Source organism: Monodelphis domestica, chromosome 5 (assembly GCF_027887165.1).
Source record: "Monodelphis domestica isolate mMonDom1 chromosome 5, mMonDom1.pri, whole genome shotgun sequence".
NCBI lineage: Eukaryota > Metazoa > Chordata > Mammalia > Didelphimorphia > Didelphidae > Monodelphis > Monodelphis domestica.
Genome location: NC_077231.1, coordinates 189,137,008 through 189,209,096, shown reverse-complemented (window position 1 = coordinate 189,209,096; position 72,089 = coordinate 189,137,008). Strand labels below are relative to the sequence as shown.

The window sequence follows — 72,089 nt, the reverse complement described above, 5'->3', positions numbered from 1 at the left end:
TGGCTACCCTTCAGAAAGTACTAGAGATTGAATTAGATTCCTAATAAACTATGAAGGTTTTGAGGGTGGGAATCACTCTGGGTGACATTATATTTGCATTATCCAATGATCAACTTAGCTGAATTCAAAGAGTCTCACCACCATGTTGGCTAGATGGTGTTGATTTTTTCTTAAATGATAGTTTCAGATGATTAGCTAAGTTCTATAATTGTTATCTGAATTAGTGGAGGCAGCTGATATGTACAAAATTACAGATGCTGCAATATTGAAGTATTTTAGAACTATGGAAATAAAATAAAGAATTTGGAATGCTAGATATAGATAAAGTTTCCTAGTTTATATTCAATTAACTTTGAATATTACTTTATATTTTGCCCAAAGTTGTCTTATCTGTAAACTGAGGGGTTTGATTTAAATGATTTTAAGAGTATTTCTAGTTCTAGTATATAATATAAAGAAAGAAGGAAGAAAATAAGAATTTATTAAATGCCTATGTTTCATACTCATTTCATTTGATACAGAACCTCTGTGAAATAGGTGCTATTACTATCTACATTAAACATTTGAGAAAAACGATGAAGAGAGAAATTAAATGACTTGCTTAGGATCCCAGAGCTAAGAAGTGTCTGAAGTCAGATTTTAAAATATGGGTTGTTTTTATTTTAAACTTTTTTTAGTTCCAAATTCTCTCCCTCTTTCTCACCTTTTCTCCATCCACTGAAAAGGTTAGCAATATAGATTAATTGGATATGTGAAATCATCCTAAAAATTTAGCCATATTTTAGAAAAATACAAGAAAAATAAAATTAAAAATCATGCTTCAACTTTCATTCAGAGTTCATCATTTTTCTCTCTATGAGTTTTAAACACGTTTTTTTATGAGTCCTTTAGAATTTTCTTCAATCATTGTATTTATGAGAATAGCTAAGTCTTTCTTAGCTGATCATATTTCAACATTACTTTTATATAGAAGTCCTGGTTCTCAATTTTTGATGCATCAATTTATGTAAGTCTTCCCAGGTTTTTCTGAAACTATCCTTTTTGTGATTTCTTATAACATAATGATATTCTGTTACACTCACATACCACAACTTGTTTAGCCATTCACCAATTGATAGGCATCCCCTCGATTTCCAATTATTTGCTACAACCAAGAGTGTCTATTTTTTTTTCTAGATTGCATGTTGATACAATTTTAAATATTCATTTTCTGACATTTTGCAATCGTTTTTCTTTCCCTCCTTCCCACCAAACCCAACTTACCAAGATGGCATGTAATATGATATATAGTGTACATATATTATCATATAATACATATTCCAGGTTTTTCAGGTTATAAAACAAGTCATATTGCTTACATTAGAGAAAAATTCATTGAGGAAATAAAGTGGAAAATTGTATGTTTTAATCTGAATTCATATATGAATATTTTTCTATATATGAGTCCTTATCGTTTTTTAAAATTTCATAGGGTTACAGATCTAATAGCAATACTACTGTGTCAAAGGGCATGCACAGCCTTATAACCCTTTGGGTATAGTTCCAAATTATTCTCCAGAATGGTTGAATCAGCTTACAACTCCACCAACAGTGCTTAGTGTTCACTGTTTTCCACTTTTGCCATTTTCCTTTTCTTTCACCTTAAGGAATCTGATAGGTGCAAGTTGCTACCTCAGAGTTTAACTTTTATTTCTTTAATCAGTAGTGATTTAGAGCATTTTATCACGTGACAATTTATTACTCTGATTTCTTCTGAAAAAAAGCCTGTTCATTTCCTTTTGACCATTTGTCATTGGGGGAATAGCTCTCATTTTTTAATAAATTGGAGTAATTACCCTATACATTTGAGAGATGGGGTGTTTTTCAGAGAAATTTATTGTAACAATTATTATCCAGGTTACTGTTGTCCTCCCAATTTTGTCTATTGATTTTGTTGAGTAAAACCTTTTAAAATAATTTGCTCAAACATATCCATTATATTTCCCTTATCCATAGATCTAAACATAATTTTTCATGCTAACCTTATTTGCTTATGACCTCACCTTTAATATCTAATCATAAGTCCATTTTCAACTTGTAAGGTTACATTTGAACTAATTTCCTGATTCCAGGGTCAACTGTGCTATCAGTTGACTTTTGTAAAGAACAAGAGAAAGAATATCAGTTAAGGTCAGGAAGGTCTGAATACTCTTTCCAAATCCAACATAGATGTGTGACCTTGGGAAAGTCATTAAACTCTCAAGTTTTTACAATCATTATCTCTAAAATGACAGGTCTAGACTAGCTAATCTCTAACATTCTATTCAAATATGTTCCAGCCTAATAAATTAAGTAGAAAACAGGATGTTTTTAAAAACATTGCCTGTTTTTAGACCCTGGTACTCTGTTATATTTCCTATGGCTCTCTAAACACCAAATCTATCAGTTTAATTATAGAAACAGATCTTGATTTTGTTATATTTTATTGTAGTTAGTTAAAGTACAAGACATTTGTTTCTGTTAATCAGATTTGGCACTAAAGGAGGTTTCTGATTTTAGTCAAAATACATTTCTAGAGATTGCATCTTAGGATACTAGCATGCTGACTGTGCAAACGTTGCAGCCTCTGTCTTTTCAGACATCAGCAGAAACCACTGAATAAGGGCACCAAAGAAAATGGGAGCAGTGATGCACAAGTCTTTTTGGAAGGGTCAAGGAAAAATAACTAGAATTACAGCAGGAAAAATAACTCCATCTATAGGAGTGTTTATTAAATTTTTTGTATTATCATGGACCTATTAGACAATATGAAGAAGCCTATGGATCTCTTCTCAGAATGTCTTAAAATACATAAAAGAATATATGTGTATATATATATAAATATATATATAACAGAAGAAAGTAATTATTTTAAATTATAGTCATTATGTGTATGTATATCACACACACACACACACACACACACACACACATATATATATATATTTATATATATATATATATCACAACAATAACAACAAATTCATGGATCCCAGGCCAAGAGCCCTTGGATCTATACAGGAATACAGGACCTAGCTTGTTCTTATTCTTCTTTGCTGGATTATCTTCCTCATTTTATTTCCTACCCTTGAGTCAGACCAAAGCTCTGTCCTAGACCTGCTTCTTTCCTCTCCACAAGCACCTTTTGATATAATTAGTCACCAAGTGTTTGGTTATGAAGATGATTCTCAGGTCTGTTTAACTAGCCAATCTCTCTTCTTCACTCATGAGGCTCTAGGTGATAGGCATCACTTTTCTTTTTTGTGGGTATTTTGAATGGAATATCCTTAAGTCATTTCAAACTTTATATTTCTAATACATAACTCATTACCTTTTCCCCTCAAAATCTTCCCTGCATGAGCTCCACAGTCTAATATTGGAGTTCTTAGCTTGGGATCCATGAATTCTAAGAAAAAATAAGGAATTTTAATGAAATTGTTTTCTTTTATAATTCTTTTAATAATACATTTAAAAATATTTTGCTAAGCAGCCTTTAGAATTCACTAGATTTTCAAAGAGATCTACATAAAAAAATGCCTGCTTAGTGCTTAGTGACTTCTTTTTTCATTTGTCAGTAGGTTTCTTTTGTTGTTCTTGATATTTAACTTGTGTGGGGTGCCTTGAACTAAGATAAGAGAGGGGGAGGGGGAATTCTTTAACTAACCTACCTGTTAGTGACTTTTTGTTGCTGAATTTCATTGGCTAAATCTTCAGTTAAAGGTTGGTATTTTGTACACTTCAAGCCCAAACTTCATCTGTCAATCTGTTTCTTTTGTTGGTTTTGATATTATTTAATGCTGAAAATAAGGTCTCACAAAAGTACAGAGAGAAAAATTGTGAGTAAAGCCATTGCTATATTTTTCAGGGTGCTAAAATTGTGTGTTAATTTGTTCCAGGCACTCCTCCATTGCATGGTGGGCCAGAGTCCCGCCCAGTCTTCCACTGGCCTGGCCCCACCCTACCCCACCCCTCCCAGCCCACTGGCCCAGGGGTGCAATGAGAACAGCAGCTACCCTCTGCCGGCCTGTCTGCCTGTGCATGCTTTTTCCTCATTTGTGCTCCTCCTCCTTGACCCCATGGGAGCCCCAAGGGAACCCCACGAGCCCCAGCCACCTGGCACGTGCCCTCCCCACTACTCATCCCCCCACCCCCTTGACCAGTATGTGCAGCAGTCCCCACCACACCCCTACTCCCACTCCTGCCTGGCTGAAGCATGGCCATGAACAGAGCTGCTGGCGCATGGCTCCCTGGGTGGCTCCTGGGCCCCAAGGTGCTGTGAGGCCACATGTGGCCTCATGTCATTGAAAATTGCTACATGTGTCAGGGCTGACACATACATCATAGGTTCACCATCATGGCAATAGATGATGAGAACCTGAACCAGAATGGTTGCATAAGAGAAGGAGAGCTATGAAAGAGTAGTTAATAAGGTAGAGACACTAGGACTTGGGAAGAAATTGGATATGACTGGGGTGGTCTAACAGTAAGGATTTGAGGATGATACTTGACTTGTGAACCTAATTGATTAGGAGGTTAGTAGAAAGACGGATTCAATTTGGACATTACTTAAAATATCCATGAGACACCCACTTTGAGATGTAAAATTGATAGATATTAATGTGAAAATAGATGAATAGATATTTGGAAAAGAAAAATATGAATTAAAATAATTGTAATTGTAGACAAGCTAAAATACCTTGGAGTCTCTCTGCCTAGACAAAACCAGGAACTATATGAACACAACTACAAAACACCTTTCACACTAATAAAGTCAGATTTACACGATTGGGCAAACAGTAATTGCTCATGGGTAGCTGAGACAATATAATAAAAATGACAATTCTACCTAAATTAATTCATCTATTCAATACCATTTCAAATTACCCAAAATTATTTCATAGGCCTACAAAAATGATTTAAAATTATCCAAAAGAAGAAAAGGTCAAGAATATCAAGACAAGTAATTAAAAATATATGAAGGATTGTGACTGACTTGCACTAGATCTAAAAATGTATTTTAAAGCAGCAACCATCAAAACAATATGGTACTGGTTAAGAAAAAAATTTAATGGATCAATAGAATGGATTAGATACTCAACACAATATTGTAAGTGACAACAGTAACCTAGTGTGTGACAATCTCAAAGATAAAAGCTTTTGGAAGAAAAACTCACTATTTGGCCAACCTGCTGAGAAAACTGGGGAAAAAAACACAGCAGAAACTAGGCATTGTCCAACACCTCATACAATAAACCAAGATAAAGTCAAAATGTATACATGATTTAGAAATAAAGGGTAATACCATAAACATTAGGGGAACACAAAATAGTTTACCTGCCAGTTCTATGGATAAGGGAAGAATTTTGTTCAAAAGAAGACACAGAGAACATAAGATGTAAAATACACAACTTTGACTACATTAAAATAAAAGAAAAAAAGATTTTGCCCAAACAAAACCAATGCAATCAAGATCAGAAGGTAAGTAATGAAACCAGGGGAAACTTTTATAAAATGTCTCTGTCCAAGGTCTTATTTCTCAACTATATAGAGAACTGAGTTAAGAATAGAAGACATTCCCCAATTGACAAATGGTCAAAGGACATGAACTGGCAATTTTAAGATAAAGAAATTCAAACTATCCTTAGTCATATGGAAAAATGCTCCAAATCATTATTAATAAGAGAAATGCAAATTAAAATAACTCTGAGATGCCCTTTCATACCTATCAAACTGACTAATATGGCAAAGAAGGAAAACAATAAATGCCAGAGAGGATGTGGCAAAATTAGGACAACTAATATATTGTTAGTGAAACTATGAACTGATATAATCATTTCAGAAAGAAATTTGAAACCATATCAAAGAGCCTAAAAACTGGACATAACCTTTTATTTATCAATTTGGCTATTACGTCTTTATCCCAAAAAGATCAAAGATAGGGAAAAAAAAGGACCTACGTGTCCAAAAATATTTATAGCACCTCTTCTAATGGTGGTGAATAACTAGAAACTGAAGTTTCTATCAATTAGGGAATTGCTGGGCAAGTTGTAGTATATGATTATAATGGAAAAGTATTGTGCCATAAGTAATGGGAAATGAAATGAACTCAAAACAAAATAAAACAAAATCTGGAAAGACATATACAGCGATGCAAAGTAAAGTGAACAGAACTAGGAGAAAGTTGTACACAGTAAGATCAACTGTGAATGACAACTATTATCAGCAATGCAATGATATAGGATAACTCTAAGGGACTTATGACTTAAAAGACTCTCCAATAATGGATTCTGAATGCAAATTGAAACATTTAATTTTTCACATTATTTCCTTCATGATTTTTTTCTCTAGTACCAATCTTTTACAACATGATGAACATGGAAAAATGTAGAGTATGAAAAGACATGTTTAACTTCTATATAACCTGTCATCTTGGAAGGTGGGGGGGTGTTAGGAGGGATACAACATGTCTCACAAAATGTCAGAAAATGATTTCTAAAATTGTACCTACATGTAAAAATAAACCAACAAATGGTATGTTACAAAAATATTCAGGCCTGGAAAAATAAATCTGAGAATCATGAGAATCGCTGAATCCATGGACCTGATGAGATGATCAAAAAATGATATAGAGGAAAAAGAAAAGGCATAGCATAGAGCCTTGGGAAACATTCATGACTAATGGGAGTGACTTATACAAAGATCCAGCAATGTAGGATGAGAAGGGATAGGCAGAAATTTAGGAGACCCAGAGAAACAATAGAGTCATGAAAACCATTAGTGAGTCAGAGAGGAGAGTGAGAAGGATTGTTAAATAGGGTGGTTAAGAGAACAACAGTAACTTTGGAGAGTTGAATGGTGAAATCAAAAGCTAGACTACAGAGAGTAAATATGAGAGTTAGAAGAAAGGAAGTAGAAACACATGTAGACAGCCTTTTCAATGACTTTAATAACAAAATGAAAAATAACTAATATAGATTGCTATGGTGAATTTTTTGAGAATGGAAGAGATACAGGCATGTTTGTAGGCATAAGGAAACTATAGATAAGAATATTTTAAAGATTAATAGATCAGAGATGATAGGGCAATCTTCTGAGAAAGATAGGATGAAATGGGATCACTTGGGTTGGTAAAGGGATTTGTGTTGTCTAAGGCCATGTTGGTGAACCTATGGCATGTGTGCCAGAGAGGGCATGCAGAGCCCTCTCTGTGGGCATGTGTGCCATCACCAGCCAGAGTTTGTTACTAGAAACCAGAGGGACTTGGAGCTGAATTGCTCCTTTCCCTTTCTCCACTGTGCCAGAGGACATGTTTGGTTTGTTTTTTTACTTCACCTCTTCCTCTGCCCAGGAGTGATTCCTCCCTCCTCTAGTGGGATAAGGCAGTAAGGGTGGTGGTGGTGGCGAGTGGCTCTTGGCCTCTAAGGTGGGGTGGGGCACAGCACTTACTCTCTAAAAGGTTCAAAGGGCTACCTATTCATATGAGTTGGAAAGAAGAACATGATAATGGAAGAAAGAAGGTATGTGAAATATGTAGGAAAGAAGAGGGAATTATCAGTTAATCACATTATTTTTATTGAAAAGTTATGTTCTCAGTTGAATGGTTGTGAGGAATTGAAATGATGTAAGGTCTGAAGAGGGATTTAAAAGTCTGGAAAAGTCACTCTTGTGAATGGGGCAGTTAATCTGTTAGGGAGTTATAAAAATATTGCCTGGCCATAGTGAGAGTCCAGTTCAGGTTATACAAATAGCATACATTTTTAATGGACACTATTAGTATGGGTTCATGATTTTTCTCCAACATTAATTAGCAATATATGACTAGGAACAAAGGCAGTGGATGGTGGAGCTAATTGAGGGCTAAGGCTTGGCAGGGAAAGCTCATTGTTAGGATAAGAACAGAAAGAGACTTGAGAAGAGGAGTTAAACTTGTTTGCTAGGGAGTAAAGATTGGAAAAGAAGTGTGTAATTAGTGCAAAGTTGATAGCCTGGAAAAGAACAGAAGGGTAAAAGGATTGAAGGCATAGTGAGGAGAAAGATCAATTGTTTGTAAGGCAAAAGGAGACACAACAGACTGTGAAGGGAATTTAAGAGTTTATGAACATGGAGACATGGTATTTGTGGTCATGTCAAGATCAAGGGCTTGACAACTTCTGTATATAAGTCAGTTGGATTGGGAATAATAGAAAATAAGTTGAGAGGTGTTAGAGAGCATATCGATGTATTTTTTTTTAATCCCCTATTGTGATGTGAGGAGCTGCAGAGGAAAGACTGTGAGCCAGTAATTGAACTTTTCCAGGAAAAAAAAGAGAGTGTTTTGGAGGTCAATAGAGATACCAGCTGTCATAATCTTGTTTGGGTAGTAAATGTAGAGTGAAACTGAAAAGAAGAGTGATTATTGATCAATTTTTGTAGAGTGAAACCAAGGAAGTGGAAATGTCAAACAATGACTATTCCAAACACTTCAATTCTAGTTTCATTTGTAACTTTTGAAAAAGTGAAAACAGTGCTGGAAAGGGTAAATAGAAAAGCTGTATCATCAGAAGGCGGCCAGATTGTGAAGAACCTTGAGTTAATACCATAAAAAGATCAGATGGGATGTCTATGCCGTAGAAGACAATACTTAGAACTAATATCTGTCTGACTATTTAAAGGGTAATCATGTAGAAGGTTAATAGATGTGTGCTTGGACCTAGATAGGAATACCACATGAAAGTTACAAAAAGGGAAGTTTGGGCTTGATATGAAGGAAAAATACTTCTGAACAGTTATAGCTAATCCAAAGTTGAAGAGGCTGTCTGGGGAGGCAGTGGTATCTGTGCAGGAGTGATTGAAGAGAAGGCTATACAAATACCTGTCATGCATGTTGTAAAGGGAATTCATTTTCAAGAATAATTAGCACTAGATGCCACTGAGGACCTACCTAACTTTGGCAGGAATGAAGGGAAATTGACTTTCTTTCAAATCTATTCAGTACCTTTCCAAATTCATTTTTAATAGTCACATGGGATGATCTAGATTATCTCACATCATCTTTGGTAGGGCAAATTTCCTTCAAATACTTCTTAATAAGGTGATTTGCTCCTAATATACAATCCTCTTCTGTACTGCATGGAAAATTGTCCTGTACTGGTGTTATCCTTAGACTAAATGTCTTTACTCATTGTAAGGTGGCTGTTATAAGCAAGAGTGAAACATCATTTGATCCCCCTGTTGTAGTGATTGGTCAAATTTTTCTGTAAAATAATAATAGTCATTATAATATATTGACAGCTTGGAAGACCTTGTTAAATAAATAAATGCATCATTAAATTGTTCTACTTCTGCCTTACAAATAAATGTTGTCACAAAGTGTCCTTGTTATTTTAAAAAGTCTGTTAGCTTATATGGTCTGTGAGCCCTAAAATGCAGATGGCCAAAAGTTTTTAAGTTTCTTCTTATTTTGGAAACACAATAAAAGCAACATTTTCAACTCCTTTATTTGCCTTTCTAAGGTAAACATGAGTCATTCTTTCATTTATTTCCAACATGTTCAGGTGTTCTTATTTTTATTAATGCTAATATGGATGTGGTTCATTTCCTTCTATAATATATCAATTCCATAGTAATTTGAGAACTATTATATATTAAGAATGTTAATAGTTAAATTAATATTTATATAGAACTTAAGGCACTTATTGTCATCTCTTCCTCTTTTTTCTCTTTTATTCACTCATTGTGAAAGCAAATGCAGACTGTGGAAAAATAAGGATGATTTAAATTTTTTTTTCTCATTTCCAAGATCAAAATTAGCATAGCTCATGACATTCAGGAAGAACTTAATAAACTTGTTTGTTCATTCTTAATAAAAAAAAGAAAGTAATTAGTTGGGTTCAAATCCAGTTTCTTAAACTTATTACTTATATGACCTCATAAAAATCACAATCTAGTTCTCAATTAATGGGTTGGAATACATAGCCTTGAAGGGCTCTCCCAGTTCAATGATCCTGTGATCTGATACAAAAATGTTTAAGTGATTGAACTCATTATCTAGACTGGTCCTCCGAAAAAAGTCACAGTCTATCACTGTTCTGTAGTACAAATATCTCAGGCAGCTCCATAGCTCAATAGATTGAGATCCAGGCCTAGAGAAAGGAGGTCCTGGGTTCATGTCTGGCCTCAGACACTTCCTAGCTGTGTGACCCTGGACTAGTCACTTAACCTCCATTGCCTCCCCCTTAGCACTCTTCTGCCTCAGAACCAATACACAGTATTAATTCTAAGATGGAAGGTAAGGGTTTAAAAAAAGTAGTTAAAATATCTCCATATTGGCAGGCTATGCCATGAGAGAGAGAAAGACAGAAACAGAGAGAATGCATATGGGAACAAAATTCAGACATCTGAAAGAAAGTAAATTAAACCAATTTGGGCATTTTAAAATGTGTATATGCAAACATTAATTTATTCATCAACATCTGCAAAATAATGGAACATTAGATTATATTGAAATGGGAAAAAAGTACAGGTTTGAATTCTTAAAAAAAAAAAACAATGTTTGAATCACAGACCTTCTTAATACCTCTGTGCCCTTGGGGAAGTAACATGATTTATTCGGACCTCTTTTTCCTTATCTTTAAAGCAAGTGCATCATTGGATTACTGTAAATGAACTCTCCTGTCCTTTACAGCTTCAAGTTAATGATTCTGTTACATTAAACACCCCTTATACCTCTAAATATGTAATCCTATCATCTAAAATAATTTTAAATCCATTGAAAAATATGAAAGAGAAAGATAAAAACACATCCACATATTTTATTATATTCTGAAGTGTCTATCATAAAGATAAGTTATGATTAGCCATGATTTTGCAAAATGGAAGATAAAATTTGGTTAATTTTCATTATAATTCAGCTCTATACCCACTCCCACCACCACCCCTAATAAACATAATTAAAAGAAAAGAATGAGTTTTGTTTGTAAGCTAAATAATCACTACCAGTTACACAACCTATATTCACTAGATAATTACTCAACTCCTTTCTTCCCTGCTAAATTAAGATATTAAATAAGCTATGCCTATCAGTATATTCCAAGTCAATATCCAATCCAGATATCCAAGAAAAAACTGAAACAAAATTCTGTCATCCAGATATTTCTGGATATATGACATCAGGTAGACATAACCCAAGATCTTTATCAAATACAGCATGTCTATTCTCATATTACTGATCTTGCTTATGGGAAGGGTTTGGGTGAAGGAGATGAAAAGACCTCAAATTCCTTATTGTACAGTAAGGGAATTGCAGTGATAAATAGCTTTTCAAAGGAATGATGACAGATGCCAGTAAAAGCCACAAGCTGTTGAAGCTGGAGTCTCATATGCTCTTTGTTCTTGATTTCTAAATTTATCTGAGGTTGTTTTTGGAACTTAAAATACGGTCATGGAAGGGTGGTGATTAGAGTAACTATTTGAAGTTTCATGATTGGAACAGCTGGTCCACAGGATGACAGAAGATAATACAGAAGTTTATGAAGCAAATAAGACATACTAACCTGGGGATGTTTTTTGTCAAGTAGTAATAAAAATATCAAAGACTTTATTTCACCACTGGCATCACTTTTGTTGTTGGCTACATTTTTCAAGACCCAGCATTTTAGAAGGGCCTAGTGCTTCCAACTTTAGGATAAAAAGACATAGATCTACCAGGAAATAGAGAGCCAGTAGGGTTTGTCTTCCTGTTTTGCTGTTCTTGCAAAAGCAATCAGGAAAAAAAGGTAAGGTGCCTCATTTTTCAAGGGAGAAGGTTTCTGCAATCCAAGGATCTATGTTCTCATCCATGTGAGAGCTACCTTTAGTGAAGCCAGTCATTGCTCAACTAATCGTTGTCATACTAAGTCACATTGCTGAGGAATTCTGTTCATCCACTTATAAAGGGAGAACTTTTACATTTATTTCAACAAATGTAAATGCCCTAGAGCTCTCATTAAACTAATCAGTGTATGCAGTAGTTATGAACAAGGCCTAACATCAATTGAATTAATCAATAAATTAGAACTACTTTAATTAGATATATAAAAACCCTTGATGAGTTTGTTAAAACTGAAGAGCAGAAAGCGTCCAACACAGGAAATGGGTTGGAATTGAATGAAAAAAATTCGATCACTGTATATAGGTTTTACCTATAATGAACCAGGTCAGAAATCTAGATATTTTTAGGGTGAAAGAAAAAAGAAATACTAGGCAAACTTTTAAGAGGAAATACTTATAAGAGGTAGTGTGGAATCAAGCTTTAGCCTCCTCCATGAATCTCCTCATTCAGAGGAAGATAGTGTGAATTTTGAATGACTGAATGATTGGCACATTTAATCTGCTTCTTAGCAGTATTCTTAAGCAGAAGCTGTGGTAGTCTCTGATTTGAGACCTAAGACCAAACTAGGCAAATTGACTTCCATTAACAAGAAGCTGGGAGTTGTAAAAATGGAGACTTGAACCCTGGACTTCAATCCCCAGAAGACCTTGCTCTGGTTCCCAGAATGCCTTGTAACCTCACTGAATTCCCATCTGGGCTGAGATCAGATTATTATTTAAAGAGTCTCTGACTAGGGCTGGGTCTGTCTTTCCTGTTTCCAGTTGCAAGCAGAGGTGTCTCTCATGATGTAAGTGAGGTTGAATGGGCCTCTCGGCCCACCTAGACACGTGCTTTCTTACTTGTATTTATTTAAACTCAATCTTAAATAAACCTCATAAAATATAATACTCCTTGACAAAGAAATTATTTTTTACCTGCCACAGCTTAAACCCAAAAATTTTAATCATAACAGTATGGCAACCACAGTTTGGCCCCTAAATTTTAATCTTAACAGAGTAGTATATAAACCACCTCTATACTTTAAGTTGAAGATTACTTTCCCTTGGTTTTTGTATTGTCCTGGGAGGAGAATATGTACCAACTTTTGGGGGATAGAGTTTTGTACCAAATTTTCCTATCATACCACCTTAGTAAATAACTTTTTCTCAAAACCAATTAAGTCTTGTGAGAAATGTACCATTTGGTAAACAATGAGGAATATCCTATTCAGTGGTTTATGAACTATAGTACTAAAAAATCTTCTGGTATCCCTATTGGTTCCCTAGAAACTTGAAAAGAAGAGGTAGCAACTACCTTCTAGAGATCTAAATTTCCAGTTGCTAGTAGAAGGTAGGAGAGTAGATTCAGAGAATGTTACATGTTTAATATAACCAGGATCTTTTTATCTCTTTTTTTATATACATTGCTTGAAAATCTCAGAACAACTATTATCAGAAATGCCAGGATATAGGACAACTCCAAGGGGCTCATGATTAAACGAATACTATAGAAGGAACTGAAACAATTTAGTTGAAGATGCTATTGTTCACTCTATTTCCTGAATGAATTTTTTCTAGTGTAAGTGATCTGTATCTTCTTTCACAACTAGATGAATGTGGAAGTATGTATTATATAATACATGTAGAATTTATATCATAATATCTGCCTTCTAAGGGAGGAGCAGAAATGAGAGAGAGAACATGGATCACAAAAAGTCAGAAAATTATTATTAAAAGTTGTATTGACATAAAATCTGAAAAAAAAATTCTAAAAAAAAAAGTCCATGGAATACCTTGCATTCTGTTGGTTATACCTTGATTTCACTACTAAGATAATCTACATCCTTTACCTTTCTACTTTTATAAAAATAATAGTTTGTATTTTGTTACAATCTACTCAACTTTTCTTTTTTTTTCTATTGGGCAATGAAGATGACAAAACACTCAAAAAAATAATTGCTCCCAGAATTAATATTATTTTATAGTGGTTTCATCAGAGGTGTAAAAGAATGCCTACAAATATAAATCTCTATTTGGGATAGGGTGGAAATAGAGAAATGCAAATAGAGTATATTCAGATAAAAGTATTAGGGCTTCTATTGAGTTTAATAGGTTATAGATTCAATATGCTCTATGTATAGACTTTACTATCATTTTAAAATAATTGTTATAAGACTCCATTTTTAGGGAATAACACTAAGTATGGGAAAAGTATCAGGGAGAGACAATGATCCTTGAAGGTCAATAGACCAATATATCCTTAAAAAGGTAATCCTCAACATTGATTGAACTAAAGATCTTAAAAAAAGATATGTTTTCTCAGCTTTGTGTTGGCTAAATTTGAAAGTGTTTACTAGGTTTTAAATAATGCTAGTAGAAGCAGGATTATATAATACAAAAAACAGTGGAATTGGGAGTCAGAAATCCTTGCAGCAGTCCCAAGTAATATTACGTTAACCACAGGTAAGTACTTTCACTCTCTAGGCCTCTTTCTCCTCATGTCTAAAATGAAGTGGTATTCACTGACCTGTATGACTACTTGTAACTCTATACATAGAATGCAATAATAATTTTGTTTTGCATTTTATTCTTTTTCAATAATTCATATATATTTTTATTTAATGCTCTGATGCAGAAAAAACCTTTTTTTTTGTTTAGAACTATGACATAAGTGTAATTGAAATAGCTAGATTCATTTAACTGTGATTTTTTTCCTCCAGAAAATCTGAGATGCTGTAGGTGTTCTTAATTCAGTATATCTTTACTATAATTACTCTAATAGTGCAGCTCCCATAGCTTAAGGGAGTGATGCAAACTGCAGGCAGATATAACTTAAAATTGCCTCTCACTGAGCACAGGTATTGTGAGATCATGTTTGCAGGTAAAGATGTGGTTTTCATGTTGTATTTCCTGAAGCTTCCCTCATGGGCAAATAAGGACGGTATGATTAAACTGTCCAACTCTACTGAGAATCCATTTCATAAAAAGGCTTTATTTTGCTCTAGGGAGCTATTTTTTTAATGCTCACATTGCCAGCCCTTTATAACTGAATTCTCAGATGGACCACTGAATGGTGTATGGAGGGGCTATTTCTGGTCATTCCATTATCTGCTGCTGTCCCCTATTTTTTATGACATCAAATGATAAGCTGCAGATAAGGAACAGTATGCCAATATGAGGTTTTGTAAATCTGAAAAAGGTGCCAGTAACAGTTCCTTTGTATCAAAAAGTCAAATTCTTCTTGGTGCCCAGGGTCAAAGGAATAAGAAGAACTGGCATATATGACCAAATACAATGGCATTGTAAAGTTAACCTCTGAAAGGCATGCCACCTATGGTTTAGAGTAGACATGGCTTCCGGTATAGGCAGGGCTAAGGTACCCTTTGGGTAAAGAAATTTGGCTCCCTCTGGAAGCTTACCATTTATTGAAGAGAAGATAATAGGTACAAAAATAAATCAAGGAAAATGTCTTTTCAAAACTACAAAATAATTTTGGTTTGTTGAGGAGTTGAGTGAGATACTACTAGGGAAATTAGGAAAGACTTCTTATGAGAAGCAATACTTGAACTACTGAAATACTAAAGATTCTAAAAATGGAAATGAAAGAGGGAGAGGGAGAGAGAGAGAAAGTGAGAGAGAGAGAGAGAGAGAGAGAGAGAGAGAGAGAGAGAGAGAGAGAGAGAGAGAGGTAGGAAAGAAAGGGAGGGAGGAGAGAGAGAAAAAAAGAGAGAAGGGAGAGGAGGGAGAGAAAGAAAAGGAGAGGGAGAGAAAGAGAGAGGGGGCAGGGAGAGGGAGAGAGAGAGGAGAGATTCACCCAAGAATGGATGATAGCCTTAGCAAAGACACAGTGACAGGAAATTGTGTATCATGGACAGAGTACAATAAGTAAACCAGTTTGGCTGCTTTCTGAGTACATAGAGGAGAGTAATATGTAATGAATCTGCAAAGATAAGTTTCAGCCCAATTCCTAATGCAGAAACAAGAAGATTCACTGATTTTTTCTTTTTTATTCCAGGTTATTCAGATTTTGAGAGCATATTAATTTTCATTTTTCTGGCCAAATGAATGATTATAAGATATTTATTACTCAGGAAATGATATTACCAAAATAGCCTGTCCTAATAACCTATCAAGTTTCTAACAGTACAAATCATATATTATAATTATATATAATACTAATGATATAGAACAATTTTATATTCTATGCAACATGATGTATGTATATATGTATATTTATACATATATCTATATATCTCTTATTTGTACATATATGTTTCATCTTATTTCCTTTGCTTGAAGAGAGGATCATCCTTTCTCTTTCTTTGTACCCATATCACTTAACACCATCCCCAACACAAAGAAGGCAATTAATAACTGCTAGTTGATTGACAGCTGACTTCATAGATCTTTTTTTGATTGTTCTGTACTGTTCCAAGCCCCAGGATAAGTCTGCAGGGAGGCCTCAAGCCTTACATAAAGGGATTCCATGGTGTACCTGGCTGGTGCAGACATCGAATGAAGATGCAAGACCCTGCCTAAGCCCAAACTGAGGCCCCAAGCCCCAACACAAGGCAGATTGTGGGGCACTTAAGAAGCCAAAGGACAGGGCCAGAGTGGGGGACCAAACCCACCAGAGGCACCTGAACCACAGCTTTGAAAGTCTGAGGTAAGTCTAGAGTGAGGCCCAGAGTCTCAGCTCAAGGCTGTACTGAGGGCCTGAATTGGGACACAAGGCAATCAGTAGCACTTCTGGCCTGTGTAAGCCCAGAGTGAGGTCCTGGGCCCCTGGTCAAGCCTGAGCCTGGTCTCTAAGCTCCAGCACAAGGTATTTCACAATACTTTGAATTCTGTAAGCCATTGACAATCCCAAGGGGAGATTCAATCAGCAATTGGAGAAGCGCTCAGCCCACAGGTCACCATATCACCTTGGAAGAATTGAAATTTGCAGAAACCCAGAAGAAATAAAGCTAAGAGTAGCAGCAAGGAAAAGATGAAGTTTAAAAAAGTACCTCCTCCAACTTGAGAACAGAACACACCTTTAAGATAAGAGTAAAAGCTAAAACAAAAGAAGGCTAGGAAAATAAGCAAAAATGAAAAAAACAAACAAACAAACAAAACAAAACAAAATCCCCATAGAAAAATTTAATGGGTACAAAGAAGATGGCACAGACTCAGAAGGGGTATTAAGAGAAAAGTAGCTACACACAGAACTTCAAAGAAAAATATGAAGCAGTGTCAGAATATGGAAGAGCTCAAAAAAGATTTCAAAAATCAATTGAGAGGCTGAGTTAAAATAGCAAAGAGAAATGAAAGCAATGCAAAACAGATTTGACCAAAAGGAAAAAGAGTTACAAAAATCCAATGATGAAAAACGTTCTTTAAAAAAGTAGTATTTACCCAATTCAAAAGAAGGTTCAAAAGCTCAGGGAAAGAAAATAATTCCTTAAAATTAGAAGGGGGGCTTTTTATCCGGTTAGCTGGTGAGTCGGACCTGGTGGTGGGTTTTGGGAAGGTAGACCCAGAGGAGGAGGAAGGAGGAGATGGAGTTCGACCAGTGCTTCCAGGGAAGGCGAGTGTGGTGGAGGAGGGGTGCCTGGGAGACAGAGAGGAGGAAATCCAAAAGGGCTGCCAGTTCTGGTGGAGGGAGGCTCCCTAAAGGCCTAACCCCTGTCCTCAGGCCCCATGGCGGTCCAAGCGTCCTTAGAGAATAACTGCAAGATGGGCTGCTTCACCAAGCTCACCAATATCCATCGCCTACTGGTCATCATGGCTCTGAGAACTTCTAGAGTGTGTTTAAAAGCAAGCTCTCAGAGACCATGCCAGTGGGACACACTTCCATAGCTGATTGGGGAATCATTGGTCACGGGTGTGGGAAATCGACATGGCCTTCCTGTGCCCAACAATACTACAGACCAGGAATTATAGCACACATGAAGCAGTCTCCCGGACTCAGTGGGGACCAGATGGAGAAGAGCAACACCTAGCAGTGGGCAATGTTTCCGCCTTTGATGATTAGGTAGCTCTTGTTCACCCAGACCTAGACAGGGAGACAAAAGAAATTCTAGATGAGGTGCTCAAGGTCGGAAGTCTTTAGACAGACAGTGGCTGACCAGGGGCTGGTGGGGAGCTACTGTGCTTTCGGCAATCAGTAAGGGGTGCTGCATCCAAAGACTTCCATTGAAGACCAAAATGAATTGTCCTCTCTTCTCCAAGCCCCACAGGGGGCTGGCACTGTGAACCTGGGAAGTGAGGTGATGGCAGCTGGAATGGTGTTCAATGTCAGTGGTAGAGAGTGTCTTGGGGCTTAATGAAGCCTGCGTGAGCACTGGGCACGTTGGGCATCAGAATGAGGCTTCCTGATCCAGCGAGAAGCCTCAAGGTAGGAAGATAGAGGAAGGATAGAAGTCCTGGATGCCGCAAGGGGGATGGCGGAGCCAAGTTAGACATATGAAGTGGTAGGAATGAGTCAGAAATCCAGGCCTTATTAATTATCAAGGAGCCACAGCAATAACTCCGATCAGTGGACTACTCAGAAGGCTTATACTCGTCCAAAGATCCAAATTTAATACCACACAGGTCAGAGACATGATAGAGAAAAGAAAGTGCCTGGCCAAAGGCCAGTTCCCAGGTGGGAGAGGTAGATCAGGAAAGGAATCAAAGATGGAGCTTGTCCAGAGGCCAAGCTCCAGCAAGGACAGGCATCAGTGAGAGCTGAGATCCAAGAGAAAGAGAGGGCGGAGCTTGCTGTGTCCCTGTATTTAATCTCTTTGATATGCAAATATACACAATACATAGGGATGATTATCATTGGTTAACAACAAGGTATAGGTGTGGTTTCTCTTAGCCAGGTGAGCACAAAGAAACCTGTTTTCCCACCTAACCTGGGGGAAGCTGGGGTCAAGGGTCAGAGGCTTTCCCAGCCATGCGCAAGACTGAGCATGCTCTCTTCTAAGCCACTCTGTACATACTAACTGTTTTCCTTGCCCATAGCTAGAGGTGGACTGCTACAAAGCCCTACCCACTGTTGTCACCAACATGGGAAACTCCCTCACTGACAGTTTAACTTGAGTGATTAACTATCTTTCCTGCTGTTTGGCCTCTTGAAAAATGACCTTGGTACCTGCTACAGATCCAGTATGACTTGGATCCAGACAGCTCTGCAAAGAGAGTCTTTACATCTGTACTTTGGGGTTTGGACCATGACCAGTGGGAATATAAAAAAAAGCTTCCAGGATAGAATTCCTATAATTTCATTTTTACTGTTTAAAAAAAAAAGAAACCCTTCAATGAATTGACCTTGGCTCTTTGATCTCCACTATCCCTTTGCCCTATTCCATCATTAAAAGGCACTTGGTCCCCTTGTTCTGTAAGAAAAAAAAAATTATAAGAGGATGGGTAGAAGGTAATGACTTCATGAGATATCAAGAACCAAAACAAAATGAAAAGAATGAAAAAATAGAAGAAATCATGAAATATCTCATTGAAAAAATAACGGACCTAGAAAATAGATTCAGAAGAAATAGTTTAAGAATTATTGGACTACCTTTAGCTGTTAACAACAACATTGATGAAAAATTGTAGACATCATACTATCAGAAATTCTCAAAGAAAATCACCCTGTTATTCTAGAATAAGAGAGTAAAATAGAAATTACGAGAATCTACAGATCACCTCCTGAAATAAATCCCCACATGACAACTCCCAGTAATATAATTAAATTTAAGAGCTCTTAGAGCAAGGAGATAATAACACAACTTCCAGAAAGAAACAATTCAAGTACCATGGAGCAATAGTCAGAATTACACAGGACTTAGCAGTTTCTACATTAAAGGATTAGAAGGCTTAAGATTTCCAAGTCTTCCTGATGAAAAGACCAGACCTAAACAGAAAGATTGATGCCCAAATATGAAACTCAAAAGAAGTGTAAAAGAGGGAAAAAGAGAAACTTTAAGAGGTTAAATATGATCACACTAGATCATCTAATTCTTAAAAAGCTTGTATCTCAATAGATAACAAAAATTTTTGACACCCATTCTTCTTAAAAACATTAGAAAAGATAGGAATAAATGGACCTTTCCTTAAAATGATGAATAATATCTATGTAAAACCATGAAGAAGTATCATCTGCAATGGAGATAAGTTAGAGACTTTCACAATAAGAGCAGGGGTGAAGCAAGGATTCCCAATATCATCACTATTATTTAATGTTATATTAGAAATGCTAGCTTTAGAAATAGAAGAAAAAGAAATTGAAGGAATTAAAATAGGCAATGAAGAAATTAAACTATCACTCTTTGCAGATAAGTTGATGGTATACTTAGAGAATCTCAGAGAATCAACTGAATAAACTAGTTAAAATAATTAATAGCTGTAGCAAAGTTGCATGATAGAAAATAAACCCACATAAATCATCAGTATTTCTATATATTACCAACAAAGCTCAGCAACAAGATGTAGAAAGTGAAATTTCTTTTAAAATAACTCTAAACAATATAAAATACTTGGAATCTACTTGCCAAGAAAAGCACAGGAATTATATGAACCCAATTACAAAACACTTTTCACACAAAGTCAGATCTAAACAATTTAAAAATAATAAAAATGAGGATTCTACCTAAATTAATTGACTTTTTTTCATACCAAAGTACCAAAAATATTTTAAAAACTAGAAAAAATAATAAAATATATCTTGAAGAACAAAAGGTAAAAAATACCATAGGAATTAAGAAAAAAAAACATGTCAAGGAAGGTGGCCTAGTTGTAAATCTAAAACTATACTATAGAGCAATAATCATCAAAACATTCTGGTACTAGATAAGAATGAGAATTTTGGATCAGAAGAATAGACTGAATATACAATATGAAGTTGTAAAATACCTTTCCTACCTAGTGTTTGATAAATCTGAAGACCCCACTTTTGGGATAAGAACTCATTATTGAAGAACATATTATTGATAAAAAGTCCAGGAAAACTGGAAAAAATATGTCAGAAATCAGGCATAGATCACTATATCACCATTGGGGGCATGATGAGAGGAGTGCTGGGGTTCCATCTTTGAGGAAGGAAATAGAGAGGGAGATAGGTAGATTCGCATATCTACAGATAGATAAAGAGATAAAAAGTAAGGGCCAGACAGGGAGGTCTATGAACTCCATTTATTATGACAAAGAGAAAGACTTGTATAGAGAGTAGAATACTAAGCATTATAACATCCTTAGAGGGGTGTTACTTTCCCACAAGACAATATTTACAAAAATGACTTCACATGAGAATGTTACCATAGTTCCTATTACAGACATAAGCAAGTTGAGAGAGTGAAAACTAATCTAGTCTATGTACTTAGGCAGGTTTAACACTTTCAGTCTTGATATTCCAAAGACTTTTTTGCTCTTCAGAGTGAAAGGGGATTCGGGATTTAATGATGACCTTTGGCCAAGAGCAGCAGTGCCTTTGTGTGAGAGATTGGGACTCTGCCAGTAATCTCAGGCAAGCATGGCTGCTTTCCTCCGTGGGTCTGACTTGTTCTTTATATATCCTCACATCTCACACTTTATATCAAGATAAGTTCAAAATGGGTATATGTTTCAAACATAAAGGTTGATACTATAAGTAAGTTAGGAGAATATAGTATAGTTTACTTGGCAAATTTATAGAAAAAAGGAAGAATTTTTGACTTTACAAGATATAAAGTATGATGAGATATGATATAATGAATAATTTTAATTATATTAAATTAAAAACAATTTGAACAAATGCAAAGAATATAATTAAAATTAGAAGGGAAGTAACAAACTGGAGAAAAAAATTATAACATTTCTCTGATAAAGGTACAATTTCTCAAATATAAAGAGAACTAAGTCAAAATTCATAAGGGTATAAATCATTCTCCATTTGACTAACACTTAAAGGATAAAAAATGCAATTTTCAGATGAAATCAAAGCTATTAATAATCATATGAAAAAAATGTTCTAAATCACTCCTGATTAGAAAAATGCAAATTAAAACAACTCTTGGATACCACCTCACAACTATCATATTGGTCAATATGAGAGTAAAGAAAAGTGATAAATGTTGGAGAGAATGTGGCAAAATTGGGACACTAATGCATTGCTGGTCGAATTGTGAACTGATCTAATATTCTGGAGGACAATTTGGAACTATGCCTAAAGGGCTATAAAACTGTGTACCCTTTGATATTATACTACCACTATTGGGTCTGTACACCAGAGAGATAGTAAAAAAAAAGAGGAAAAGATTACTTGTAACAGAAATATTTTAGCAGTTCTCTTTGTGTTGACAAAGATTTGGAAATTGAGATGCTATCCATCAATTGGGGAATGACTGAACAAATTATGGTACATGTTGGTGATAGGATACTATTATGCTATAAGAACCAATGGACAAGATGATTTCAGAAAGAGTTAGAAACAATCTCTATGAAGTAATATATAGTAAATATAGCAAAATAGAGTAAAATAAGCAGAACCAGGAGAACAGCAATACTATATGATGATAAACGGTGAAAGATAGTTACTCTCAGCAATACAATGATCTAGGATAATTCTGAAGAACTCATGACAAAATGCTCTCCTCTTCCAGAGAAAATTGTTGGAGTTGACTATGGAGCTAAGCATGTCAATTTACACATGAGTATATTTGTGGTTTAATATTACATTTTTGGTTTTATATCAGTATTCTCTTACAATAACAACTAATATGAAAGTATGCTTTATATAATAATGTATATATAACTCAGATCAAATTACTTACCATCTCTTGGAGAAGAGTGGGAATGGAGGGAAGGAGACAATTTGGAACTTATAATTTTTGAAGACATGTTAAAATTATTATTACATGTTATTTGGAAAGTAAAATATATTAGAAGAAATTTGAAGTGTGGTCAGATAGGTAGGAAGAGAAAAAGGATAAAGTAGATTTATGAAAACTTAGAGGGAATAGAGTTTCATAGAGATGAATATAATCAACAGAGTGATAGTGGATAAAGTAAATATGCTACAGGAATACAAATATTGTTTACATATCTCTGCTTTTGAATGTTGAATATAATTGTCATCACCATCTCAAATTTTATTAAAGCATTTTTTTCTGAATTGTTTCTTCGTAATTAGCACATCTTTCCTCCTTGATGCTCACATGTTAGCATGACAAAGAACTAAAAACACAGTCAAGGAGACCTAAATTCCAATCCTGCTTTTGGTATTTCATACCATCGTAAGCAAGTTATTTTAGCTCTTTCAGGCTGTTTCTTCATTTGTAAAAATGAGGTTGACAATATCTGTGTTAAAGATTTATCTTAATATTTAGAAGGTACATAGAAAGTTATTATGAAGATCAAATGATCTAGTGTTTTTTAAAACTATGTTTAGGCTACAAATAACTTAAGGGTACAAACTTTGATATTTTCATCTTTGTATTCCTACCTACAGTATCTTGTACATGGTAAACACAATATGGGAAAGGAAAAGGACAACTTGTTTTTAAGTACTTAATATGTTATAGTCACTTTGCCAAGTGCCTTACAATTATTATCTCATTTAATTTTCACATGAAGTCTATGAAGTAAATGTTATTATTATCTTCATTTAACAGTTGAGGAAAGAGGCACTGAGACATTAAGTTACTCGTTCATGGTGACATAGCCAGTAAATGCCTGAGACTGGATTTGATCTCAATTTTACTTGGCTTCAGGTCCAGGACACTAGATATTATATTGTTAAGCTGTTTTATATATAATGTTAACCCAATTCTCAGAATTTTATTTTAACTTTGAAAAATACTTTTCTTTTCCAATTACATGGCAATATAATTAATTAATATTGATTTTCTGATATTTTGCAATCCATGTTGTCTCTCTTCCTTCCCTTTTTCCCTCTCTGAGATAGTAGGTAACATGATATAGTATAGACTGTCCATATATTATATAACATACTTCCATATTTTTCATACTTTCAAATAAGGCACATATTGCCTATACTAGACAAAAATTCTTGAAGGAAATAAAGTAAAGAAAGATATGTTTCAATTTGCATTTAGATTCCATCTGTTCCTTCTATGACAGTGGATATCTTTTTTTTTAATGAGTCTCCTGGAGTAGTCCTGGATCCTTGCCTTATGGAAAATAGTTAAGTCACTTACAGTTGATTAAAATACATTATTGTTGTTACTATGTACACCATTGTCTTGGTTCTGCTCACTTCATGTTGCATCACTTCATACAAGTCTTTCCAAGTTTTTGGATTTTGTTTTTGGTAATCATCTTGTTTGTCATTTCTTATGACAATACAAAGATATTCCATTACAAGCCTATACCACATTTCCTTTAGGCATTCCTTAATTGGTGGACATCCTTTCTGTCTCTAGTTCTTTGACACCATAAAAAGAGCTGCTCTAAATATTTTTGTACACTTTGGTTATTTCTCCCCATCTTTATTCTCTTTGGAATACAGTCCTATTATTGGTATCATTGGATCAAAGGGTATATCCAGGTTGATAGTCCTTGCACATGATTGCAGATAGCTCTCCAGAACAGTTACTCTTGGTTTGCAGCTCTAGCAACAGTATATAAGTGTCCTGAGTGCCTTTTATATAATTACAGTAGTACCTTGACACACGAGTTTATTTCGTTCCATGGCCAAGGTCGTAACTCAATTTGCTTATGTCTCAATTTGCTGGTATGTCAAATTGAATTTCCCCATTTAAATTAATGGAAATGCAATTAATCTGTTCTGCCCCCCCAAAAACACATGAATATTTGTTTTATATGCTTTTAAGTATGAAAAATGTACTTTGTAAATAACAAATAAAACAAATAAATATATTTATAGATAATAAGAGAGAATGTAAAGAAATAAATTTGCATATAAAATGTTATTTACCTTCAAAGTCAGGCAAAGATGCTGGCAGACAATGTTTTCATTTCATGTCCTATAACTTAACATAACTTACTTTCTACACACGTAAGGCTACATTTAAATGCAAAATTGACCTTATACATTACTTATGATAAGTTACTTTGTTGCTAAACTTAATTGCTATTTTTAAATTTTACTTAATTATCATCATTTTCTTCAATGGATTTTGGCTGTTTTTACCACACTTTCCTCAATTTCACTTAGAGGCTGTTTCAACAAAAACTTTCCATGGAAGTTGGTTTTTTCCTCCATTTCAGAATGTTCCCATAATGTGTGAAACAATTGTCATGGCATGACTCCAACACACAACCTGTTTCAACTTTTTCTGGGGGTGTCTTTTCAATAATCTGTTTAAATTTTCCCCCAAATCCTCAACATTTTCTTAATCTCACTTGTACTGATTACCTCATCTACCTCTGGCTTCTCCCACTGGTGGAAGCTCATGATTAAAATATCCTTTCGTGACTTAATTCAAAAAATCCTGATCATGACTGCTCGTATCTCAAATTGTTCATGACTTAAGGTGCTCATGTATGAAATTACCACTATATTGTGTTTTTTCCTTTAAAAAATCCAGGCACCAGAATGACATTGGGCTAAACTAAGGCACTTGAACTGCTCCATGCAATATATATTATATATAAAAATTAGTTAGTATTGCTTTCTTACACTAGATCATTAGCTTTCTAATTACATTTCTTACATCATAATGTAAGTTAATAATAATAGTAATAACTAGCATCAATGTAAGAAAGAAAGAAATCTCTGCACTATCATTCTGAGCTTGAACTGACTTTATTGACTTTATTTGTGGGCAAATACAGTCAGTGGTTGCATTATACCCAGTCGGTGATGAAAGATATCTTATGGATGTTACTAGTTTGTTTTTTTAATAGGCTTTTGACAGTTGATACAAATAATTGATTAAAAAACACACATACTCAAAGTATGTTAACAGTTGATCAATTCTAATATAAATTACAAGAATTTTATTGATCTTATAGTTAATATCCTCATACAGTAACTCTTAAGAAGAGACACAAAGAAACAGTTGTCTACCTGAGTCATAAAATCGGATGATCCTACTAGTGACAAATTCTTAGAAAAGCAAGCACCATCTTACTTTTTCCACTGACTGACCACTTCTGTTATCTTTATCCAACATCAGGATTTAGTCAAGCTGTGTGTACTTAACATTCCAAGATTGATAAAAGGAGCTCTTAAGCAAAGTCTTCTCCTTATCTATGACTGCTCATACACAGTTAATTAACAACTGGGACTACCCTTCTTAACATCTTAGTTATAGATATGATCTGAAACGTTTATATTAGCTGACTTGATTTTACAATAAATGATATAAAAGTGTGTGAATTTAATATAAATTGTACACCCTTATTCCACTTGATAATCCATGCTTGTTGATATCACCCACACCCTTTGAATGACCACACATGCACATTACAGCAGCATGCCAGAGGTCTTGTGGCTCCCTGGCTTCCTGGAAGAGGCTGAAGGAAGTCCCCATGCGACCAGTGGTGTGTCTGGAAGTCAAGACTGAGACCCAGATTGAGATTAAGCCTGTCCAATCAGAGTGGCAAAGAATTGGCTTTGAAAAAGAAGGGACAGAGGTAGTTCATTCTCTCTTGCTGGACGTGAGCTGCTCTCTCTCCCTTGTCTGGAGTACTTAATGCTTGGCACACACTGGCTTATAGAGAGGCTGACCAGCCACTTAAGGGGATACAGCAGTTCCTTGAAGCTTGAGCCAGGGAATCATGGAATCAGTTTTTAGTTAGAAACAGTCAGGTGATCATGTTCTCTCTCTCTCTCTCTCTCTCTCTCTCTCTCTCTCTCTCTCTCTCTCTCTCTCTCTCTCTCTCTCTCTCTCTCTCTCTCTCTCCGTCTCTCTCTCTCTCTCTCTCTCTCTCTCTCTCTCTCTCTCTCTCTCTCTCTCTCTCTCTCTCTCTCTCTCTCCCCCTCCTTCTTTTCTTTCTCTTTTAACTTTCTTTTCTTTTCTCTCTCTCTATTTTACTAATAATCCTAAATTTATCTATAGTCTCCAGAGAATTTTTATCCTAACCAAAAGCAATAAATTCAATTTCATATTTTCATTAATATAGCATGCTATAGTTTACATATGCTTTATAAATTATTCACATCTGTTTTGTAATAGAAGAGACTATAAGTTTTCTGGTCTATACTTTCACTAAAATGACATAGCTTTCAATGAAATTATCTTTAATCAAAGGAGACTACTTATTATTCTTCTATTTGTTTTGCTTTTCTTCCCTTTCAGCTCTCATATTTCCAGTCCATCTCAACTGATACCAAACTCCAACTAACCATCCTCTGCTGATACTCATCATTCCATGCTCTTGTTTGCTTGTTTTTTTTTTTTGTCTTCTCTACATCTGGGTGTCCTCTGTGCCTGAGAACTTCATTGAAAGATGAGCATAGTTTTTCAGGAGGATGTTGAGTGAGTGAGATCTCTTTCTGAATACAAGACTAGGTCTAGGCAACTGTCACACTGTATATACCTTTGGGGAACAACAATTGAGCATGATTGCAAGTAAAAGATTCTGAAAGGAGTGACAAGCTTGTGAACATGAAAAAGACAAACAATAATTCTATTAGGACAAGGAACTTCTAATACCGAAAATATCTTCTCAATCATGGTGTTTGAAGTAGAATACAGCTGTGGAATATTTGGTTCTTTTAATACAGTTGGGAAAGATAATTAGACCAGAAATCAAGAAAGGTTTTCTGCCACTTTCTGGCCTTGGCCTTGTGAAATTTATTTCACAACATTGAAAGATTTCAGCATCTATCCTGATCAATGCAATGACTAATCACCATTGCAGAAGTCTGATAATGAAATGTTCCCTTCCCTCTCTCACTACTTGTCAGAGCTGTTAGACTAGAAACATCGAATGGGGCATACATTTTCAGATGTGGACAACGTCTTGATTTGCTTTACTTGGACAGCACTAATTTTGTTAAAAACAAAAAGGTTCTCTTGGTAGGGATAGCAATAGGTAAGAAGTATTAGTGATGCTAAAATTAAAAAAAAAACACTTATAATAAGACCAAAAAATGAAGCTGTTTAACCCCTCTGAAACTGAGTTTCATAATTTGTATAGAGGGCATAATAACACCTGCTCCTTATCTTTTGTAGACTTTTTACAGGGATTTAAAGAGAAAAAAAATGCATTTTAAAAGATTTTGAAAAACATAAACAGTATGAATGCAAGAAAGGCTAGACAGCTTATTTGTTATGATGAGCATAAGTTACATGTGGCTAGGGAATTAGAACATTAAGTGATCTGTAAAACTGCTATGAAGCAGATGAAAGCAAGGCAAAGATAGAAAGCAATATGCTTAGAAATATGAGGGTGATTTACATAAACCTAAAAAAAAGTCTTGGAAAATTCTATTCATGTTTTATAAGTGGCCTACTATCATCAGAAAATCAATAATTAATTGCTTCATCAATGCTAGGAGAGTGATTTTTAGAAATATAAGATATAGCTTTTATTTTTAGTAAGAGTTTAGTCCCAGATAAGAGTCTGTGTATATAACCAAATTAGTACCAGGATTATACTTGAGTTATAATTTCAATTGTGTGTATTGTTATATCAACTTTATATTTGTGTTATCATATTAATCATAAATAAATTACTATGTTAATCCTAAATTTGAATCCATTTTATAATATACTTATAGCAAACCAATTGAAGTAAGAAGTTATAGTGATGAGAAGGCCGTCCAAAGGTCATTGAAACCAAAAAGACCAGAGATGGTCTCAGAGACCAGAAAGGAAACAGTCTTGGAAACTGCAAAGATCTGACATGGTCTTTTGGGTATTGGGGGTTTCTCAGAAAGAAACGACAGATATAAAACTATAAAAGTGTGTATATTTAGCCATTCAAGGTCTTAAATTTTTGAATAGCAAAGAAACCTTTAGACCACTGGCCCTGTAATAAAACCAGATATTTGCCGAGACAGATCTCCCATCCCACCACCACTCTTTTTTTTTTTATACTGCACAATCTGAGACATCTGATCAGCTATAATAATAATAACCCAAATTCAATTAAAAACATTTTCTAATTATTCTTAAAGACATGTACTTAAGTTATTTATGTCCCTCAAATTCAATTCAGTAAATGAAAAGCAACACAATATAATGAATGCAGCATTGGACTTGGAGTCAGAAAGACATTGCTTTAAACTTGTTCCTCATAATTCTATTTAAATATGCATACCATTTCAATCTCTGAGATTGAGCTTTCTTATCTGAAGAATAGAGTGAACAGTACCTACAATACCAACCCATCTGATTGACAGAAACATAATTTTCATTTTCAGATTTGGAAACTAAATGTAAATAGTTGGATAGTTGTGTTTTGCTTAAATTATTTTAATTAATTAAATCATTTTTTTTCCTTCCTGTTATTTAAAAAAATAAAATCTTTATGGAAAAGATGAAGAATGAGCCAAAGCTAATTCCTAAATTAGTAATTAGTTATATATAGGAGGTCCCAAAAATCTTATTGAAGTTTTAATCTTTAAGTTAAAATTGCCCTAAGATTTTTGGCACCCCCTGTGTACATATATGCATGTATATGCATATGTATGTATGTTTACATAGATATTTATATTTTTACTTACATTTTTTCTTTAAGTTGAATTCATCACTTTTTTGGCCATGTAATGGTTAAAATGGGTGGTTGCCAAAAATTGTAATTAACCCTTAAGTCACAAAACTGTTAATAGCTTGATTTATTAATAAGAAAAAGAAAATAAAAGAGAAATATAGAAAGGAGATGAAGCATTTCCTAGCCTAATAATCTGGAGCCTAACAATTTAGTGTCTGTCTCTAAATCTCAGCCACAGAAATAACATCTTCCCCCCCCTTCCCTCCCCCCTTTCCTCCTGGGTCTCATATTATAAATCCTTACTATTCCCTCTAGCTCTCTTACATCACTCCCCAGGAACCAATCACAATTCTTCAACTAGCCTGGCACCACCTGGGGGCGGGGAGGGGGGGCAGTGCCTATAGGATCAATTCCCTGGTTGCTGATTTACCCAAATTCAAAACAAATGGAAAGGAAGTCTAAATCTCTGATTGATCAAATACAAGTACAAATTTCCTTCTCACAATCCCTTCTGTGATTCTATTGGCAGATGAGCATGTTGAAATCTCCTCAATTGAGGTTCTTGGGATATTAACATACCTAGTCTCCCCAGTGAATCATTTCAAATAACCACCTTATAAGGATTGTCCCACTAGAGGTGTATAAACATTGCCCCTTTTAAGGGGAAATTACAGCAACTTGGGAACAAGAGGGAAATAAAAAAGAAAGAAAACAAAAAAAGGAATTGGTAGGCGCATTGACAAAAAGCTATTTAGGGGGCATTCCCTTTTGGCATAAGAATTTACATTCAAAATAAATGTTTTCAACCCCCTTCAGTTCAATTCATTGAACTTGATACAGCATGTGGTTTCTGCAGGCATCTCCATGGCACCCTCTTCAAAAAAATTCACCTTCCCAGGCACTAGCTCCTAAAATTCCTCCAAAAGTTTTTCAAACTCTGGATTTTAGGACAAGCATACAATTAAAACCATACAGCCAGAAATGGATAGTATACTTCATGACCTGTCTCATGGAATCCTGACTAGTCTCTGAAGCATTGATCAGAATTCTTAAGACTTACAAAGTTTTTGCTATAATGTTCCAACTTCTGATTTTGTTGTTTCTTTATAGCAGTCTTCCTTTTTTTTTTCATTTTCCTCTGCTATGCTAAAATATTTGAACATTTTTCTTTCATGATTTCTTCAAATATGATATCTAGGCACATATTTTTGGTCATAGCTTTCAGATAATCCAATAATCCTTTAATTATCTCTCCTGAATATGTATTTCAGGTCATTTTTTTAATATGAGATTATATTTTCTTCTATTTTTCAATTTTTTAACTGTTTTAATACTTTACAGCTTCATAGATACACTAATTTCTGTTTAATTCATAAAACCTTTAAATTGCTTTCTAAGGTTCTACTTCATATCTCTCATTTCTTTTCAAATTCTGCCCTCTGTTGCTCTCATTTTATTAACAACATAATTTTAATCTTGTAAAATCTACCACTCTTTAATCATTTCCTCTATAGTTCCTGATTGATTTTCTGTGATTTTATTTATTTTTTTCTATTGTAATTTTGAATTATCTTTCCTTTCTTAGGTCTCTTTGACATTGTAATAACTCTTTTTTTTTTGTTTGTTTACTTTCTCATTTTGGAATTACTGGGATAAATTAGCTAGACAGAGTCCCAGTCTATGAGATAGAAGACTGGAATGGTTAAATGCCTCAGATTTTGTGTCTAGAGAATTAATCTGATTGAGAGAGGACACAGCTTCAACATTTAGCAGGTGCTCCAAAAATATAGGGTCCTTTAACATTCATAGGATCAGTCTATTATCAGACAATGGGAGGGATTAGCCTAGCCTTCTCTAGCATCCTAAAATTCTGTCATTTCTCTGGTGACTTATTTTAATATCGACAATTCTAGAAACTAATTTAAACCCAATTTCATGGTGGTAGCAATTTTGTAGATGATGAGGTTTATGGACAGCTTGAATTGATTTACTTTTTAACCCTCCCCCCCCTTCCTTAAGGGTATCTCTGGGAATAAATAATTTTGAAAGGAATGGGTAAAGACACTTTTACCAATAGAATCCCAGGAATAGTGTATGATTTAGGGATATTGATCCTGGGAGTAGAAGCAACAGCTGTTATAAAAGATAATAATAGAGAGGCTATGAAACCTAGAAGGAGGAATGTTTCAGGGACATGGCACTTCCTCCTCATTTTCAGTGCCCTATTAAATGATCAAGATAAAGGATTTCTATGGTTGTGTTTTCTAGAAGCTGATAGTCAATGAATCAACATAGTCCTCTGTGAACTGAATTTTCATGCTTCACATGCAACAAATTATGAATACATTTGAATGCTTGAGGGAAAGGAGCAGAAATGTAGCTAGTAATAATGCTTTTCAATGAAAAATTTTCAGAAAAAAATATAATCTATAGCTTGCAAAGATAGGTGGTTGAATTCCATTGGAAAGGATGAAATACCACAATGCCTTTTATTCTTCTCTTTTTATCTGTTTGTTGCTTTAAGAAAAAGGATTCTTAACTTAAGATCTGGAAACAATTTATCAATCTAACTCACTTCTAATCTATCTACCTTTCTATCTCTCTGTACATATATAATAAGGTTATGCATTACTGTATCTAATACAATTGTCTTCTCTTATAATTTTATGTATTTGTAATTTGTAAAACAATATAAATATAAATATAAATATAAATATAAAAAACAAAATAAAATTTGTAAAACATTTCTACATTTAAAGGCATTATTTTGAGAAGGTACTAACAGACTTCAAGAAAGTACCAAAGAGGTCCATGACACAATTAAGTTTAAGAATTACTGTTGTAATGGCAGAATCATAACATTTACTTTCAAGTGTCAACATGGACAATTTTATACAATTGGTAAGAGGCACTATGGTTTAGTGGCTACAAATCGGGTTCAAGTCTAGAAGACTTGGGTTCAAATCTTATTTCTGACATGTAGTGTATGAATGACTCAAGGTAAGTCACAGGGTAGGTCAAATTTCATTAGTTTATAATTAAGGAATAATTGCTAGTCTATATCAAGAGAGGAAGTGTTCTCACTGAAAATCTTCCAAATAGTTGAAATAATTAGTTACTGGCAAAACATGAAGTAAAACAAAACACAGTTCATTATTTAAATTCCCTATAAATATATTAGAAGTCCTCAAAAAAAAAGCAATTAATTAGTTGATTAAGTAGAAAGGTGAGAGAATTTCTACAGAACTCTAGGCTAGATTTGAGTAGGTCCTCAACAAAACAATAGGTTTCTACTACTAGCACTACACTAAGCCCTTGTTACCTGGGAACCTTATCTGCTGATTCTCCTCAGTGCTTTTCCTGTTTTTACTTTGACTGTTGATCATTAAGTCATTTTCATTTAATCTTTCTAAAAGACTGGACCAGGTTAGTTTCACAAAGATATTCTTGATTTTCATAGTCACCCTCCTGACAATCAAAAGAAAAAAAAACCTACAATTGTACACTTTCAAAAATCTTTTCCTTTCACAAGAGAACTTGGTTATGTAAGGAAAATAAATCATTGCTAATGACTTCTCCCTCTCCTTTTATTCCATTTATGTAATAAATATCAAAACAATATTTAGCAAAATCTGATGCTATATCTATTATATGCATCATTTGTTCAATTCAATTCAATAAATATTCAGGTTATCTAAAATACACAAGGTACTAAATTATAGGTAACTTACATGAACTTCAAAATTTGTAAAACATTTTCTCTCCCTTCTGTCACTGCCACCACTTTAATCCAAGTGTTCATCACTCCACAGATGGATAATTGATATAGTCTTGTAGCTTTTCTGCTTACCTCAAGTCTCTCACCACTATGGTTTATCTTGCACTCAACTGCCAAGTTAATCTTTTTAAAGCATAGATGAGCTCTTCTAGAGATGAATGAAAGGATAATTATAAGGAATATTGTAGGGATAAGGAAACTATAGATCACGTAGAAAGAGATTCTTAAACTTTCTTCTGCATTATGGATCACTTTGGTAGTCTAGTGAAATTTAAAGATTCCTCACAATAATGTTTTTCAGTATATAAAATAAAACATAGGCTTTTACAGAGAAAATAAATTATATTGATATACAATTATGAAAAATGTTTTTAAAATTCAAGTACTTTGAGCAAAATTAAAGAACTAGAATAGGGAAAAATTTGAAATTTGAAAAGCCATTCAAATTTGTACAGAAACATGACATAATAGTGAGAGTTGACTTTCATTATTGAGAAAGCTTTTAGAATTTGCTCCATCTTTTGTCCTTATCTCTGTCTCTCTACCATAAGTAATGAAAAGTGAACAATCTTTAAGAAAATCACTAACAATAAGACAAATGAAAAAACAACAACAAAAAACTTATACCCACCAAATAAGCAAAGATGACAAAAGATAAAGTCAAAGTTGTGGTATGGAAGTACAGGGTGGCCTGAACACCTCAAATCTCTAGAAAAATCCCAGATCAAAAGAGTATAGGAATTTCCCATGCCTGGACCTCCTGGAGTGCTGGGATTAAGGAAAACTGGCCCTGATTCAAGCAAAGGGTCAAACTGCCTAAAAAAAGTTGATTCACAGAGAGATACATTTCCTTCTATTTTAGTAGTATTTCACCATGCCATTTGATGAGTCATTAGCACTGACATGTACCTTCTGTTTGCATCTTGAACATCACTAGATGCTCTAAGATATGAAAATCACTTTCCTTTATGATCAGGGCTTAACATGCCATAAACAAAGAATAATTTTGCTTCTCCTCCAGACACCAAGGCACCTCACATGGGAATGTCACTGAATCCTCCATGTTTGTCTCCCTCCCCACCTTCCATTGACAGTCACACATTCTCTGTTACTTTAAGGTATAAAAATCCTGGACCACTTCTCCTCAGGGAGGCAGAATCTTCCTTAACTTGCCTCCTGGCCATTCGCTCAATAAATTCCTCTATTATTATAGTTTCCTTGGAGCCTAGCAATTCTTTAAGAAGGTACCCTCCCAAACCAGATAACGTCAAGCTCTCCCACAACAGTTGGAGAAGCTATCAGAAGGCAGGCATGAAATATAAGGTGTCAAACTTTGAACTGCTCTTGTTGTAACCCCTGCCCCAATTTGGAATTATGTTGCTAAATTGTTCATATATTTTGACTCAAAATTCTCACTGTTGAGGAAATATCTCAAAGGCATAAAAGATAAATAAGAAAGTCAAACTGTTATATCCACAAAGAATTGGGGAAAATTATTGAATAATGGCGGCACAAGTTGAGGCATATTTATAAATACAAGAAATTCAAAGTAGCATCAAAAAAGCTGTATGAACAGATAGAATAAAGGAGGCATAATCAATAAAATGTGCAGAGGTGGTAGGATGAGCAAAAGTACTTAGATACTCCTATTTGCCTACAAATCTATTGTATATGTTTCTCTATGACTGAATGTAGAGATGATTTCTTGGTAGTTTATAAACTTTCCTCATATTCTCTGGAAAGATATATCAATGGACGTGTAATTTTTGAAATTCTTGATGTCTTGTGGATCTCTGAAACTCCAGTTAAATTCAAAACTGGCAAAATAATTCAGTGTCTCTCTTTCTCTGTCCTCTGTCTCTCTGTTTCTGTCTCTCTGCCTTTTTCTCTTTTTAGTCTTCCCCTCTCTCTCCCTAATCCTTTCTCCTCTTTTTTTCTCTTTCTTCCTTTCCTTCACTCTCTTTATCCTTCCCTCTCTTTCCTTCTATTTTTTTCTATCTCTCTTTTTTCTTCTCTCCATCCTTCCCTTATCCATGGAGATACTTCCCCTTCCTTACTTTCAATATGGTTAGACTAGAAAGGTGTGTTTTTCACACTGTTTACAAAGAGAAAGTAAACATTTAAAAGCAATGTAAGGGAAATTGTCTTTTTCAACCTCATAGAGGGGAACTCAAGAAGACAAAAAGATTTTATAATTGCTTCCTTGGGGACTATAGTGTTTTACAAACACAGCTTCTTTTCCCAAAATGACCCTGTCAGTATGACCAAGCAGACTCTTTATGAGAGTCCCAGCCCCTTCCTTTGTGCTGCTTCTAATCATGCTCTTGCCTTTAATTCCCCATATATCTTAGTGCACATTCTTTAGGTCCAATAAGAAGTTTAATTCCCTTCAAGTCTTTCTATAGGAATAACTGAATTGGCTTTTTAAAGGTCATCTAGAGGTATGGTTTATCATTCTCCATTTTGCCTTTTTAATTGACTCTGAGATATTTCCTTTTATGGCCAGGTCACAATAGTTAAATAATGTTTTCAACTACTTTTCATTTATTAGATTCTGAGCCTTTAAAAAATACTTCTTTAGATTACAAAATAGTAAACTAAAAACAATGTAAAATGATGGTTTATATTTGTAATGATGAATCTTTTCCTCAGTGAAGAAGCATTTCTTTCCTTTTCTTTAAGAAGTAGACAACTATACATATGAAATGTTGCTTTTATTTTCAAACATAGCCATTATATTAACTAGTTTTGTTTGACTTAATTTTCTTTGTCATGAGGGAACATGGGAACATTCTCAGGGGGTTGGGAATAGTGATTAATATATAGAGAGATAGATAGATATAGATATATAGACATATATATAAACTATGATATTAAATGGAGAAGAAAGAATATATGAGAAATATGTTATGAAACTTGAATCAACAGCATTAAGTTGTTTACATGGGAAGGGCAAAAAGAAGGAAAGATTAAAAATAACTCTGAGGTGCTAAGGAATTGTAAGTATGGTATTATTAAAAGATAACATGCTTTAAGACAAGTTATTATAGGACTAATTTGTATATACTGACTTTAAACTTACTCTCAGAAAAAATAGATCATCATTTTTCAGGCTTTTCAAAATATAGAACAAGAAATCACAACTACAAATAGAACTTGAGAGTCAACTGCATGGAACTCAATGAGAATGATCTAATCAACAAGAGAAAGAGTTAGAAGAAAAAAAACCACCTGTATTTATAATGTACTCAAATGAAACTTGAAATTAAAGGAGCAAACAGAGAGGTAAAAAGAGTAAGAAGAAAATAACTTTTTATATTAGTGAAGGAAAGAGAGACTTTTAAGAAGGAAATATTTCAGAGGAAGACAGAAAAGTCATATATCATAGAACTGAAGAATAAATAGAAGAAAACAAAAGAGAGGCAACCAGTGTGGACAACTACAATTTCCAAAAAAGTTTTGAAACAAAGGGGAAAAAAGATATATGCTTCTTAATTTGGGACCCTTAAATATGTTTGTATTTAAAAAGTGCTTTCAGATAGCAGTCAGAATTGGGAAGGTTTCCATGGAGGTAATTCTGGAGTTCTAGAGTGAGTTGAATGAAGGCCACCACTCAATACCTGCATAACCTGGGGCAAGTTACCATAAGCATTCTAGGTCTCACTCTTTATCTCTGAAATGAGGAGTGGTGTCCCCTTTGTCTCTACTACAGTCCCAGGGATTGTTAGATTTTCTATGCCCTAAATAGTTTTAAAAATCCTAACAAACAGGAATATCTACACCCCCACTTAAGGATTAAGTGTTGAGGAGGATGGCCTATGAATGACATGTGCTAGCAAGTGACAAATGAGAAACAATTGACAGACCCCCTGGGCTGTCCTAAATCAAGCTTAAGCTACCATTAATACATGGGAGACACAGGAAGTGATGTAAAAAAGAGTCTATATATTTGTGTCACTTCCTCTTGCTGGTCTCTTTGGCAGTGGAGGCATTTCTGGGTCTTTTGTAGAGATGTGACTCTGGCTCTTTGTACAAGGCAGTGTTTTGGAATTTTGGTGTCTTGGCATCTTGGTGTGCCTGCAGCTCTTGTCAAGGTTTGGTGGTGAGCATCCTTGATGAGATGATTGGGAGAAGCTCAGTAGCATGGGTCAGGTCCCTGAGCTCTCTCGGAGTTTAGGCTGATTCCTTTTTTTTTTCTTTACCTTTCCAAAAACACTATCCTCTTAGGAAGTCGAGCTAGTTTTTTTTCTTCTGAGGAGGCCTTGTGCCTGAGTTCTCTGAACTCCCCTTGGCTTAAGCCAGGCCGGAGAAATCTTATACCCCTTTCCCTCTCTCTTCTTCTTAATTCTTTCCCTCTATATTAATTAAACCACCATAAAATTCCCAAACTGACTTGAGTAATTTTATTGGGATTGAATTAAATCCCTGGTGACTATTAGTATAATATATTAGTCAAAATCCCTAAATTTACCCCTTACAGGTGGAACACATAATACTCAGCATAGAAGTAGGAAGTTAGCCATTTATTCTGAGATGTATGATACTATTTGTGCAATCATTTTATGAATTTGGGGTTTTGAACCTATTTTGGCAGAAACAGCATAACGTGAAAGATGCAACACTTGCCATAGAGTCAATCAATGAATATTTATTAACCATTTGCAAAGTAGGGTGCTATTCATTGAAATATCTAGTTTCTAATCCTGATTCTACCACTATTTGGGCATTGAGAATGATTTGAAAAAATAATTATCTGAGATGATTCTTAAGGTTTCTCATCTTTATGATAAGAATTAAGGGTTTGATGGTATCTTAGATCTCTTTTCAATCTAACATTCATTCTTTGATTCTCTGATGTAAAAAGCCTGATTTCTTATAGGTGTAGTCAATTTATCACACTTATCCTTTTTATATTAAAAAGAACTCTATTAAAATATAGAAATACCATAATTAATACTTATAACAACATCTTAAAATAGTTGAGAATGAATACAGCATGCCAAATTCATTTTTTGAGATAAATATTGTCCTGATACCTAAACTATTAAGGGAGAAAATAGAATAAATGAACCATAAATCACATTTAGGAAGAGATTCATTTTTTAAAATTGAGAACTGTGATTTAAGTGTTAGATACCTACTTTCAACAGTACAGATAGATCACTTTAGTATAACATAATCTTAAAGAGTTGAAGAAATAAGTGACTTGACCAAAGTTATACAACTAGTATAAATCAGAGGAAATACTTGAAAACAGACATAACTTGAAGGTACTCTGATCCACTTTGCTAAAATACTTATTACTAAAGAATATTTTTATAAACTTTAAAATAAAATCTTATTAAAAAGACAGCAGCAGTATTCCAAAAAGCATTCATTATGATCAAGTGAGATTTATATTAGGAATCATTTAATATCAGTAAAACAGTAAGCTGAATTAATCACTTTACATCAAAACAATAGATGTATAATAAACAGAGAAAAGTATTTCTTAAAAATATACCACTCACTGCTGATATTAAAATATCTAAAAAGCTTAAGTATGAAAGGGTAATTTTTAAAATTGATCAGAAGAGTGTCTCTAAAGTAGAAAACATTGGAAACTTTCCACTAAAGACAGAGATTTTTAAAAAGGAGTGGTATATCCTTCTCCCCACTATTAATTGATGTAATTCTAGAAATGATAGCTTTCAAAATAAAAGAAGAGGAAAATAAAAATATGAATGTCAGCAAAGAGAAGACAAAAAATAATGCTCTTTTGAAAATGGTAATTTATTTTTCCTTAAATTCTCAGAAAAGAAGAAAAAACTATAATAACACAGGAAGCCCTGTTACAAAATAAAACTTTACAACTACAGTTTTGATGTTGATTCAATTTGATCATGTGGTCACAGGGAAAAGGGGTCCTGTATTTTTCTCTTCTCCATATGAGCATACGAGCAGCTAAATGGCACAGTGGAGATATTACCAGGCTCGGAGTCAGGAAGATTTGAGTTCAAATTTGGACTCATACTAGCTGTGTGACTTTAAGGCAAGCCATGTAATCCTGTTTGCCTCAGTTTCCTCATCTATAAAATGAGCTGGAGAAGGAAATGGCAAACCATTATTTATCTTTGCAAGAAATTTCCAAATGGCTTAATGAAGAGTTAGGACTGAAATGACTGGAAAACAACAAATATTATAAAAAGCCTCCATTCCAGTGTTAAAATTAGAATCCTCTTTGCCTTCTTTTACCCCAGCTCTCATGGAATATTAACCAACAGAACAACATAGTCTTTCCTATTTCAGATTCCTGTTGCCAAGGCTAGACTAGAAAGTATTTTTTTTGCCACCCTTGAAATCAGCAAACTTCCTCTGAAGCAAGTGTCTTACAGACTTTGAATCTAGCAGAACTCTTGTTAGTATACAGAGTATATTATAAATATCTATGGAAAATGGATTGTATTACTTGCCCATAAAATCTTTCCTTCTATTTATACCAAGTAATACTTCTCTCTACATTTGTTTGTAATTTTTATATAGGAAAAAGCGTTTATTCTAAAATGCAAAAAAATGTGTTTTCTTGCCATGATGGATATTACTAAAAATTTACCCACACTTAAAGATTACTAATTTTCAACCAGTATGGTTGTACTATTAATTCATATAAGTCCCCAAGACTCCCATATGATTTCATAAGATTTATTTTGATAATGACTTGTGAAGGTGAAGCAGCAGAAATGCATTTTAAAATAATCTTTGAAAATTGATTATTAAGGGAACTATTAAGGACACATATTAGACATTCATCTATATGGAAAGTTTATATATGTATATATACATATATATGTATGTATGTATGTATGTATGTATATATATATATATATATATATATATATATGCTTTTTCTTATATTCCCTATGCATAGCACAGACACTGGCATATCCCTGGCACTTACTAATCTCCTTAAGAAATGCTTTGGATTCACAGATTGACTATATAAAGTGCTCTTTAAGGATAATGTTTAGGTTTTCATACATGATTCTGAGAATGATTGTCAGAAAAATATAATTAGTAAGGTATGATGAAAGGAAGCCAGTGGGCTCAGTGGATAGAGAGCCATGCTTGTAGATAGCAGCTCCTGGGTTCAAATAGGGTCTTAGAGATTTTCTAGCTGTATGATCTTGGGCAAGTCATTTAACCCCACCTGTCTAGTCCATATGAATCTTATATCTTGAAACAGATACTTGGTATGCATTCTAAGACATAAAGTAAGGTTTTAAAATAAAAGATGTGATGGACCGAATATTGGGCTAGAAGGTAGAAAATACCTAGTTTCAGAGCCTATCACTATCAGTGCCATTTGATGTTTTTGGGCAATTCATTTCACCTACCTATATATAAACTATTTGATAAAACACGTCAACAGAATTTTAGAATCATGTAATTATTCTGGAAATCAATACATAGAGCCTATTATTAGTACATTATTTAGGTCAAAACTAAAACTGATAAAAATAAGTAGTGGATTTACTATACAAAGTAAAATAATTTTTTATATAAATATAACACATAAACATAAATATTTTCTTATAGCCTCTCAGACATATTAATATTGGCTCTCTACTAGTTACCTCTGATTTATAATGCATATAAGAAGATGTATAATTTACATAGATAAAATCTCTAACCACTACTTGGAAATGATAACTCCTGGTAGTATTTTCTTCCCACTATAATTGTTCAATATATTTTGACTAATTGATACAATAAAATTGCTTCTGTGTTTCAGTATGACTGAAAATATCAGTACTCTACCTATAATCCTTGAAACACTGATAACAATGATCACTGGTCTTCTGAATAGTGAAAAAGGCTATTATTACTTGAATACTTCAATGAGTCTGTAATTTCATTGCATGAATAGCCCTTTAACTAGAGCGAATAACAACCGTCTAACCTTTACCTTTCTTTAGTGTGGTTGTCCATATCTTTCTATATATCCTCCATAGAGTATCAAATCAATGTCAATCAGTTAACAAGCACTTATTAAGCATTTTCTAGGTACCAATCAATGTGCTAAGTGCTGTGGATATAATGTGCTTCTAAAATATTTTATGGATACCTGAAGAGCAATCTGGCTGTGAAGCTGGTAAGCCTTATTCCTGATAAATAAATAGCTGAACTGTTTTTCTACATCATATGTGTCCTCATGTAATGAGGTACATAAAGGCAATGAATTTCATAATATCCCATGTGTTCAAGTCATCTTTGGTAATATAATATATACTGAATATTTTACATTCTTAGGAACCTGCCTATTGAATTATTCTTAACAGAGCTTAATTATCAATTAATTCATTGGTAACTAGAATTAAGGTTGTAATAGCTTGGCTATGAACCACTTAGCTCTATCCAGAAGATTGAGTCTTAAAGGAGTAATAATTAAGGAGACACAAGATGGGATTGATAAGATTTTTTTTTAATTTATAACGAGATATTGGACCACCTTACTCTAACTAACCTGTCCCTTAAAATGGGGCATAATCTCTATTGATGTTTGGATCTTGCCTAAAGCTTGAAATGCAGAAGATGTGATTTTATTTTTAACCCTAAACTTTATAAGGACTCTAGCCAAGAGGAAAAAAAAGTGATTTAATTATTCTAAAAGTTCTGGAAGATGTTTGAATATGCACATGTTTTTTTTTAACTATCTCTGCCTCTCATTTTCTCTCTTTTTTCTCCCTCTCTTTCTTTCCACTCTGTATGTCTATTGGTTAATCTCATAATCTCTCTTGTAATAAGGAATTATTTGAATGATAAATGGTAACTAAAGATGAGAGCTTCTCCATTCCTCCCTTCCTCCCTTTCCTCCCTTCCTCATCCCTTCCTTTTTAATTGCTTCTTCATTGATTACATGACTACATTGTTGTTTCTGGTGAGGTATCTGAAACCATGAGGTAATATCTTCATGGTATACCCTCCCTCTCTTCCCTCCCTCCCCCCCAGTAGAGATTTTTTTAGGATGAAGGTTGAGAGATATGGACAACCTGTTTCAGTTCTCATTTATAAGTTGGTGCTAAAGTCTTTGATAACCACTCCTTCAATGTGAGTAGATGCTTCAATAGCATCCTAGGTGTTTCCTATCTTCCATTACTGCATATTTTGTCATAGTTATGAAGTTGGAGTTTTCTACTAAAAGCTTAGAAGTTTTCTTGTTGTGATTAAATTCCATAGTTGTTATTTTGCCAGAATATTTTTCTGTTTTTCTTTTTATACCTAAGACTAGTATTTATTCTCACAAGGTTCTGTGTTGTATGTTACCCTATGGAACTCAAACTAACCTTGGTTTAAGTCTTACTGCAAAGATGGTATTTGTCATGTTTTTGAAGTTAGAGAATAGATGTGAAATTGTATATCTATCTCCCCTCCAACTTTTTCTTTAATATCTTTCTTCCCATTCATAATCAGTATCTATATAAGCCATGTAATTCAATTTCTCTATAAAGTCTTCATGATTATCAGCTCCTAATCTAGCAAAGAGTTCCTCCAATGATAAACAACTTGTTCTGTGCCCAAAGATCTCATCATTATCATCATATTCATAAGATTTTGATTGTTCTGGTTTCAGATATTTGCTTTGCCCCTTTGTGTCCCACACATCCCAATCTCTGTCCACTTCCTCATAAAGCTTGTAAAATTCATCGGGTTCTTGTTATAGATCACTATTTTGTTCCATTATTATTACACCATCTAGTATTTCTTCCAAATTTGTTTCAGATTCTGAGTCAATGAATTTTGTAATCCTTATGTTATTTATTGGATTTTGTTCAGTGCCATGTAAAATTGTGGCAGATGTTGTTAAATCTGGTTTTCTGTGTTGATCTAACCCTACGTCACTGGCTTTTATCTTACCCAAATCTGTTTCTGGTTGTTTCTCATTGATAAGCTTTAGATTTGTATTTTGAGGTGATAAACTTGATGTTATGGGGGTAACTGCTTCTTGCAAATATGCAATGCTGTTCCTAAAATTCATAAGTTCTACCCTATCATCAGCCTGAAGTTTTTGTTCATCTTCACTCTCTTTTGACTGTATAGAGATAGAAACCTCTCTCTCTATGATGTTATTTCCTGGGAATGAGTTTATTACAGCTGCATTTCCCCCTGTATCATAAGCATGTGTGCATGCATTCTTCCCCACATTACTCCATACATATGTTTCTGGCTTTTATGTAGCTATAGTATTTATTTTTATCGAAACACTCTGCACTTCTTTGCTACCTTCTGCCAGCTGTATGGTTGAACTAGTTAAATCTTCTTTATTTAAATCATTTCCTATGAGATCTTTATCTAAGATTGATTGTACTATATCTTCTACTTCATTGGAAAATGAATTTAAATCATTGCTATGGTTAATCTCATATAATGTTACTTGGCCAGACTCCCCTCCTCCACTTGGAATGTTGGTTTCAAGTCTGTCATTTGAATCCTTGGTTGTCCTATCAGTTGCTAAGTGCTGCATTCTATTCATATCTTCAAATTTATCTGTTATTCCACCTCCATTATTTTGAATATGATTATTTTTTTCAAATGTAATTTCAGCTTCATTTTCATTAAATTTTTTATTTCTAAATTATTCACTTTAGGATGGAAACTTTCAGCTTCTGGATTCAAACTAGATGTTTTTTTTTTTTCCTAAGGAGATCTGTGCCATATAGCTATTTGAAGAATTAAATGTGTTTTGTGGGTTTTCATGTAAATCTGTAAGTGTCTCCAAATCATCTACAGCTCCTTTAATCTCATTAGAAACAGTAACCATGTGCTTTGCTTTTCTGCTACAGTCATTTTGCTGCATGGAACTGGAATTTTGTTTCTCTGAATCTTTTACTAACTCCTGTTTGAGTTTATGTGAATTTTTCTGGCTTTTTCTTTTACAAAATTCAATCTCTGTGCCCAATCTACATGGGGAAAAAGTTTTCCAAGTATGTTTTCACTTGATTTCTACTTTTTTCATGAGAGGTTACTATACAGTTTCTCTCTAAGTCTCCTACCTCAGTTTTTATTTGAGAAATGATGTTTTTAACTTCTTCATCAAGCTCTTTTACTTGTCTCTACCTGTCACTTGATCGTTTACTTGGTTTGCACTTCTCAGCACTCACAGATTCAATTTCTTGCATCACCTTTTCATTGTCCCTTATCTGTTTTCTCTTTCTTTATCAGCTCAGGGTTAGTTTTATGATGTCTCAAATAAAATACTCTTTCTTTTCTCTAAGATTAAGTAAGAGGTTTATTGGGGAAGAAGGGAAGGATAGGGAACTGGAAGGAAAGAGGGTTTGAGGTTTAAGAAAAATTCTTAGTTTGGAGGATGGTGGAATATAGTTTAGTTTGGGAAAATGGGCTGATAGGTCTGGAATTTCAGGCACTATATCACAGCAGAGAAATCATAGAGAGTTTGACTTTGTCCTTCTTTCCTTCTGTCTCAAAGCCAAGAGACCTCAGACTCCTTTCTGTCTCAAAAGCCCAAAGAGACTCCTCTCCTTTTTGTCTCCAAAGGAAAGAGAGTCCACACTTCAGTTGGTCAGATGTTTTTTTTAAACAGTCTCTCCTGGTCACATTCCAAATAGAATGTTCTTGTTTAAATGACAGGTCAGCAGTCCCAGCTACTCGAGTTCCACTGCAAACCATTCCCAGTTTCTCACTTCCACACTCTTCTCTTGGTTTCAATGTTGACAGACACAGCAGCAGGCTCTGTTCTTCTGGTCTTAGGACTCAGCAGCAACTAGGATTTCTTTTAATTTCTCCTTCGGCTTTGCTTTGGTATCTTCATTTAGGACAAATTTTAGGACAATTTAGGACAAATATTAGTCAATAATCTATGCCCTCACCTGCTCTGAAAAAAATATTATTTTTATCTGTAGGGTTACTCTTAAAAGTATAACTTCAATTTACATGCCATTCTAATTAGCATTCCAAAGTTTAGGCATTTGAATTTTTTTCAATTAAATATGCTCTCCCTTCATCAACAATCATGTAAAAGTGTCAATTTATTCAATGAAATTCAACCATATATGAATCCTATTGTACCCTACCTTAAGAACCTGAGTTATTGGCTAGACTTGAAGGGCTAGAGCATTAGATAAATTTCTTAATATATCCCAGAGAATGTTGATGTCTAAAAAATTGTGCTTTTGTGGCACTGAGGGCTTAAGATCAAAGAATGTGATGCATAATTTCCTGAATTTTAATGAGTCTGATAACAATTTTTTTCCTCACTGTCTCAAATCATTTGCTGAGCTGTGGGCCGAGCTTATTGTCTTATTTTCAGAGTTTTGCCCAGGTACACACACAGAGACAAGTCTTTATCTGTTTGTGTTTGTGTGTGCTCTATAAACTTCTCTTTGATGATCTCTATGAGAGAAGATAACCTTTTGCCTTTCTTCATAGCCATAGTGCAGAGTGCAGTATCTAGCTCCTAGTAGGAGCTTAATAAATATGTTATGGACTGACTGACTGACTGACTGACTGACTTATAGAAAATATATTTGTTCCTAACTGACCATTAGACAAGATGCATTAACTGGTGAAATATATTGAATGTGATGAGAATGGTTCATTATGGATATTGTAAAATCTATTATTATATCTCTAATAATAAAAAAATATCATAGTTTAGGAAGTTTATTAAAGATCATTAGTAATCAAGGAATAAAGAGGATACAATTAAAAACCACATGCCCATTGTAATGGGTATTGGGAAAGGATGGGGGTATTGGAAAAATAGGGGATAAATGGAAGGTCTGTAGTAGGGTATGGAGGAGTTGAAGTGTAAGAGTTAAAATGGTTGAGGTTATAAAGTGTAGTGATTAAAATAGTGGAAGATATAAATTGTGATAGATATAAAGAGTGGATGAATAAATTGTGACCGCAGAAAATATGTTTTCACTACAGTGTCTTGTTTTTAAATCAATATATAAGGTGGCCGCCAGGGAAATATTCCCAATTATGAAATATACCCAAGTCAACTGGGTTTTATAGAGATTTTAATTAATACGATGAGGAATTAAAGAAAGAGAGAAAGAGAGAAAAAGGAAATAATGAGAAAAAGATAAGCTGGCCCTGGTCAGTCCTGGCCAACCCAGGCCTAAGCACTAAGAGAAAAGATCAGTCAGTCCTTAATCACTCACCACAAGATCTGTCCAAGCAAGGATTCTAGTGACACCAGGCCAGCTCAATCTCAGCTGACTTCACCAGCTCAATCCTTAATCTGAAATGTCCCCAAGAGAGTCTCCAGAGAGACCCTTCAAGGCAGTCTTTCCCAGCTGACTGTTTTTGAGAGAGCTTTTCATCTCCTTTTAAAGAGCATTTTCTCCTTTGTCACCTCCCCTAAATTCTTACATCTACCAATCACAGTAGATGTTTTTCAAAGGACAGACCATTCTTAGTTCACACCTAAGAAGGTGTGAACTTTTGAGTAATTCACACCAGGAAAGTTCTGAGTAAGTTTCTCAGCTCTTTGTTCCTTGTAAATTCACAAGTTGCTTGACTTTTATAGGTACTTAGCACCCCTTTGTATTAGTTCTAAAAATAGGCATAGCTTAAGAACTTTTTTTGTCTTACTATAAGTATGGGTTTAAGTACTTTTCATTGTTCAGCAAAGAGTTTTCTCCCCTAAAGCAGTCTTAAGTACAGGTGGAGTAGAGGTCTTCACATTTCTGATCTAAGTAGAGTTCTCACATTTTAGATCTAAGTAGCTTCACTGTTTAAAATGTTCCAATAGGGAATTGTCCCAATGGAAAATTCCCCAATGGGGAATTTTTTAACATTCACAAGTCTGAGAAATTTCAAGATTCACAGAAGGGAGAGAGGGAATATTGCTGCTGGGGCAAAGGAGAGAGATGCCCCCTGCTGAGAGGAAGCAGCAGGGGTCTAATAAGGATGGTTTGTCGTTGAATGACTGAACTGATGTTCAGCTCCCTCTATGCCCCAGAAAAAAAACAGTCCACTTATCTGACTGCGAATTCAAATAAAATAAAATTTAATAACCAGTTTGGATAGGAGAGGTATCAGGAAAGAGGCGAGGGATGCCCCTACATAAGGTTGGAGTTTTCCCTGCTTCAGAGTTGAGGCCAAATCTCAAAGGCTGGTGGAGGGTTTCTCCCCCTCCCATTTACTCTATATCTGTGTTAGCTTTGTCAAATTCAGAAACTTAGTAGTAGACATAAAGAAAACAAGAACAGTTCTAACCTTCAGAAGCCTGTGTCTTCAGGCTGAACAGAGTAGAGGTACTCCACTCCAGACTGGGCTGAAATGAGCTCCTCCCTCCTTCAACACTAGGGAGGAAGCCCACTCGGGCAGGAAGGAAGTGCTAGTCACAAAACCCAACTGCCATCCCCAGTTGCCCCTTCCCCCACCAATTGTCAGTCTTGTTTCCTTTCCACACCATGGCTGGCTAGCCATTTAAAAAATCCCTACTCACCACCATCACTGCTGATTGCTATATCATCCCCCCAAAAAGAGAGTGTGAGAGGCATTGCCACCAGTTAAATACCAAAAACGTGATCTCGCCAATGGGGAAATGCAGGGGAGATTATAGGGAATTTGGGGAAATACTAAGGACTTCTGGGTAATGAAGTCAAAGCTTCCAAATTTCCATTTATACATTCCCCCCCTGAGACCCAAGGAAGACTAGTCTCTCCAGTGGGTCTTATAAACATAACAACTTTGGAATTATAATAATTTGATGATAAGAGGAAAAGAGAGAAAAACCAATGATTGTTAGATGCATTGACAAAAAGCCAATTATGGGGTAGTCTCCTACACATAAGAGTATACATACAAAACAAATGCATTTAAACCCCACACAGTTCAAATCACCACACCCCAAATTTCACTCTGGATCTTCTGGTGCAGTGTGTTATCTGTGAAAGCATCTTAATGGTTTCTTCTCCAAACAATTCACTTTCTGGATTTAGAGAGGTAGCCTGTTTCTTATCCTAAAATTACTCTCAAAAAGAATTTGCAATTTAGAATAATTATACATTTCCTCCAGAAGAGGGTGTTGAAAAACACAGGGATCACTTAGGAATGCATGACTGAGTTATGAGGTATATAAATCATTTGGCAAGAGAAATAAAAATATTTTAAAAAATCCAAATAAAAGAGAAAAGATAGCTTCTGGATGAAATATAGACTATTAAAGTCTTATGTGTAAAAATTCTAAGTAAAAGAAAAATACATCTATAAAAGTCCCTGAATCAGGGCCCAATTAAAGTAATGTCTATCCCACAAGTCTGAAGGAAAAATTGTAATAATATTTCACTTACCCATTTGCAGCCAACACTACACGAGTTGCCATACTATAAAAGATAAAAAAGGACTGATAGTGAAGTGTCATTCTTTGGTCTGATTTTTACGTATTTTCCCAGGGATCCTGGAGACAGAATAATTGATGTTTACGAATTTGATATAGAGAATGTGTAACAAGGAAGTCCTGCATCTTAACATATGTCAAGGGCTGCAACCTCAAGTCTCACATATGATCAAGTTCTTGAGCTCTTTGCACAGAATGTCATCAATCCATGTAGGATTGGTTAGGTCTCGTTGACCTTGGGCTTGATTGGCACTATGCAAGTAGCTTTGTGCTTCTTTGGCACTATGCAATCGCTCTTTTGGAATTCTCTTCTGGAATCAGACAGAATCATTAAGCAAAGTCCCATAAATTTTTTAAACAGTCAATGGCATCATTTTTATAGTCTAAAGCTTTTGGGGTATGCATTGACATTAAGGCAAATATATTTTAAACTTATATTACCGCAAAATCAAAAAAGTTAAAGAAAATTTCAATACTGGTAATATGTGCTTCAAGTACAAAAGGAGAGAAAATTTAAAAAAACTGAAATAGTATATTACACATGCAAGCAAAAACAATAATAAAAGTTTTAAAAATAAAAAAATTATATATAGCTTATAATCATTGACACACTTTGTCAGGTAAGGCAAGGTCGAATACAAAGGTTTCTCACCAAAATGAGATCCATTACCTCTTCAAACCTGGCCATGATCCACTGTGAGTGAAAAGCAAATGATTTCCACAAAGTAACAATTTTTTAAATAAAAAACAGTAGTACAGCATGTAATGCATATTCAAAAGTGTCAGTATCCCCAAAGTTATAATAGTCCATTTGATCACAATAGCAATCAAACCCATTATCATATTCACGTAAGTTGCTGTATGACATTTAAAGAAAAAAAAACCTTAGAAGCTAATGGAAACTTGTCATAACTTTTTCATGTGTAGCAATGTTTCAACCTTGTCTGTGATATTTTAAAAAAATCTATTACTGTCATCATTACAAAAATATTGCATAGGGATCTAGAAAAATCAAAATCTCCATATTGTTTATGTTGGGTCTAAGAATGTCACGAAGAATATGGAGATCGTTCTGGTGAAAGGGTAAAGTGAGCTGAGGCATTACAAATGAGAAATGCCCCTATTTTGGGAGCCATCCAGAGCTACTATGCCCTGGATTCAACTTCCCCCCTCCTTTGGTATGAGACTGTAATGTTCCATTGGGAGGTTGGAATTATAACTGTACTTCACTTCAGTAACTAAAATGAACCTTACCTCCTGTTAGAGGCAGACAAAATGATCAGAGTTGTTGAAAAAAGTCTAAAATTCATATTTGAAGATCCCTTAAAATCAATTTGAGATATTTAGCTCATTAAATTTACCAAAGGTTATTATACAATTGAAACCAATTTTGATGAAGTCCATCCATCCTCTATTTGACAATTTACAAAGCCAAAATGGAAAAAAAGCTGTTTTTTTTTAATATGGGCTTATTCAATAATATTTGTTCAGTATAGTTAAAGGGGAAAAGCAACAGAATATATACAGTAGTTAAAACCCAGTACATTAAAATGATTCAGTGTAACAGGATAGTATTGAATACATTAAAAATGAACTGAAAACCAACAAATTTAAATCTTAAAACAATTAGCAAAATACAATAAAATACATGGGCTTTTATAAAACATTGGAGTCTTAAAAGGCTCAAATATTTTGCCTCTAGTCTCCTTAAAGTTTCTTTTTTCATCAGTTGAGATTCCTTTTGTCAGTACTGTGGGATCTCCCATAGCAAGTGAGAACATGGGTTTTAGGTATCTCAAACTGGGCAGCCACAAATAGCAAAGAGTTGCAGGGAGATGAATTTCTCCCCTGAATCTCAGGTAAGATAAGTAAAAGGATCAGTGCACTCATGAAAAAAAAAACCTAAAGCTGGAAACTGTTTGAAATAGGTAACACACTGCTCTTTCATAGAATACCCCATGCTTGTAATCAACTTCCTATTTGGAAGAGTGTCTTTTTTCTCCCCCACCTCCACTTCCATGTCCCCTGCCATGTGTAGGATAATTGTGGCCTAAGGAAAGGACACACCAGTTTCTTACCATCTGCCCTGACTCCTAGTTTGTTGGTGGCAGCAATCAGCAACAGAGGTAGGAGTTGGGGTCCAGTTGGAGGCCATTTTTAGGAGCAGAGCTGGAGATCAAGAGGAGGATTTCTGGAGGTCAGAGGCTGGGGCTATGGCCAGGCTGGATGAGTAATCAGGGTTGGGGTCACCAGGAAGCAGTATAAGCAATGGTAGAGTCAGCAGGCAGGAATTGAGGAACTCAAGCAGATGGGCAAAAATCCTCAAACTGAAAACAGCCAGGCCCATAGGGAGGGCAAGCAACCAGCAAAAAAGTAGGAAAAGAAAAAAGGCAACAGTTCCAAAGAGAGTTCGTGTTCTCTCTTAGTTTGTGAGGGTGGGTGAAAAGCCTTGGCAAGAGAAATGTGGCTTAAAAAATCATCTAGGCTACCTTAAAAAAATTGAGAGGTTTTTTTTTCTAGTCCCTTTTGGTCACCAACTGTAAAAAATTAAAATTATATCTCTAATAATAAAGATATTATAGTTTAGGAGGTTTATTAAAGATCATTAGAAATCAAGGAATAAAGAGGACACAAATTAAAAACCACATGCCCATGGCTGGTGAGACATTTTTTAAATCCCCACTCACCACCATCACTGCTGATTGCTAAATCATCCCCCAAAAAGAGAGTGTGGGAGGTGTTACCCCCATTAAATACCAATAATGTGATCTCACCAATGTGGAGACACAAGAGATATTATAGGGAATTTTGGTAAATACTAAGGACTTCTGGGGAATGAAGTCAAAGATTCAAAATATCCATTTATACAATATTATTGTGGGATCATTGTGGCATTCCACAATTTATAGGGATTGACAGTACTTTAGTAAATGCTTGGTGACCAAAAAATATGATGCGCAAAATTTCATGGACAAACTGGAAATATCCATAAAGAATCCTCATCTACTTAGACATTGAGAAGGATATCTTCCAGGATCCTGAAAAAGAAACCCTCTAGCTTGGATATGCCTAGACATTTAAAGTCAATCAAGACAAAACTTAGGAAATTATGGAGGGAAAATTTCAATGTGATCTTATGGTTAACATTACTTTTGTCTTCTTATTCTCAGAATCAAACACAATATTTTGTCCAACTATCTAAGAAGGTCTCTGTTACATGCTCAGAATACAGAAACAATCCCTGTTCTGAAATCTGAGAAGGCTTCTAACTAATCCCCTTTGCAGATGATACTTGCTAATTCTTTTTTTTTTCTTTCCTTGTTTACATCTGGTTTATTCTTTGATTTAATTGATTAACTAAATGCAGAGTCCAGGTAAGCTTCACTCATACATAAATGAGGTAACTGATTTTAAGAAAAAGAAGGCTTTCTTTTTATCCCCAAAGGACACAAAGTGGCACTCAAGGCTAAAGTTTAGGTCTTTTGGTTCTCATTCAGTAATCATAGTATGCTATTAGGTTAGGCCACCCAGCAAAAAAATTTTTCCTGGGCCAAGAAAAGATGGATAATTAGATGTTGATTTTGATGATGATGTCTATAAAGTTGATGTTGGTGATGTTGCTGCTGCTGCTGATTATGTTGATGACATCAATGATGTTTATGATGATGTTGATGTTGATAGTATTGTTGATGATGTGGATGATGTTGTTGAAGATGATGATGATGATGTTGTTGTTGATGACATTGATGATGATGTTGATGATATGGATGATGTTGTTGAAGATGTTAATGATGTTGTTGTTGATTGTGTTGCTTGGTAATGCTGTTGATGACTATGATGTTGATGATAGTGTTGCTGATGACGATGATGGTGTTGCTGCTGCTGTCGATGATGATGACATTGTTGATGTTGTTGATGATGTTATTATTGATGATGATGACATTGATGACAGTTGTTCATGACAAAAAATGTTGATGATGTTGATAATGATGTTGATGATGATGATTGAATTTACTGTTGGAGATTTTCCTTCCATTTGAACCTTTCTGATCCTTCCTACTGCAATGACTAAAATTTTCTTGGAGACTGCCTCCAACTTCTTTCACCCTTTTATTATATTGGTTTTCTCCTCCCTACATGCACTTCATTATGAAATATATGTTTACCCCATTTTATCTCTTTTCCAATTTCTCTTAGTATTATCCTCTTTTTTACCCTAAGTTTATATATATATATATATATATATATATATATATATATATATATATATATATATACACATTTGACATATAATCCTATACAGTTTGTTAATGTAACCTCTAAGTATATTTCTTCTAGCTACCCTGATGATAATAACAACTTTTAAGTTACCAATATCTTATTTTCTTATAGGAATACAAATTATTTGAATTTAATGGGTCCCTTAAAAAAAGTTTTTTGTTTGGTTGGTTTTTTCCCCCTTCTTAATTACCTTTTGGTGATTTTCTTGAGTTCTGTGTTTGGGTATCTATTTTTTTTGTTTAAGTCAGGTCTTTTCTTTAGGAGTTCTTGGAAGTCTTCTATTGTAGTAAATGACCATACTTTCTCCTGCAAGAATACAATCAATTTTCCTAAGTATTTGATTCTTGGTTATAGATCCAGTTCCCTTGCTTTCTGGAATATCATATTGAATGCCTTAGAGTCCTTCAGTGTGGATGCAACCAGGTCCTGTGTTATCCTAACTGTGGTTCCATGATATATGAATGGTTACTTCTTAGGAGCTTGTAGTATCTTTCCTTTGGTCTGGTAGTTCTTGAATTTTCTACAATATTCATGGATGTTGTCAATTAGGGATTAAATGTAAGAGGATAAATGTGGCTTCTTTCAATCTCTACTTTTCCCTCTTGTTCAACAATGTCAGGTCAGTTTTCTTGGATAACTTCCTGTAGAATGATGTCTAGGATTTTTCTATGATGTCATTTCTATGATGTCATTATTTTCCAGTAGTCCAATACTTCTTAAATTGTCTCTTCTGGATCAATTTTCTAGGTCTGTAATTTTATCAATGAGATGTTTCATATTTTCCTCATTTTTTTCATTCTTTCAGCATTGTGACTCTTGCTGCTTTGTGAAGTCATTTGCTTCTGGTTGTTGGATTCTAATTTTAAAGGCTAAAATTCATCCCTGGATTTTTGGTCATCCTTCTCCTTCTGTTTTCTTGGGAGTTCATCTTTCACCTTCTTTGCCTTGTTTTCAAGATTGTCAATTCTGGCTTTCAAGACACTATTTTCTTTATTTTTTTTTTAGATCATGTTCATCTGTTTCCAGATGACTTATTTTGCTGTTTACGTTCTTTTTCCAATTGTCTTCAGCCACTTTTAATTATGTTTTGAATTGTGTTTTGAGTTCTTCCAAAGCCTAAGTTCAATTCACTGGGAGTTTGTGTGTTTTTCTTTTTGTTCCTTGATCCTCCTCTGTCTACTTGCTCTGTTCATTTTCTAGATAGAAGCTGTTGGTTGTAATTTCTTTTTCTGTTTACTCATATTTTTTTTTCCTTTTTCTGCCTCCTGTCATTGACTGTAATCTTACTACTCTGATTATTTGCTGGATCTGAGGGTTTGGTCTATTCTGTTTTGAAGGGGCTTCTCCTATGCTCTGCTGATTGACTAGTTTAGGGGGATGGATTATTTTTTTTACAGTTTTTGAATTCATTTAGTCAATTTAGAACATTATTCCTTGGTTACAAGAATCACATTATTTCCCTCCCTCCCCTCCCTCACCCTTCCCGCAGCTGACACACAATTTCATTAGGTATTACATGTGTCCTTAATCAGAACCTATTTCCATGTTGTTGGTGTTTGCGTTGGGATGTTCATTTAAAGTCTACATCCCCAGCCATATCCCCTTGACCCATGTATTCATGCAGTTATTTTTCTTCTGTGTTTCTATTCCAACAGTTTTTCCGCTGAATGTGGATAATGTTTTTTCTCGTATATCCCTCCAAGTTGTTCAGGATCACTGCATTGCCACTGATGAAGTCCATTACATTAGATTGTACCACAGTGTATTGGTCTCTGTATATGATATCCTCCTGGTTCTGCTCCTTTCAATCTGCATCAATTCTTGGAGGTCATTATTGTTCTCATAGAATTCCTCCACTTTATTACTCCTTTGAGAGCAATAGTATTCCAAGAGTGATGCAGTATTAATAATCCCTTAGGTCAGATCTTCCCCAACTGGCAGCAGAAGCTGAAGGTATAGATGAAGGCATGGAGGCTGAAGTGAGCTATGCTTCCTGCTCTGTCATGGTTGCAGCCTTCATCCTGGGATCTTCATAAGGAGGATTCTTATAGTGTCTCTCAGCATAGTCATCAGGGGAAGGGTGTTGGAGATTGAGCTTCCCTGCCTTCTGAAGGTTTCTTATTTGCCCTATTGATAGACTAGATTAAGTAGGAGTGCAGCTGATCTGTGGAGCTGGATGTGACCTGAGGCCAAAACCTTGAGAAGTTGAGGCCCAAGATTGAGAGTGGTGGCTGCAACTAGTCTGACCTCTCCTCTATGCCTCTGCTCTAGCTGCCTCCATGCTGGCTGTGGTTAGAGCCCTGAGTCTGGCACAACTATGGCAGAGCAAGGCATTCCCTCCAAGCTAGAGCCCTGGAACTGAGATTCCAGATTTCTTTTTTATTAATACAGTATTTATTTTTATTCCCACAGCTTTCCCCAGGGCTGCCTGGGAAGATGGAGGGGGAGGTACACACTGGCTGGACAAGACACAGAAGGACCAGAAGAAGGAGGAACATTCAGAAACGTTGATGGGTAGAAATGGCTCTGTCACAGTGTGAAGAGGATGAGGAAGGCCACCATCAGGCAAAAGAGCCTCATGGCCTCAGACACTGGAAACTGAGAACAGTAGATAGGGGAAGGGTCCTGACAACTTCTTTCTTCCTTTACCTTAAGCCCAAGAATTCATCCTTCTCTGTATACCTTTTAAGTTTAATTGAGCAAGAGGGTCCCCCAGCCCTGTCCTTTTGGTAGATTTGGTTTTTGGTCCCCTTGAAGCACTTTATTTTTTATTGATGTGGAAAAGTTTTCACAAAGGTCTGGACTTTTGCTGCTCCTAAGCAGCCATCTTGACTCTGCCCCCTTACTAATGCTTTTAAGTAAATACTACTTATTCTTTTAATAATTGGTCTTTTTTTCTATGATTTTAGTGTTTTTAATAGGAATAGGTATTGCATTTTATCAAAGGCTTTTTCTACATCCATTGAGATAATCATGTGATTTCTATTAGTTTTATTATTGATGTGTTGAATTACCATGCTAGGTTTCCTAATATTAAACCGTTCTTGCATTCCTGGCATAAATCCCACTGACCATTGTGAATAATCCTAGTGATCTCTTATTGTAGTTTATTTGCTAGTATTTTGGTTTAGGTTTTTGTATCAATGGAAATTAATCTGCAATTTTCTTCCTCTGTTTTTATTCCTTCTGGTTTAGGTATCAGCACTATATTTACATCATAGAAAGAATTAGGTAGGACTCTTTCTTTGCTTAATTTCCCAAATAGTTTAGATAGTATTGGGATTAACTGTTCTTTAAATGTTTGATAGAATTCACTTGTGAATCCATCTAACCTTAGGGAGACAGGGTTGTTGGGGAGTTTATTGATGGCTTTTTCAAATTATTTTTTCTGAGATGGGATTATTTATATATTCCACTTCCTCTTTTGTTAATCTAGACAATATATATTTTCATAAATATGCATCCTTTTCACATAGATTATCAGATTCATTGTCATGTAATTGGGAAAATAGCTCCTAATGATTGTTTTAATTTCCTCCTCATTAGAGTTGAAATTACCCTTTTCACTTTTGGTACTAGTAATTTCATCTTCTTTCCTTTTATAAATCAAATTAACCAATTCTTTATTTTATTTTATTTTTTAATAGGTCAGCTACTAGCCTTACTTATTAGTTCCAATAGTTCTTTTACTTTCAATTTTATTAATTTCTTGTTTTATTTTAGGAGTTACAGTTTGGTCTTTAATTGGGGTTTTATTTTTCCCCCTTTTTCTTAGTTGCATGCCCAATTCATTTTTTTCTATATTTTATTACTATAAGCTTTTGGGGATATACATTTCCCCCTGAGTACTGCTCTGGCTATATCTCATAAATTTTGATATGTTGTCACCTTATCCTCTTCAATGTAATCAGTAATCATTTCTACAATGTATTCTTTGACCCAACCATTTTTAAAAATTAGATTATTATGGATTCTATACCCCAATGAATCTGGCTGCTCTTCCCTCTATAAGTCAATTCTAATGATAGTAAGGTTTAAGTATTACCTTTTACAACCCGCATCTTCCCTTCCACAGTAATAGGTTTTTTTTTTCACCTACATGTCTTTTAATTTAATAATTTACCCCATTATACTTGTCTCTTCCAATTTCTCTTAGTGCAATCCTCTATTTTCACCCCTAGATTTTTTTTACTTATCATCCTAAACACCTTAATATCAAACTCTCTATGTATACTTCTTCTAACTACTATGATAATGAAAACAATTTTTAAGAGTTATAGATATCATCTTTCCTATTTGAATGTAATCAATTTGACTTTTTTGAAGCCCTTACACTTCTTATCTTTCTAAATTACATTTTTATCCAACTCTTTAATTTTATTTGTGCACATCAAATTTTCTGTTTAAGAAGGTCTTTTCTTCAGGAATGCTTGGAAATATTCTATTGTATAAAATGACCATAATTTCCTCTGAAATTACATAGTCAGTTATGATGTGTAGGGTGACTTTTAATTGTAAATCCAGTTCCCTTGCCTTCCAGAATATTATATTCCAAGTCTTGTGTTCCTTCAATGTGGAAATCTTCAGATATTGTGTAATCCATGAAACTTGAATTATTTCTTTCTGGAGGCTTGTAGTATTTTCTTCTTGGACTATAAGCTCTTGAATTTGGCTATAACATTCCTAGGAGTTGTCATTTATGAATTTATTGCAGTAGGTGCTCTGTGGATTCTTTCAATTTCTATTTTTGTTCAAGAATATCAAGGCAGTTTTCTTTGATAATTTTTTTAATATGATATCTAAGATTTTTTAATACAACTTTCAGCTACTCCAAAATAAATTTTCTTTCCTGTATCTATTTCCAGATTAGTGGTTTTTTCAATGAGCTGTTTCATATTTTTTCAATTTTTTCATTCCTTTGGTTTTGTTTGTTTCTTGATGTCTTGTGAAGTCATTAGCTTCTATTTGTCCAATTCTAATTTTTAAAGAATGAATTTCTTCCACAATCTTTTCATCCTCTTTTCCATTTGGTCCATTCTTCTTTTCATGATACTCTTCTTCATTTTGGTTTTTGTCAATTTGTCAATTCTCTTTTTAAAAGAACTATTTTCTTCATTAATTTTTTTATTTTTGTGCTTCTTTTTCCAGGGAATTCGTAGTCTTTATAATATTTGAAGAGGATCAATGACATCACTGGGTAGTATATTGACTTACATGTTGATTTTATTTAAATAAGGAGAAGTTGTGCAATGTCCTCAGTCTCACTTTCTCTTCTAGAGTCCTCAAATTTCATTGTCACATAAAATTCAGAATGGCTGACCTTTGCCTGAGATGTGGTAGATGCCTTCATCTTCTTTGATATCTGTGTTCTAGGTGCCCTATAACACCTGATTCATAAGCCTTCATAAATTTGGAACAAATTATTCTTAACCACCCATTTTCCCAGGGAAGTCGTCAGATGCTTAGGATTCAGATCCCCCTAGTTCACCCATGGGTCAATAACTCTTAACCTGTTTTAGCCTGTCTGGTTTTATTGAGGTAGGCTGCTGAACATGCTACAGCTTCTTGGAGCCAGGGGTGAGGAAAAGAAGACACCAATTATGAATGAGCAGCCCTTAAAAAAGTCTTTGTAAGCTCTCATACTAGAGGTGCTTGTCCTCCTAGAGCACTAGATATACTTCAAGAAAATATATCAATCAATGCTTGTTGATTGACTATTTTGCCTTTAGAAGTAATATAAAGAAATTAAACATGATATACTGAATATCTGGCCCTAGCGTAATGAAGTTATCCATCCATCAGTCAATCAGTAGCTATGACGCTCTGTGTCAGATACTATATTCTGTGCTCTGAATACAATGAAAAAATGCAAAAACCATCTCTACCTTTAAAATGAATTGCTTTACATTGGATTAGACCACACACACACACACAAACACACACACACACACAACACACACACACACACACAAAGACACCTATTCAAGATACATGCACAGTAGATATGTTAACCTTAGAGAAGAAGGCATGAGTAATTGAGGGAACTAGAAAGGGCCTCTAAGAGAAGTGGATATTTGAGATATTCATGTTTTGTAAAGTAATCAGGGATGCTGAGAGAAAGTGAAGAAGGAATAACAATCTAGGGATGGGGAAAAATCAGTTTAATGGCTTCAAGATGGAACAGAAAGGAGTATATGTGAGAAGCAACAAGTGCTTTGTCAAGGGCAGCTGGAGTCCCTTTGATGTATAAAGATTGTGTAACCTTGGGTAAATCACTTTGCTCATCAGTGCTCCAAGTTGAACTCTAAACCATACATTGTTGAGAATATGCAACCAGAATTGGTAGACAGAATTTCCTCATCAGGGAGTTCTCCATGTCAATGAAATCACAGATCCAGGCATATCTCTAACCCTAATTTAATAATATCATACCTCTCTAGCCTGGAATTTGTATACATTTTATAATCAGCATTGTTTTTGACTGATTCAATAGAGTAGAATGTAGAACTGGGAAACTGTATTAGGTGGCTTTTATTAATTATGCATTTAATGGCTCTTGAAAACTTTAGCTATATTTAAATATGTTTGTTTTAATCCACAGATAGATCATCATGGATATCAGACAAGTGTGCCATCACTATCTATTATGGATATAATTTTTTTCTATTATTTTCTAATATAGAACCCAAAATGTTTATTTTCTCTTGGAAATAAAACAGTAGCTCAGTTTTGGAGTAAGGTACATATTCCCTGGGAATTTACAGGTAAGGAATATTTCTTACATATCTCTATTATTTATATTTCTTATAATATTAAATATGAATACATATGTTTTTGCACACAACATTCACACACATTTTATGCTAAATTGGCTGCCTATATTTTGATAACAAATAAAAATACTCACAACCATGACAGTAACAAGTTATCTACAGTATCAATTTACATACATACTTCAAAAACAACTTCTAGAACTGAAGTCATAGTCAAATTAGAAAATTTGCTTCTCTCTTGGCTTACCAAATTCTAGAAAAACAATTTCCATGTGATTCAACAGTATAAATGAAGGCACCCTTAGCAAGCTTGTCCTTATGTTATAATTTGCTAACATGATTTTGGCAGAGACAAAAATTCAGATTCTCAGCCCACAAATATATTTTTGAAGATATCATTTCCTGTACAATGAACATGAAATAGTTTCATAAAACAGGTTGAAGTTGAAGTTGAGGTAGGAGGGAGATGCCTTTCCTGAGCTTGAAGACACTATCGTTTTCCACCCTATAATTTGTAGAACATAGAAATAAAATCTCTACTCAAGCCATCATTTTTTCATTGTTCTAGTGTCATATTGTCACCAATCTGTGAGTTAAAATCTCACATATCTTCTTCATATCATGTTATCAGATCAGAAAAAGGTAGAGTAGGAGGTGTGAAAAATTTTGAAAGGAAAATCTGAGGAAAAATATTTTTTTCATTTCTTCATTGATAATTAAGTATTGAATAAAGAGTAAGAAACTAGACACATGTATGTACAGAAAAGATTGCTGGATTTGGGATTTACCCTTATGAACTTGCAGCTTGCCTAATAGATAATATATCAATACTAATATAATAGAAATGAGACATCCCTAGAGTATTGCTGAATGGCACACTGAAAGTTCATAATACTCAGTGAAACAATTAACAGGATGATTTTGACTTTAAGTGTGTCTGCTTGTAAATCATTGGTCTATTAATCTTAACAATACCAACATGTCATTGCCTCTCATGTTCATTTAAATTATTTCTAAGACACTATAAAATGCATGGCACCTAGAAGTGCATTGAGGCTATTTACTTACCTCTGATCCACAGAAACTGTGGATGTATTACTAGTTTAAAACAATAATTTATTGTAAAGGGACAATACATGGCATACAATGCAAATGAGATGGAGGCAGATGGAGGAGTGGGAATATAATCAAGTATTTTCATAGTTATTTTTATAGTAATAGCATGCATAGCACAGTACAAGAAATGATGGGATCAGGATATGGAATATTGTACTAAACATGAAAAGATGAAGTTCCTAATTCATTTAAATAGAACTTATGTTCCTTGAGTAACTCTGGAAGTTTTGATGGATTGTTGGATTGCCTTTGTGAATTGACAGTTTAAGGGCAAAAGCCATGGTTATATAAAAACAAGGAAAGAAAATAAGAGATGAATAAAGGTAAGGGGTAAAAATGAAAGATAGAAAAAAGGAATGAGGGAAAAGAAAAGGGAGAGAGACATTAGGAAGGGGAGAAGAGAGAAAAGGAGAGGAAATCAGGGGAGGGATAGAGGGAGAGAGAAAGGAAAGGAGAGACAAAAAGAGAGGGACAGAACCAGAGAGTTGATATATACAAACATTTGGACTCATAAATATGTAGTAGCAAAGTACTGAGAAATGTTTATATCTGTTATTAAATAAAATGAGATTTTTAAAAATGGAAGTTACAACTGCTTATACTGAGATTCAAAGTATTCAAGTTGTTTATCCCAAGTCATTCCTGATTTAATGTCTGGTCTATGATCTAGTATAGCAAACTGCCTCATTTTGGGAACATTTGAAGCCAAATTTCTTCTCTCAAAGAATATACAACTTTGATCAAATAAGACAGATGGACACATATCATATATTGTGATGCCAGAAGTCACTCCCTAAATTTGTCCTATCCCACACACCATATTTTGTGTGCCTACATTGCAGGAAGTAGGGGCACAGAGGATTAAAGGTGTGGGCAGAGCTCTCTTGATCTCTCCTTCTCTCTCAAGATTGGCACTTGAGATTTTGTAGTCTAAGTGGCTTAGCAGGTTTGGTATTTTTTCTAGATAGGTGAGATTTTTCTGTTCCCTTCCTTCATTTCCCATTTTCACATACCTCCATTTTTATTAAAATTACATTATTAAGAGCTACTAATGGACTCCTAACTTAAGAATAAATCATATAACAGTGACCACAATATTTTATTAATATTAAATTTAATAATTTTACTTTTCATTTTTTACTATGTGTGTGTGTGTGTGTGTGTTTTGGATAACTGTATACTCCGTGGTATACACATTGACCAACCTATTACACATTTTGAAAGGGAGTACATTATAGAGGATAAGTATGAATTGAATGAAATGAAATGAATGAAATAAGAATGAAAAAGAGGTATGAATCCTGGTCAACCAATCTAGTTAGTGCTCATATTTATCACTTTTTACATTCCCTTTTAGTTAGCTTCTCAGACCCACATCCTCCACTAAGCTCAGAAGGTAATAAATGTTAATACTCTCATTTTACAGTGTGGGTGGTAGTGACTACATAAAAAAGAATATCACCCTCACTTATTGCCCTCCTGTCCCCAGTAAAATAACCAAAGATAAACAAAAACTAAAAATTTTATATAAGAATATTTTCTAGAAAAAGTTAAGAAAAATCAGAAAGCCATTTGACAAAAGTTAGAATTAAGAATGATAGATTATATAGCAAAAATTTTCATCATAATTTTAATCACTAAGATTTGCTGCTGCTCCTGTTATATTTTGCAAATCAAATAAATAGTTATATCTAAATATTCAATGGGCATACTCTCTTAAACTGAGATAACTGAAGAATGCACACATTTTATGAAAAATAAGCATATATTATTCTTTTTTTAAAATAAAAATAAAATATCTTGTTTTTATACTCCTTTTCAGTATGAATGTATACTCTCTTACCTTCCTAAATGGAGTGGGGAACCAGTACAGCAAAAACTAAACAATTTTATAAAACATTTTGGGCAAAAATGATTACAAGGGAGAAAACTATTTACTTTCACTTTTTGCATAAATAATATAATACCCCAACTAAGTCAAAAAAGGCAATGGTTCGCACTTACTTGATATTAGTTTGATTTTCCTAAATATTTCCTTTAGTCCCCCCCACCCCCTCATACACTAATGCACTAATCATTGACCTGAGATTTTATCATGGTTTCTATTTTTAATTTGAGCAGATATTTTAGAATGTAAGTTTACTGATGACAGAAAAAGGTTTATTTATTTTTTGTTTTGTGTCCTCCAATGCCTTCCTACTTCTAGAGGAAGGAAAAGTAGATTAAAGCAGCATAGAGTAAGGCAGATATGTTGCCTGTGAAAGCTTCATACTATAGCATTGCTCACTCAGTCAGAGAACTAAAGAATAGAGACAAATGGGCCAGAGTCCAAGAGTGTATAAGGCCTGAAGGAAAAGAAAATTGAATTTAGTGGTGACCAGTTCTGCCCTCCCTCCAACCTACAAAATAACAGTGTTAGTACTGAGGCCATTGAAAAGTGAGTTCTACCACCTGGAAGGAGACTGAGACAGATTTGTGGTCTATCCTCTTGTGATTTACCTTAAAAGAGGAAGGAAGAAATAGGGGAATACTCATAGAGAAGATACTCAACGATAATGAAAGGGGACAGCCAGATGATTCAATGGTTTGAATGGAGGCCTAGAAATAGGAGATTTGTGGTCTCAGATACTTTGTAGCTATATGACGGTGAGCAAATCACTTAACCCCCATTGCATAATATCTGCCACTCTATCACCTTGAAACCAACACACAGTATTGTTTCTAAGTCAGAAGGCAAGTTGTTTTTCTAAAAGACAATTAAATATGGCTAAAAAACCATCTAAATAAATTAAAATGTTACAAACTGGGACCTCACTTCATCCCCCCCCCCCCAAGAAAAACAAAAACAAAAACAAACAGAAAATGAAAGACAAGGAATGAAGGTGAGGGGCTAGAACTATTCCTTAGGTGATCCAGGGAATGCAGGAATAGCAGTCACAATCTCTGAAAGAATTGGGTTAAAATAACTGAAAGGGATAAATAAGGTAACTACATTTTGTTGGGATAGGTTATTACGCCCAATGAAGCATTATCAGTTTTGGACCTACATGCACCAAGTGTTACAGCACCCAGATTTTTAAAGGAAAAACTAAATAAGATACAGATGGACATAGATAAGTAGATAATAATAGCAGTGGATTTTAAAATTCCCTTCTCAGAACTAGATAAATCTACCCAAAAATAAATAATAAATAAGTTTTTAAAAAGATGAATTGAACCTTAAATAATATAAATAAGTTAGATAGCTTGAGTTCCCCCACATAATTGCATGTGGTTAGTAGTAGAAAAAAAATAAAGAAAAAATATATGTAATCACTTTGGAAGCAAAACACATTCATCTCAGAGATGAAGTGAAAATAAAAATTAAGGATTAGAGGCCTTAATGAAGCATGTGACAATTCAAAATAATAGTATCATAATTTGGAAATACTAGATAGTACTGCAGAGAATTTGTGAATACAATAAGTACAACATGAATTTAAATTAATCTAAAGAAAATAAACCAACCAGTCTACCAAAGGACTAAATAGAATATCTAAATAAATATATCTTATAAAAAAAGAAATTGAACAGACCATGAAATGAACCTTCTAAGGAAAAAAAATCAGGAAAAGATGTATTTATATGTGATTTCTATCAAATATTTATAGATCAACTAATCCTAATATTAAATAAATTATTTGAAATAACAAATAAATGAGTTATACTAAACTCTTTATAAAACAAATATTATGTTGTTACCTAAGTCGAAAAGAGCAAAAACACAGAAGGAAAAAAATAGACCAATTTTATTAATAAATGTGGATGCAAAAATTCTAAACAAAATGCTAGCTAGGAGACTACAACAATCTAGCGAAATGAATAGCCATTATGATCAAATAGGATTCATATCTGGAATGTAGGGATGGTTTAATGTAAGGAAAACTTTCAACATAATTTATTATATTAGTTACAAAAGTAAGGAAAACCATTTAGTTATATCAATAGATGCAGAAAAACCTATAAGAAAAAAAAACAATACTCATTACTATTAAAAACATTAGAATTGTAGGTATAAAAGGATTGTTTCTTTAAATGATATGAAGTATCTACCTAAAACCATCAGCAAATACTATTTGTAATTGGGATCAAGTAGAAGCCTTCCCATTATGATTCAGAGTGAAATAAGAATGCCCATTATCACCAATATTATATAATATGATATTAGAAATGTAAGCAATAGCAATACGATGAAAAAGAAACTGAAGGAATCAGAAGAGGCAAAGAGAAAGAAGCAAAAGCTGATAACACTCTCTCTGTTTGCAAATAGCATGATGATATATGTGAAAAACCCTAGAGATTCCATATAAAGTTAATTGAAAGTATCAATAATTTTAGCAATGTAGCAGATGTAAAATAAATTTAAATAATCATCAACATTTTATATATTATTAGCAAAGTCTTTTGAGAAGAGATAGAGACATTCCATTTAAAATAACCATTTTTTTCACTTGTACAGTCAAATCAAAATAACTGAAGAAATATGGATGGGCAGAGCTAATGGAGTTAATTTTATAATCTTACCTAAATTAATCTATTTATTCAATGTCATTCCAATTAAATTACCCAAAATTATTTTATTGTGGTAGGAAGAGGAATAACAAAATTCATTTGAAAGAACAAAAGTTCAAGAATATCAATAAAAAAATAAAAGAAGGTCTAGCAATACCAGATTTTAAACTGTATTATAAATCAGTGATTATGAAAACTATTCAGTACTGGCTTAAGAAATAGAAAGGTAGGTCAGTGCAACAAGGCAGACATACAGAAAAAAAGTAGTAAAAATTATAATACTCATATTAGGCAAAAGCATAAATCTAGGTTTCTGGGACTAAATTTTGGTAAAAATTGTTGGGAAAATGGAAAGTGGTTTGGCAAAAACTAGATATAGATCGATATCTTAGAAAATTTATTAATTTAAGGTCAAAATGAATACATGATCTAAACATAAGAGAAGATAGCATAAATAAATTAGAGGCACAGGGAACTAAATACCTATCAGATTTAGAGAGAGGAAGGGAATTTATAAGTCAACAACAGATGGAGAGCATTATGAAATATAAAATGGATAATTTTTAATTCATTAAATTGAAAAGAATTTATTTTGTACAAATAGATATTCTCAAGATTAGAAGAAAAACAAAAAAAATTGGTAGGTGGCAGTTATACACATCCTCTTAGATAGAGGTTTCATATCTAAACTACATATAGAACTTTGTCAAATTTGTAAGAATAAGAGCCATCATCAGTTGATAAATGGGCAAAAGATATGAACAAGTAATTTTTGGAAATCAAAGCCATGTATAGGCATATAAAATGTTCTTTGTCAGTACTGATTAGAGAAATGCAAACCAAAATAATCCTGAGACATTATTTCATACATTTCAGATTGTTGAAATGAAGAGAGGGTAAAATGAAAAATGATGTGGGGAATGTCTAAAAGTTGGGATACTAATTCATTGTTATTGGAGCTGTATACTGATTCAACCATTTTGGAGAGCAACTTGGAAATACCCTCATAGTGTTATAAAACAATGTGTACCCTTAACCCATTGCTCAGTCTGTATTCTAAGGAGATCCAAGAAAAAGGAAAAAAAATATAGTTCCAAAATATTTATAACAGTTCTCTTTGTGGTGACAAAGAACTAGATATTTAAAGAGGTCTATCAATTGAGGAATGACTAAACAAATTTGTGGTATATGGTTGTGATGCAATATTGCTGTTCCATAATTAATGATGAGCAGCCTAATTTTAAAAATACTTGGAAAGAACTACATGGGATAATGAACAGTGAAATAAGTAGAATTGAGAGAACATCATACACAGCTACAAATGTAATGCTTGAAGAATAAATTGTGAATATTATCTCCAGATAATGAACTGAAAAATGAAAACATGAAAGAAATAATTCATATATACATATGTCTCCCAGATTATTCCTTCTATGATTCAGAGAGAAGATGGGGCTAAGACACTTGTAAATAAATTCTATTAATACAAAAAAAATCTAGAGATCACCTTCAGAAAACAAACAAAAACAAATATATGGTTTCAAAAAACAGACAAATGTCATTTAACCTTTACAATTCCAATGACAAATAAATCTTGCAAGTGACCAATAACCAAATCTTCACATAAAAAGGAAAATACATTTGAATAATCTACAGGCAATTTAGCTTATGACACCACCCAAAGTTATACACCCTGTAAATCTGGGTCTGTTAAAAATAAATAAATGATGAACTGAATTTTTTTAAAGTACAGTTGACAGTATTTTTAAAAACAAGCGTAGTTCCAATGAAAAGACACAAGTAAATATTCCTGTTTTATATGGATATGGAACACTTAATGAATCTTCAGATTTTTCAATATATAGATTAATTTTGTTAACTTTTATTTCCTTTTTCTTTCAATAAATATTTTTTGTCATATGGAATGACTGTCTAGAAGAGGAAAGGAGGAAATATGTGGTATTAAACAACCAATAATTATTTTTAAATGAAAAAGGGAAAAACAGAAATTATTTATTTTAACCTTATTTAACTCTGACAGCACACTGAATTTAAAAAGGTTAAGTTAAGGTTGGTGTCTTCTCAAAAACAATATTTTTGGCTAATTCTTTCATTTTTGAGAATGAACAAATTTAGCTGATATATAGGCCCTTACAGATGGAAGGAGCCCTCAGCTTCCATTTAGGTTATTACCTAGTGCATAATAGGAGCTTCATAACTGTTTACTTATTAGAACCACATTAGCACTTAGCTAAGATCACATTTTGAATATAAATTATTCCAGAATATTAAGAACTAACAGAAATCAAATAACGGCAAAAAATTGTCCTTCAATTTCTAGTGTTCCTAGAGATATAAGCAGAATTCCAAACTTATAGAACAACTTCCAAAAATTGTTTTGTTATTCCCCAAAAGGAATTTTGTATTTATGGTTGCTTCTCATCAGAGCTTTATTTCCAAATAATTCATAGTAATAGATAATACCCATATTTGTTGCCTTAACATTGTGTCTTGATCTCTTTCTGGAGTGAGTTTAGACTAAAGGGAAAATTGCCTGATGTTCTTCTTTATAGGATTCTGATGTACAAACACTATCACCCCTACTCTTCCCCAAATGCATAAATGCAACTTTGGAATGCAGAATTCCAGAAAACCATCTAAGTCAGTAACAATCTCTTCCTTTTTTTGACCTTTGTTACATTGTACAGGCTTATTCCCGGATCCCTCTCAAAAATAACAATTTCAAGTCTACAAGGACCTAATGAGATTTAAAAAGTTGCATTAGGTGGTGAGATGATTTAAAAGCGGAATGATAAAAGTGTTATCTACTTGAAAACAAATGAATATTGTCTCTATTGCTGTGCACCACTTAATATAATTTGTTTCAGTTGTCACAATTTGAATGTCAGAATAAAGTAAAAAATAGGCAAAATACCAAAACATCAGCTATAATCATGATTTCAAGTGTCCATGAAAACAAATGCCCAAAGCCTTACGAAATTAGAATAAATTGAATGAGGATTAAGTTCCAAAACAAATAAGAAATGAAATATACTGTGTTTTCTTCATTCTTTTCAATCATTTTCCTATGAGTTTACACTCAAATGGTGGTTGTAAGTATATTTATTTCATGGGAAGAAGTGACTGTATTCTCCTATGGCAGAGACATTCACACATTGGAATCCACACCAGTGGTCTTGGTATTGGTTAAAATCACTAGGGATTTTTGCTACTTGGATGAAGTTTGTTGCCAGTACAGAGAGAAAAAGTATTTGAGGATGAGTGGAAGAAAAACATAGAGTGAATAAATGGTTATTCCATGTGATTTACTGCTAGAAATTCTATAACTAAAAACAAGTCATGGAGAATTACAAAATATCCATAAAGTTTAAGTGATTTGGCTTCATATACTATAATGAAATGCTAAATTTGGAGTCAGAGCACTTGGGTTCAATCTTGATTCTGCCATATCCTACATAAGTGAACTTACACAAATTTTTTTACCTCTCTCATCAGTAAAATAAAGGATTGGCCCTTTAAGATCCTTTTTGGTTTAAAGCTATATTCCTATAAACCCAATAAATATCAATTAAGGATCTTTTTATAAGTGCTACTTCATTATCATGAGATGAGCTGGTTGAAATAAATATAATGATTAATTTCATCTTTTTAAGGAGAAAGTAAAATATTTTCTTCCTTCCTTTGGTAGGTCAACACATTCCATGGTTTGACACAACTACCAGTTTTTCAATACAACTTTCAGGTGGTAAGTAATTATAAAACATTATACTCATTTCTTACAATACATAAGGTACTGTTTTTGTTGAGACTGCAGATGTCAAGTCTATAATGTCAAGGTGTTTCATATATTATATACAATATGCTTCAAATTCTTAAATGACTATTGCTTTACATTTTCTTTTACTATATAGTAACTTTTAAATTTAGCTACTTTGAAGAAGTAAAATTGTCTTCTTCAGTCACATACTCCATTTTATCTTTCCCCATCCTTATTCCTTAGCTTCCTCTAGATTAGAAAATATCTAGCCAAGAGAGGTTTTAACATAGGATTTAAAATGAGATCATCAAAATTATTTTAGACTTTTAAAACTGAGATCAAAACCCCTCTGAAATTTTGCTTTGGTTTCATCTGACCTACAAACTTATATTGTAAAAGTCTTATAAAACTCATCAAGTGTTGAATACCTTAACTAGGAATTTATATTTTAAAACAGAAAGTACCATTACTCTCTTCTATTTTACCCTCGGCTAAATCATTTGGACTGTAGAATCCTACAATTAGTTTGACAAAAAAACACTCTATTTTTTTTCCACAAGCTTTTCCAGTTTACTAAATTTCTAAACACACTTAAAAAAACACCTGTCACCTATGGATAGACTGCTGAAGCTTTCTTATTTCAGCCTATTCAAATTAATATTTAGGGAAAGATTTTATTTGTTCCCTCGGTATATGCTGCTTGACTAAGGTTGTCAGAAGAAGTAGTTAAAAAATGAAATTGCATTTATTGCTTTTATATCAACTATTGTAAATTCAGGTGATCTCATAAAAATAAGGCCATATCTGTAACTAGGATGTTAGAAATGATAGTCCAACTTATAAATTAATTGTTTATAAACAGTGATAGATGAGAAAAATAGTTAACTTAAATGTTCCTTTTATCAACATCAGAATTTTAAGTACACAGCTTGACTAAATTCTGATTCTTGGTAAAGATAATTGAAGCAATCATAGAGTCAGCTGTAAAAGTAGGAATTTATTACTAACTAACAATTTGTTTTTCTAGGAATTTATGTCTATAACAGGGTCCTCAAATTTCATGACTCAGAAAGATAACTATCTTTATATCTTTCTTGAGAATTATTTTCTGAGAATATTAGTTATAAATTCAATAACATGCATGGACTTTGTTCTAGAATTTATCAAATATTAGTTAACATACTTTGCATATGTAGGTTTTGTTAATCAATTATTCATATCAACTGTCAATAGCCTATTAAAAACAACTGTGAATATCCACAAATTATCTTTCATCAAAGACTGGGTGTGATGAGACCACTGATTGTATTTATCTGTGAAAAAAGTAGTTTTCAACTTGAATTACAGGCCAGATATTTCTTTATTTCTTAAATAGTACCTCTTTATCTGATCATTATTAGAAATACATTTTATTTATTTCATTAAATATTTCTCAAATGAATTTAAAAATAATTTTTAACTTTGAGCTTGAAATTCTATTCTTATGTGTCATCATCCCTCACTCCTTAAAAAGGCAAATAATATATCAGTTATTCATATTGTGAAAATAGAATTAACTCTCCCTTTGTCTATCTTAAGTTAATCAAATCAAGAACTTAAAGTACCCCTACTTAGTACCTAGCTAACCATTAAGTAAGAGAGCTCACAAGTAACTTATTAGTTCACAACCCCAAAGGTCACAAGCACTGCTGCACCTTACAATGCTGGACAAATTGGGAGGTTGTCATTGGTTCCCGTGAAGTGGGGGAGAGACAGGAAGTGAAGTGGAAAAAGGACTATAAAGGTGAGACCAAAGGACAAGATTCCCTCTTTGTTTCCTTGGTTCTTCAGTCAGGAGACCTTCTCTCAGTTGGTGCTTTGGTGGGACACTCTCTTCACCATGAGTTCTGGTGAGATTCTTGGAGGCAGTCACCTTTTCCTGGAATTATTCTGGACTGGAGCTTGTTGAAATCTCCCAGATTTACATGCATAGTCTCCCCAGTGAATCATTTAACATGTACAGCTTATATCTCTAAGGATATTCTAGCTAAAGGTGCATACAATATTGCACTTTCTAAGAGGAAGTTGCAATAGTTGGGGATAAGAGGAAAATAGAAGAGAGAGAGCAAAACCAATAATTAATTGCTAAGTGCATTGACAAAAAGTCAATCAGGGGGCAGTCCCCTTTGGCATAAGAGTTTACATTCAGAATAAATGTATTCAACCCCCTTTAGTTCAATTAATTATATCCAAAGTTCATTCTGGACCTTTGATGCAGTGTGTGGTTTCTGCAGGCTTCTTTATGGCACTTTCTTTAAAAGAGTTCACTTTCTTTATTTGAGGAGTTAGCAAGCATCTTTTCCTGAAATTTCTTTCAAAATGTTTTAAATCTTGGATTTTATGAAAATTATATAATATGAAATTATGAAAACCACAAAAACACAAAACACCATAATAGATATATTGCAAAAAACAAACAAACATAAAAGCCAAGGACACAACTAATATGAAAAAAAGTAACCCTCAATTGGTATTCATAGTCCTTGGTACTCTTTCTCTCTAGTGGTCAATAGTATTTTTCATCATGGGTCCTTTGGGATTATCTTGGATCATTGTCATCATCAGAGTAGCTCTCACAGTTAGTCATCTTTACAATATTGCTGTTATTGAATATAATGTTCTCCTGGATCTTTACCACATTGTAGAAAGCTGCTATAAATGTTTCATGTACACATAGGTCTTTTTTCAATTTTTCTTTGATTTCTTTGAGATATAGAGATAATGAGTTGTATTACAGAATCAAAGTGAATACACAATTTTAGAGCCTTTTGGTCATAGTTTCAATTGGTTCTGCAGAATGATTGGAACTGGGCACAACTTCACCAACAGTAAATTAGTGTTACTATTTGTCTACATCTTCTTTAGAATTTCTCATTTTCTTTTTTTTTTGTCATGTTAGCCAATATGATGTTTGAGGTATTAATTTAGAAGTGTTTTAAATTGATCTCTCTAATAGAGTGACTTATAGAATTTTCATATGACTATTGATAG

The 72,089-nt window shown here is 34.0% G+C and overlaps 1 pseudogene; it reads left to right on the top strand.

Moving 5' to 3' along the window:
• The first annotated feature begins 17,448 nt into the window (after nucleotides 1-17,448).
• On the top strand, nucleotides 17,449-52,522 carry LOC100015700 (eukaryotic translation initiation factor 6-like; annotated as a pseudogene).
• The last annotated feature ends 19,567 nt before the right edge of the window (nucleotides 52,523-72,089 follow it).